We start from the raw sequence: 72,089 nt of genomic DNA on the forward strand, positions 1-72,089 counted from the left end.
CCCCATTTCTCTGTTTGTTACCCTAGAAGTGAGATTCATCTTTGCTTGTGGACATGTATGTGCTTAAATATAAGATGCATGTGAGCAAGGCATTCAACTCCCACTCTATTCAGTGGATGCATGCTGTGCATGGGTGCCTTATGCCACTTGGGATCTCATTGGGTCCCAGAAAAGCATGAGGCTTCCTGCAGGTCCTGCATTGCTCTCCCACCTGGCCCATGCTACCGTCTTCAGCAGCCCAGACCATCTCAAATAGCACTAAACATCCTTTGCTGGGTAATGCCAGCAGCCTCTAGCTCATAGGCAGACACAACCAGAGATCTGGAGTTGGGAGTGTCTGGTCTAGAGCTGAATCCATCCTGGATGATCCCTAAGAACTGAAGAGCAGCTCTGGGGCAGGGCTGAGTTGCCCTGGTCCCAGTAGGTGTTAGAGGTGCAGAGTTTCACTCCGGATATTTTCACTCCACATCTTGCATTGGCTCAACTCAGATCCAGAATTCCTCTGCTAGCAACATTAGCATTATTATTTAGATTGCAATACATATTCACTGTTAGGAGACACGATTTACAGTAACTGGGGATATGGTCTCCTGAAATGTAGATTTCTCTAACTGTGCACTAACAGCTGTAGCAAGAGCAGGGTGAAATGGATGCCTGTCTCAGGCAGCCTTAGGGGGTTCAGGATCTCCAAATGGGGGTCATACCTCTGCACCCTTCTGCAGCAGCTGCAGAAAAAAGAGGGGCTGTGGGTCAGTAACTGCCAAGCTGTGAGGGTGGGAGTTTAATGGAGACCTTACCTGCACTGGGGTGATGGATGAGGGTGACCCCACTGTCCGAGTGCATCACTTCACCCTGCTGTATACCACTGGAATTTCATGTTTTAGTAACAGCAATAGTGCTGCTTGGCTCTGACAGCGTGCAGCTGCTGAGAAATCACAATGAGCCTATGACTTCTTCTCTCAAGTAACAAGCGATGAAGCAAGAGGTAATGCCCTCAAGCTGCACCAGGGGAGTTTTAGATTGGATATTAGGAAAAATTTCTCCACTGAAAGGATGATCAGGCATTGGAACAGACTGCCCAGGGAAGTGGTGGAGTCACAGGTCCCTGGAAGTGTTCAAATAACATGTCGGTGAGGCCCTCAGTGACATGGTTTAGTGGTGGATTTGACAGCCCTGGGCTAACAGTTGACTTGATGATCTTAAAGGTCTTTTCCAACTTATTTGATTCTGTGATTCTATAGCTAACCTTGCTTCTCCAGTGCAGCACTGACTAGGTTGATCTTATTTATCCAGTGATCCTAATGGGTAAACCCAACAAAGAAAAGAGGCATATTTTCTTTTTCAATTGAAAAAAAACATTTATATTGATTCAGAATAGTAATTGCTGAGTTCAGCCATTTTTCAAAATTGTATTTTCAAAGTTAAAAACCAAAAGCGAAGCTAAAGTAAGATGGAGGGAATCTTTGTTGCCATTACTTTGATTATGCATGCAGTTGGGATTGTTTTTACATGAAACTCTTTCTAGAAGAAAGGAACATCTTGCTGAATACTATTGTTTTCCTGGAGTTTCAATTCAGGAAATTTTATTCGAAGCAGAGCCATGGTGTGCTGTTTACAAATTCTAGCACCCTCTTAATCATTCTAATACTTGACAGTTGCTTTCAATAGCTTGTTGTGACACAACCAAAATCCATCAATCCATATTTTCTGAAGCTTGCCTCGGAGATAAATACTTGTTTTCCATGCAAATGCCTTAATTTGGAAATGCACAAAATTGTTTTGTTCGAGCAGGCTGCTGCAGGCTTTGGATATTTGTATATTTTTTCTCTTTTGTGTATGTGCTGGACACTGCCACCAGCAACACAGGTGACAGCAGGTTGCAAACCACACTGCCTGGAAACCAGGACTTGTTCAAAGCATTCAATACTGTCCCACACACCATCCTTGTCTCTAAAATGGAAAGGCATGGGTTTGGTGAGTGGACTATCCAGTGGATAAGCAATTTGGCTGGATGATCACACTCAGAGTTTTGCAGTCAATGGCTCTTTGTCTGGGTGGAGACAAACTATGGGATGGTGTCCCTCAAGGACACTTAACATCTTTGTCAGGGATAAGGACAATTTGAGTGCACCCACAGCAAGTGTGAATGACACTAAGCTGAATGGTGTGGCTGATACTATGGAGGTAAGGGATGCCACCCAGAGGGACCTTGACAGGATTGAGAATTGGGCCAGTGCAAACCACATGAAGTTCTGCAAGGCCAAGTTCAAGGTCCTGCAACAGACAAGAGACCTGTATTCTAGACTAGCTTTGATATTCTACTAAAAAATCAGAGCAATGGAAAAGGTGCTTAATTTTAAGAAAGTTGGGGGGCTTATTTTGCTTTATGAAACGAGATTCTACTAACGGAAGTAGTTTAGCACACAATGGTTTGCACATAAAAACTACCGTAGTGAAGTGCTGAGGGTGTGTTGCAGTGCTCCAGTAAAGACAATTCACTGCAATTACAAAGCTGCACTCTGGCATCCCCCTCCTGGCCAAAAAGCATTTGCAAAAAAAAGCACATATAGACAGAATAAAACAAATAAAAAACTGGGACAGTTGTATGTATTGTGTGAGCGAATGGAAGTAGGGGAAGAAAACCAACGTCGCTGAAGCTGCCTGCCAGGCTGACTGTTGGGAAGCTGTTACGCCTATAGAGGACAGTGATAATAAAGTAAAACCTGTGGACAAGCACACTGCATAAATACCACTGTGTGCTGTAACCCGGCCACCTTTCACAGACCATGTCTGTCTTGCTGGAAGGAGTGCTTCTATCAGGCATGGCTGAGAGAAGCACTTGTTACCACCAGCTGCAGAAGGCATCCAAAACTTATGACTTACACAAGTGCTCTGTACCCGCACAGAGCCTGAATATGTGATGGGGAGGAAAGTTAAAAAAAATGGCTGTTCTTTTCTATTCATGAGCACCAGAGCAGGAAAACACAGAGACTAACACCCACCTGAGCAACAGACCTGGTCACAGAAACGCAGCTGTAACACTTTCTGTCTTAGCAGCTGCTGATTAATGAAGATCAGAACATTTCATTTTGATGATAAAAAAGCCTCCAAACTCTAAAATACTTTATTTTTGAAATATTACAAAACAGAGCTAGCAGCAGCCTGTTTAGTACCATTTAGTACAGCTGCGCTTAGAACAGGAGGTCCTGCATTATGGATCTCTGACATCTTCCTAAGCAGCAAGGAACAAAGTGTTTTTAAAGGTAATGTAACAAATGTGTATGCAGAAGAATGCTTTTAAAGGATTTAAATATGTATGTAAACAGAGGGTTGACCTCTAGTTTTCCATGAATATTGCCACAGCTGTTTTCTCCAGAAGGCTTATTAAAATTGCATCTTTCTTGGAGAAAGATTATGTTTGCTCTTATCCTGATCATATTGTATCAGGTGATGTAAATTGAAACAAAATCCAATGCTTGGATCAATACTGTGATAAAAATGCAAAGAGAACAGAAAAAAAACAGGATAAAAGCATCACTCTCCACAGAAATGTTGATTCACTGACCATCTGTCTTACTTCAGTTAAGTGCTTCACCATTTTAGCTTTGCATTAGAAAAGTCAGACCATAAATTCAATAACTGAAGTCCTATTATCATTCTTGGCTACCCTGGTCTATTTTTTGAAGCTGTCAACATTTAAAATGTCACACTTATTTCTTTTTGGGTAGATAGTGAACGTGTGCCAAGTCCTGCCTACTCATCTTAAGCATGAACACAGACAAGTATCAATTATAGTCTTGGTTTCTATTAGTCACCCAAACTGAAATAAGAGCTCTTCAGATTTTAAATATGTGCATTAAATATATTTGTATTTATTTGCTTACCTGTGTATATGAATGATGCCTGATTAAAGATACCTGCGATATACATATTGAGATGTAGGAAGGTATTAGCAAAAAATGAATTCACTTGACATGTTAGAGCACTGTGCCCATATTCTGCACTCAGGCAGCAGCAGAAGCAAGAGAACCCATTAAAAACTTTAAAACATCACAGTAAAAGGCTCATTTTTAAAGGCCATTAGGTTTCTATTAGTCTCATCTATTTGTTTCGAGGATACTCTCAGGCTGAAAAGCGTGTATCTAATTGGATGCTTTCATTAGATTTAAAAATAAAAAGCAATATGATTTTAACAAAGAGAATGCACTGGATGGCTGCACTCTCAATGGAAGGCTGTGAAGCAGCTCAGAATGATGTTCATACATGTTTTTGACAAATGTAAAGCATATACTGCAGAGAGTGACATCTCGGATAAACAAGAATTTCAATCATGTGACAAAAGATATAATGTTGATTTTAGAGCAACAGTGGCTGTTGGTATATTTTACACTCTCATTGGCTGCATAAAGAAGCTATACCTAAAAAAGGAGATAAAAGTTTACATGATTTTCCTAGACAACATTTCCATGTTGATCAGTTAAGTAACACCAGAGAATGGCCTAGATCAGATACCAAAATAAAAGATTAAAAGCTTGCTGCTGGAGACACCAAAGCCTGAGGCTCCAGTCTAGCAAAGAACATAAGCAGCTGATTAAGATGGTCAAGTTTAAGCCTTCTTGTCTTTAGCAAGGTGCACAGTTCTGTGCCTGGAGGGATCTAAGTGTGCTCCTGCAGTTCAGCATGTGCTTAAAGCCCTCGTTTGGCAAAGCATGGAATGTCCCCCTCCAGAAGACTTGTGTAACCTCTGCAGAAGTCCTTACTTCCGCACAAGTCAAGGCCTTGGTGCTATTCTTAGCTCACGCAAGCCATAATTTAACAAGCCACCTGAGCATTGGCTGCATTTTAACATGCTGTGCACCCATATGAGTAGGCTTAAAGTGAATTCACTAACAGATGGACAGACATCGTGTGTTATCCAGTGTGACAGTGGCAATATCCTAGAGACAAAGAATGAGGCAAAGTGCATAACAGAAGCTAGAAGCACATATAGTCAAGAGGAATACTTATAGCTGCATGAGTTAATGCAAAAGATATTCTGGAAAGTACAGAAGTGCTGGTTTAGGGATCAATTGTTTCTTGTAAGGTGAGCATAACATCTTTTGGGAGGGAACAAATTTCCTTCTCTAGACTAACAGAAGGTACTACATCTCCTTTTGAGGCCCAAGAACCCTGCTGCAGGCATGCAGAAACAGCAGGTCATTGCTGAGTCCTACATTTCTCAGCATGGAATAAGTGCTGTCCTGGGAAAAACGTGAATGGGGCCAGAGACTGAACACTGCTCTTGTCCTGGAAAAATGTTGTTCGTAGGAGCAAGAGGTACAGGCTTTTTTTCTTTTCACTGAAAAATAGTAGAACACGTTGATAGAGGAGTAAGAAGTTGGGGGCAAATAAACTTTCAGAATTATATCACAAACAGGAAAAACAGGAAAAAAAATAGAGAACTGTCTGAGTTTATTGGAGAAAAACAAGAACTATGGTTCAGCATCAGGACCAAAAAGCTTGGTGGCTTTCCAGTAAAAACATTTGAAAGCCCACATTAGCATGACACATTTTCTACATTTAACTGGTAAACAGTATTTTGTTTCTACCTTTGATAGCCATAATAATTCCTATTGGGTTATTCCCCTGTAAGGGATTTCTGTATCTATAGTAGAGCATTAAGTGGCTGAATATATATGCTACAGCTGTGTTTAGAGAACTGTAGGTGTACGGAAAAGATTAGTAATAAGAAAACAACGAATACCAGAAGCAAGAGGAAAGGGACGTGTTATTTCAAGCTGTGGAAGTTGTTACGAAACCAGCACTTGCAGATTCTGACACCTCGTGGCATACCTGGGTAACTGCAAAACTCTTCATAGATGACATTTTTGGTTTTATTTGCTCTATTTTATTTCTGAGGAGTTCTTGGAACCAACGTTGATGTAAAGAACAATATCTTTACTAGAAGTTAGAAAGTGGGAAGCTTTGAAAATGCAAGAAGATTAAGTATACAGCTGAATGTCAATCTAGGAAAGAAATATCAGGTAACTGTTCCCATGCTTACAAGCGCTGTAAAAAACACCTTTAGTTGCACTGCAAAATACTTTAATCTTAACTTTAATTTGTAAAATATCACATATGTAGTTTCGATATTTCCTAAATCCTTAGCTTTTGATCATAAATCATAAATCCATAGCTTTTTTCTGGCTTGCAGCCCAGAAAGCCAACTCTATCCTGGGCTGCATCAAAAGGAGCATGACCAGCAGGTTGAAGGAGGTGATCCTGCCCCTTTACTCTGCTCTTGTGAGACCTCACCTGGGGTATTGTGCGCAGTTCTGGCGTCCTCCACATAAAAAGGACAAGGAACTGCTGGAACAAGTCCAGAGGAGGGCCACGAGGATGATCAGGAGACTGAAGCACCTCCGTATGAAGACAGGCTGAGGAAGTTGGGGCTGTTCAGCCTGGAGAAAAGAAGGCTGCTTGGAGACCTCATAGCAGCCTTCCAGTATGTGAAGGGGGCCTATAGGGATGCTGGGGAGGGACTCTTCATTAGGGACTGTAGTGATAGGACAAGGGATAATGGGTTAAAACTCAAACAGGGGAAGTTTAGATTGGGTATAAGGAAGAAGTTCTTCACTGTGAGGGTGGTGAGGCACTGGAATGGGTTGCCCAGGGAAGCTGTGAATGCTGCATCCCTGGCAGTGTTCAAGGCCAGGTTGGACAGAGCCTTGGGTGATATGGTTTAGTGTGAGGTGTCCCTGCCCATGGCAGGGTGTTGGAACTTGATGATCTTGAGGTCCTTCCAACCCTAACTATTCTATGATTCTATGATTCTATAAAGCCTATGCTCTGCAAGTAGGAGCCTGTATGACCTTTTCAGTGTTCAGAACGTTTTTTTTTAATCTTGTAGACCTCCTGACTGCAAACACCATGTTGTATCAGAGTCTGCAAACCATTTCCTGCTTTTGTCCACAGCATCTATGTGCTTGCCAGATTCTTGGGGCAGACCCTGTCCATTGCCGGCCACCAGCACAGGGTGTTCACCTGCTGGCTTCCGATGTGGCCCAGCATTGCAACCATATATAGTGCTCATTCATATTAGACCTTATATTTAGCTATCTATGGACCTGTTACTCTCTATGGATGCCAAGCCATTCTTCTGCCTGCTACTACCTAAATTTAATCCTGGACTCTCCTTTAAGTTTGTGCTTAAATACTTTATATTTCTTGCTCTTGAAAACAGAAAGAACATAAGTAATTACTGCTCTCAGTACAGCATAAGCATATTTGTTCACAATTCCTTTAACTTCAATGAGATTTTGAGTTTTCATTATTATTGTTTCACCAGTTTTGTCTTTATTAGGCATTCATAAAAAATATTCCATTATCATCTACAAAGCACAGTTCATTAGCATAGTTGCTCTGTGAAGTCAATTGTTTCTTCATTAGCAACAGCTCCTAAGAAATTCAGACCTTTGATGCTTGATTGAATTACTTGAATCTTTTCATTTCCTTGGTTGTGTTTCTGAAAGATTTCATTTTTTTCTACAGCTACTTACATTTATGAATATCCTTGTAAGCTCTTCACTTCTAATTTGTGATGTATTTTGCTTTCAACTGCATTAGCTGTTCGTACAAATGCAATGGCACAGGGAGTTTATTCATAGGCTTCATCTGCATTTGTGAGTGCAAATCTATTAACTCCCTCTATTTCTTCAGGCAGAAGTGAAAACATTTGTCCTCTAGTACGCCCCAGCAAAGGAGATATAATTAGAAAGCCCCACATTTTCATCCCCCTTCACCTGGATGCTTGGCAAAACCTACATCAGGAACTAAACATGTATAAGATGCATGAGACACGGAGGTTGTATTTTGCAAATATCATCAAATGAATCAAAACAAATTACTGCAGAATGATTAAAACCCCAACCTGTTCTTTGCTTGAATGCTGCCTTTCACCTTGCTGGATGGCAAACCACACTTTCCATTGCCCTTCCCTCTAGGCTGTGGTGTCCAGATGCTCCTCCTGCTTCCCTGTCAACTGGAAGCTGGTAAGGACTTCTAGTGCCAAAGAGGCTCTCCAGTGTGCTCTGCTGCAGCACTGAAGTGCCTTGGTGCTGGCACTTCTGACCTGCCTTAGCCTTGCTCTCCAAATGCCAGCCATGTTTCTTTTTTAATACACAATTTGGTTACGATTTAAATTAATATTTTCCTGGAATTAGGCTTCTTTCAAGAGCTACTGACCTCTGGAAAGGGATTTAAGAAATGTTTGAGTGTATTTTTTTCATCCCATCACTTTTTTGCATTTTTAAAGGATCATTTGTGGAATGGAGAACATTTCCTATGGGACGGATGGTTCAAAAATTTTAGAATTGCATAAAACAGGGAGGACAGATTTATTGAACCTTCACTTTATATGGATCTCACTCTTTATAAAGAATCTAAGCACAGTTACAGCTCCTCACACTCTTGGGTGTGAGATTGCTCTTCTTTTCTGGATACTACAGTGGTACACAAACTTCAAATACATGCTTGAAGCCAAGGACAACCAAGGCTGAAAGACGTTAACTATGTCCTCTGCTTATTATGACTGTTTAATATAAGGTTATATATCTACATTCTTAAACAATGCAATCATCCTCCGTGCAAACAGTTAAGTAATAAGAGCCTTCTATTTTCATCACAAACTCAGGCCAAGGTAAAAAACACAAATCCAGCTGGCCAGATTTCAAGTAGAACTCGCTTGCTGGATGGAAAAAGAGGAATTTTGTTGACATGGAAACCTATAATTTCAATATATACCTATAATTAACAGATAAAACAACAAGATGTGAAAGATCTCAAAAAACCATGATCAACTATAGTGAGATAATTTTTACTATGAAATATTAGAGGTGAAAAAGTAAAAACAGTAACAAGGAAGGTGTTAAAACAAATTGTTGTTCCAGGCTGGTGTTAGAGGGCTCAATGGGAGTGTGAGAAAAGAAATAACAGTAATTTGATGCTGGAGCATGTTTTTGTATCCATGTTCTGTTGCTGCTATAAAAAGGAGCTTCATGTGGATTTTTTCCATGCACATTCAAATGAGAGCTGCTGCCCCAAAAATTCCTAATCAGAATAGATTATGGACCGGGGGAAAGTGTAAGATATTTAGAGAGGTACAGAGAGACAAAAGATGAAGCCACAATACGAATGCAGAGGTTGCACAACCAGAGTCATATCTGATGATACTAAACAGCTCCAATTTGGAAGAATCCTTGGGAAAGGAGATGTTAATAACCCTTTAGTCATCAGACAAATCCATAACAGAGATGACCAAACAGAGGGAATGAGACTTTCTGGACATGGCTCAATTCTTCCACTATGGCTTTTCTTTCTTTCTGGGGCCTTCCATAGCTACCAAAGACCATGTAATAGAACAAGACACTTCTACACACTGAGTGTGTTATTAGTTCAGGTTTTGATAACACCTCAGTAATAAACCTTGCTTCCTTGGAGAGAAATTGTAAATAAGAATGTAGCCTATGCATCAGTCCAAAACTGTATGCCACAGATCTGCGGAGCTGGAGTAACATTTTCACATTCAGGTGACAGGCTCAGACCCTCTAAAGAGAAAACAAGGGTTTGTTACACTGTTATCTTTTCTTGCCCCACTGTTACAGGGACAAGGGTAGAGGTCTAATTAACTTTTCATGTCCCACCTGAGACAAGAAGGTGGAGTTCACAGTAAGCTTCATTTATGGTAACAAATATTATCTATAATGCAGTCATTTGCATGTCTCCACTCACCAAGTCTGAGCAGAGCTGATGATGAAAAAAAAGAATTCTGGAAAAAAAGAATCCATTAATTTGTATGTAAATAAAGTAAACATAACAAAGACTGGTTGGAGTTACCATCTACTGCACAGCTTTTTCACACATATATAGTAACTACACTGGGGTAATGTAACTCATCTCTTGGTGTTTGACAGTAATTGGTGTATTGACTTTTCCAAAAGTCATTCAAATTTGAGGCCCCTTAAAACTTGCAGTAATCATCTTTTTTCTTTTTCTATCCATTATATGGTAGTCTACTAGTGAGAGTCAAAGGAGAAAAGCAAGGTATTTGTTTGAGATCACCCTAAGCATAATAAACCCCAGGAGTTAAATACCAAGCTCTATTTTATTTCAGGTCTTTTAATTTTTAATGGCGCCTTTTTAATATTCTTCCTCTCCTGTTTTGTAAAATACAAAAGGCCAGAAGCTCCCTGACCAGGAAGAAAAGTAAGATCATTGTAACTGGATCGCTGATCTCTTCATCATTATTTTTACGGGCTTTGGGAAATTACAAGGAGATAAAACTGTGGAAAAATAGAATAACTGCCTTCCTTGCTCTCTGTGCACCTACTAATCATTAGGAAAGAGATGTGCAGTTTGCTGCATATCTGCTCTTGCTGTTCCCCAGCTCACCACAGACCCCTAGGTGTGAATTCCTCGTCAAAAATGCAGATAACTATCACACTTTTAAGTGTGGAGGGTGTTTTTAATACAAGTCTTACATTAAGAGAAATTAAACCCTGAGGCATAAATACATCATTTTCTTTCACATCATTTAAGCTAGCTGAATGCTTCTTAGGGTTCAGTAAATATCAATGTAATTTGCTGCAGAGAGAGAACATGTTGCAAAGAATTATTGTTCTTCTTAGGATGAAAATCAAGCACGTGTTTGAAAGTCTTCCTCAAATAGTGTGCTTAATTGGTAGAATGCAGGGAAGCCTAAGCACTTTTCTGCCTTGTCATTCACCAGTCACCTCCTATGTAGACATTTCTTAATCATCCAGCTTAGAGGCTGTTGTCACTTCGACCACAAGCTCTGCCTACTACGGAAAGGTTGTACTTGCTGATGTGGGCATGGCTGGGTGCGGTGATGGAGGTGGTGATGGGACCAGGTGGAGAAGAGCACTGGCTCTGTTCTCCATGCTGGTGTTACTAACCTCTTGCTGTGTGCCTTTGCCCCTCTGCCCAGGTAGCCCAACCATCCTGAGCATCAAATGTGGTGCATTTCAGCTAAAGAGGTCAGCATATGATAGACACACCCCAGGCTAAAACCTGAGATAGTTACAGCTTCATCACTTGCCATTACCTTTGTCTTGAGTAAATAAACCTTAACTAATCACTGGGCCTTAGAAATAGCAAGTGTTTAAAAGCAAATGTGACAGCTATGGCAAGCATGTAAAACACTGCATGACTTCTACAAAAAATTAACAGTATTTACACATTGTATAACCAACCATTAAAACAGGCAGAATTGTGATCAGTCCTCCAGCCTTTGTCAACTTTGTCTCTTTTTTTCACTGACATGACAGTGACTCGTTACTTGTGCTATCGCTACTCCAACAGTGGAAACAGGCATGGACAGGGAATAGATATCAGTGCCTGCACTACATTACATGGGCCAGATCGTCTATGTCAGAGGTAAATGAAGAGAAGTGAAATACCACATCGCTCTTCTCAAGCTAGACAAATCCCTCCTAATGAAAATGTTGAACTGCACTGTCTTTCAATCAGTATGTCTTAAGCCACTGCTGATTACAGGGGTCTGAAAGGTATTTTGGGAGCTTAGTCAGTGGGTGAAAGATGCTGAAATTAATTAAAAAAAAAACCTTCTCTATTCTTCAGGACTAGTCTTTCTCTGTGCATATTTCAATACAATTAATAGCTCAGAAAATCCTGCTTTATATTTTCCCTCTTATCAGAATAATTTCTCTTGGTCCTCCCAGGAAAGAGCGCTGGCAAATGTATTCAAAGCCTGATTACTTTTCTGTCCCTTTTACACTCTTTAATTAGCAAAAGTAGGATGGTAGATGCCTTAGGAGTTGGATTCTGTTTATTCTCACTAATTTCTGAGCCATATTACCATGTCACCTGCCAACTCTGAGGACATCAAGGCCTCCCTGTGCAATGTGTGGCATAGCCTGTAACACAGCCCCTTTGCAGAGGGTGCAATCAGTTCCTTTTAGAAGTCTACAGTTTTGTCCCTCATCGCAGCAACTCACAGATCATCCCCATAACAAGCTAAATGGACAGTTTCCAAAAAAGAACCATGCCACCCAAGCACGTTTTGAGCTTAGGCAAAAATACATTAATATCTTTTCCTGATCCGTCCAGTGCCATTCTTGCTGTCGTATGGTTTTTCACCCACGTGTCTAACTGTCAAGCCTGGGTGTCTATTGCCAACCCCTGATGCAAACCTCCTCATTTAGAATCAGACAGAAAGAAATTTTCCTCACAGGGGTTATCTGAGGTGCCTTTTCTCTCAAATTCATATCTTAGGAGCTGCTTCAGAGAGGGTTTTCTTATACAGATTTAGAATTTGATGAGTTGCTCTCTGAGCTAGTCAGCAGACAGACATTTCTCCTTGCCATTTGGATTATATTTCCCTCTCCTTATTTTTCCATTTTGCATGCAGCATTTCAGGATAATCAGGTTTATTTGTTTATTTGGTTGATTTTGCCCTGACTTATGTAGAATTCTGTAAGTCCTGTGTCTGTGCTGGTGAAATATTGAGCAGGTGCAGATGTGGCCCATCTGTGAAATGTGTCTTTTATATTGGGCAGAGGGAGAGAAGAGAGAAAAAATAGTATTATTTGTCTTCTTTCTAGGAGAGGGAGGTAGAAGGAGTAAAGAAGAGGAAAGTTACTGCTGTAGCTGGGGCTGGAAGGCATGGATTTGGGCGTGTTTCATCCTAAGCATGAGATAGTCATGTTTTGACATTTTCAGATTTTGACAAAAGATGTCAAAACGTTGCTATTCTAAGTGGTCCTGCAGAGTGACAAAGAAAGACTGCATTGAAAATTGTGTTGAAAACTCAGTTATTTTCATCTGTGAGAGAGTGGCTATGTAGAGCTCCCAAATAACCATATGCATTCAGAGCACTGCTTTGCCTTTCCTGTGAAAACAGGAATGTGCAGCAGAGGTAGCTAAGGATAAAAATGTCATTAATAGTAAGAGGCCAAATGTTCCTGCTGTGGCCCTTCTTAGGAAGCACATAAACAAAACTTGCAGCTAGTTGTTCCCAGCAAGATTGTGACTGCACGTTCTGCACGTTCTACCCCAGAACACGTATTGAAGTGGGCCCGGCACTTTGCTCATCTGAACTGATGCATCAGTTTATGATGTGAAGAAGCACAACAGCACTCTAACAGATGGGTCTAAGCATGGCCATGCCAGGAAATCAGCATATGAAATAAGTTTGAATAAGACAAGTGCATAATTTGAAAGTCAATACAAACCTATCAATACTCCCTGCTCAACTAGTGTTGAAAGCAAAAGCCAGTGTGTAAGATGAGCTCTGTCCTCAGGTATCTACTGCAATTCAGCCTATTCCAGTGTCTTCTGTAGCCCAGAAAGATCCTTTTGATAAACACCTCAGCTAAACTTTGCTTTTAACTTCAGTGAGTGTTCAGTTAACGCACAGTCACACAACACTCATATAACGTAGGAGATCCAGTAAACTTTTATCAAATGCTGTGTGCCATTTAAGTTCTTGACTTTACCTTAGGAGAGAGTTTAAGTACTAGGTGGGTTCTCCCAAGAATCTAAATAGAGATAATAAATTTTAGCTGTGAAAAATTTATCTTGATGCTGTTTGGGTTTTGTTTGGGGTATCTTTGTTGTTTTGTTGTGGTTTTTTTAATAACTACTTTTAAACAATTTTGATGATAAAAATGTTTCTTACCCCAAAACCTTTAACTTAACTGTAGCTTTTGCCTGAAGAAGCATATATATAGTTTCTGCTAACTATACTCAGATTTTAGTTTCATAAAGTTTGGGGGTTTTTGTAATATATCTGCACATTAATTTCTTCTGGCTGAAAAGCGTTTCATAGAGGAAATCATTATAGAGACTTCTTTAGAAAAAAACTGATTTTTATCTGGAAGAATAAAAAAGGGATGCTGGAACTGCTCTCAATTCCCTTTTGAAATCACAGGAAAGCATGCATTTGGACAGCATGCTACCAGTCTGAAGGTCTCCAGAAAAGATGATAAGAATGTTCTCTTGGCATTGGCGACAATACATATAAATCACTCCTCATATATGACTTTTATTAAAGACTTTTATTACCAATTAATTCTATTAAGGCACCATTCCGTCTTTTGTCAGTGAATAACCTATTACTAACTTGAAGTCATTACATTTTTCAGGGAAAATCTATAAGTACTCATAAAGCAAACTAATTGAAAACTTAATTAAATAGAGGCCAGAATCTTAAATAAATGACAGATGCTTACTCCCTAGATTAAGCACACTAAGCAGGCAGTGCTTCTCACATAACTTTTCCAAATAGTCCTGTATTATATTTTGCTCTTGACACTGACTTCTGAAAGGGCATCATCCTCTGATAAAAAGCGGTGTTTCAGTCCTGCTCAGGGGTGAGAGGACAGCCCACATCCTCTATGGCTGGCACTGGCCCCTGCCATCATGGAGGTGTCCTGCAGCCCCTTGCTGGTCCCAGCCAGCACTCTGGCAGCAGTGGGTGCATTGTTGCTGGCACTGGCTCACATAAGACTTTGGGCAATTTTAGCATGCCGTGTTAAAAACACCCTGCCCTCAGTGTTCCACTGGTTATCCTCTGATGTGAGTTCCCCCACACCGCAGAGGTTTCAATTTCATGTGCTTAAAATAATTTTAAATGGCCGAGTCCCTTGGGAGGGACTGGGGATAACAAACCTCCTCCTCTGTCTCCAGGAACAGCCTTGCTGTAGCAGTATGGAGGCTGCATCAGATTGCGTTCCAAGGTTGGCATGGCTCTGCAGGAGAGGCAGTGATTTAAGGGCATGGTGACTGGGAGTGGTGGATTCGAGGAAATGATCATGACCCAGCAATGTGCCCAGGCAGCCAAGAAGGCCAACAGCATCTTGGCCTATATCAGAAATAGTGTGGTCAGCAGGGCCAGGACAGTGATCATCCCTCTGTACTAGGCACTGGTGAGGCTGCACCTTGAATCCTGTGCTCAGTTCTGGGCTCCTTACTGCAGGAAAGACATTGAGGTGCTGGAGCAGGTCCAGAAAAGGGCTGTGAAGCTGGTGAAGTGTTTGGAGAATCAGTCTTATGAGGCATGGCTGAGGGAAGTGGGATATTTGGTCTGGAAGAGAGAAGGCTCAGAGGGGACCTTATCACTCCCTACAACTGCCTAAAAGGAAGATGGAGTGAGGAGATAGCTGGTTTCTTCTTCCAAGACAGCACAAGAGGAAACAGCATCAAGCTGTACCAGGGAAGGCTTAGACTGGATATTAGGAAAAGGTTCTTCACCATAAGGGTGAAGTATCGGAAGCATTGGAACAGGCTGCCCAGGCAAGTGGTGGTATCACCATCCTGGAAGTGTTCACAAACTGCGTAGACAAGGCCCTTAGTGACATGGTTTAGTGGTGGACTTGGCAGTGCTGGGTTAATGAGTTGATGATCCTAAAGGTCTCTTCCAACCTAGCTGATTCTATGATCCTATGATGGCTGCTAAAGTCATCTCCTGCAGATACAATCCCGGGGCAGGGCTGTGCAGGATCCTGATCTCCCTGCAGGGGCTCACAGGGCTGTGCAGCACCATCCTCCCCACTGGCCTCTGCCATGACAAGCTGGTCAGCCATAGCCTTGCCTGGGGCTGCCACCCACATATTGGTTTGGCAGTGTAAGGACTGGTATTTAGTCTTTTCTATAATAGTACTATTTAGTAATAAATTTAATATTCTAACTCCTTAGTATGTTAACTAATTAATATATATAATTTTAATAATGAATAGACTAATACATTTAGCATTTTCCAACCCTTAGGATTCTGTGATTCTGTGATTTTCAGCCTCCCTCATTTGCTGCATTTCCCAATATTTTCATTGCCTGCACACATTGCCTGAACACCTAAGTAAATAACAAAGGCTTTTCCTAACAGGGTTAATTTTTTCAATACAGGTGGTATCAAAGCCCATTATTATTTTCCTCAATCTGCTGCCTCTCAGAAATGCTGAGCCATGACAGCACCAATTAATGTCAGGCCTAAATGTGCCGGTATTGTCCAAGGTGCTGTGTATGTCTCTCAAATGTCTGCTGAGAAAAACTTTGCCATAAGTGACATGGTGATGCTGTCTAACCAGCTACTTACTCCAGAGGTGGGCGTCAAGCCCATAGACACCACATCTCCTGCCACTGCAGTGGCACTAGCAGCCATAACCCTGCAGAATGTTTGTGCGGAGATTACATGGGTCACTGTACAGAGGCAAAACCTCGTCACAATGTCACTTCACTCTAGAGCAAGTGAATTTCTAAATGATGCCCCCTCTGATGTTTATATGTATAATCAAAGAAGCAGAAATATTGTGGCATATGTTCAAAACAGCACTGCCATATAGAATGTCCAATGTGTTCAGCTGGTCTAGTATTTCATGCTCCACATAAACTTATGCCAAACAGTTCTCTTCTGTTTCAAGAAAACCTTGTTCTGCACTTTGCAGAAGCAAACATATCATTAGGAGAAATGTTCAGGCAATGGATGGGTTTGGGGATTAGAAGAAAGTGGTAGAGGTACCACTGTTTGAGCTTTTCTATTCTCAGAGTGAATGTCAGCAGCATGTGTTCAACTTCTCATTCTGAGCTCATTCAGAGTACCCAGTAACTGAAACAAAGTCTTCCACTGTGAAAAATATAGACTTGTCATTGCTGAATTAGAAGCTGGCAATAACAACGTTAGCAGATGTTTAGGTTTCTTAAATGCCATTCTACCTTTGGTCTGATTAATTTGCTGCCTGAAAAAATGTCAACATGAAATTTTCTGCACTAAAAAAAATAAAATCACCCATTCCAATACCGAACAGTGGTGTTGGCATATCTTCTTAAGTGGAATAACATTCTTTTTCAGATCATAGGCATAAATGTCAATGTAAAGACTTAAAAAGGATGAGGGCAAGCGCACCAAAATCAAAATGTGCTTGAATCACTGGTTACTTAACAAATAGCACATATGTAGATTTAGGCTGATATAACTCAATGGCAGCAGTGAAATAATTCTGAGTTTATATTGATACAAACATAGTAGAGATGAATTCTAAATTTTCTGTTACTAATTTATCTGGGGTTTTTTATCCCGATCTGTCTTCATTGCACTTAATAAACTACAGTCAGAAATCCACACATCAGAAGCATCACACAGATTACAAAAGCAGACTCTTCAACTTCCTGCATCCAAATTAATAGTGGCATTGAAATTATCACATAACATTAAAATATGCATATCTATTTAATTCTTCCTTTGTTAGAGGAGCAGAAAAGCAAGGCAGGATGATCTTTTCTGAAAAGTGCTACTGCTATCAGATGTTTACCGAGAGGAGCAACGAAAACATGAAGTCCTGAGTAAAGGCATTCCTGTCTATATTATATTGACCCTAGCAGCAGCCGCATGAATTGATTCTTTCTCCCCTTGCTCGCATTCTCTCCTTGTCCCATCATCTTGTTTCTGGCCAGCTGAAATGTTTCCAGCCATGACAGTCAGACTTCGCCCTGAGTGATCTTCCATGACAGCAGTTGAGCTCTGGTGAGGTTTTCGAAGCCACAGATTTTGGATCACCATTGCCAAAGATCCAGTGGCCTCTCTCTCCTTTTCTGTAAGCAAACACGGTTTTCTCTAGCTATGCAGATCCAGGGAACAACAGCCTGTAAAGGTGCTCTTGGTTATCTCATACATCTTCTCCAACTGGTTGGTTGGTTTGTTGGTTAGGTGATTTTTTTCCCAATTGTTTGCAACACCGATGATGCATGGAGATTTTCACATCTGGCTTTTGCCTGATCTCAACATACCATGTTGTGCTGAAGGGCTGTGCTTTGTTATGGCTAAAAAGTATATTGCTTTTTCTTTGGGATTTATCATCTATGAGAAGACAGTGACAGTTAAGACAGATATTCTGCAGGAAACTTTTTTTGCTTTAGCATAAAATGCAAGCATGACATTTTGCCAGGTGAGTTATACTGCTTTCTCATCTTTATTGGAAAATCACCTTGCTCCCTCAAATAAGGTAGTGCAAATAAGGTAGTGTTTACTTATTCTCATTTTAAAAATCCATGCTGCAGGGTGCCCAATTAGCACTCTAAATACCCTTGACAGGAATTTAAAAGCACAAAAATTAAATATTTCATCCAAACAAAACAGCAGCAGCAGAACTTTTTTGTAGCTATTCTAACCTTCAGCTAGATTAATTTCCCTTTCTTAGGTATGCTTTGCTCTTTCACTACATCAGTCCATCAGGTCTGAAAAAGCCATTAATTTCTCAGCACAAGTTTTGTTTTCTCCCTGTTTTATCAAGGAAATAATTTAGCATCTTCAAGGGAAAAGTGAGGAAAAGGAGGGTATGAGCACGTTCAGGCACTCGGTCACAATGGCAGGGGATGCTATCAAAGCCCCAGGCATGTCTCAGTTTCTTGCATCGCTGGTTAAATGAATCTTTTGGGTTTACAGCCCAAATTTCCTCCAGCTATTCAATGATAATCACTTTGACACATGATTACAAGAACTTGTTTTACCTTGAGCAAAAGAGATGTCCAGTTTGAATGTGATATTTTAGCTACTTTAATCTGTTTACTAAACTGACATTGGAACATTTTTATCAAATCAAGGTATGGTCCGTGGGTAGGATTCAGATTCCAGAACATGGATGTCTAGTGCCGTTTTAGATGCTTTAGAGTATCACACATAGCTGTTGTTGTAGACACTAGGGGTTTGCTGTCATATCTGATACTTGGTATCTAAAAAAGTAGATGTCTCTATTTAGATACCTGAATGATTCATTCTGTCCTTTCACTCAGCTTCATCTTAAAAGATATTTAAACATCACCATAAAGCTATTTTAACTCTGAATCTCTGTATTATTGTTCTCTTTCTTCTCCTCTTTATAGTATCGTTCCATTTTATTTTCAGCATGCCCCTCTGTGAAGGGTAAAAACCTGCTTAGAATTTCTCCAGTGGAACTCTAAGAGGAGAATCATTACTATTTCCCTTGCATATAAAATATATTCTCCTTGACAACATCAAAAAAAACAGGTATTCCTTCTTGAAAGAAAGCATTTATTTTTAAACAAAGTAAGACATCATAAAAATCTATTTAAAGTAACTTTTTAAGTGTCCAATAGGCTCAAAAGGATCATAGCTCACCACCTACCTGAAAACATGATGAGCATTCCTGAAAGTTTCTACAGGAAGTTATTTTCTGAACCCTTAGTTTTTTTCTCCAAATTCTTGACATCTCATCTGGCAGACAACAATGCCTAAAGAGTCCTGGTCCAAAATAAAGTATTCAGGGACAGTAGTTTAATTTTATATTGAAGTTTTTTCCAGCTTGCAGTCTTAGAAATAAATTCCCGCACAACAGTAACATGTCTTCAAACAATACTCAGATAACCTCACGGCCTCAAGATCAGCTTTACTTCGCAGCACTTTTTCACAATAGCAAATGAATTCATTTTCGCACAAAGAATGGATAGACATTACACAGAGTACACTGGTAGAGAAGAAGGTTGCGTCTACTCAGCAACCTCTGCTTTCCAGTTATTAAGCATTATTTATAAAGTTAAAATCAACAGCTGAAAGTAAGGATATTTTCTACAGTAACCACTGTTAGAATGGACCCTGGAGGCAGAAGTTAAATCAAGCTGCTGTTTTGCTGCAGCTGAAGTTACAAACAGTATGTATTGGAATGAGCAGGCATTTGGCATTACCTCCAGACGAGCAGAAAATTGTTTGCATTTCTAGAAATGCATAAATCATCCTTGTAATACCTGAATGAAAAAGCATGCAGGCTTAAGATCAACAGCAATATTTATGATTTAACATTATCTATAACAAATCATAATCATAATTCATACTTACCAGGAGTAATTTTCTACATTTTCTCACATACTTTAGCCCAAAAGAATCTGCAAGATGCTTGCATGCTTTCAATATATCTCATTAAATCACCATTTGTCCATATTTATAGAAAATTTCAGAACAAGCTTCAGTATGGCATGGGAAGTAAGTTTTATGTGGTACTGGCCCATCAATATATATTCATAATTAAAAGCAGTAATTTTTAATCTTGATTATAGGAAAAATATCAAAAGCTAAACATGTTAGCAAAAGAAATATTGCTAAACATAAATGCAATGTAGTAGAAGAAAATACATTTATTATGAAATGCAATTTCTAGGCACATATCCAAAAGGTACCTTATATGCATAAGTAGAAAAAGATACTGCACTTGCTGGCAGCTATATATATGTTTTAAAACCTTGTCTAATTGTCAATTTCCATTCTTTAATCTCCAAAATTACATCTCTACATCTGCACACAAAATTCATTAACTTATTTTTGTTGTAATACCAATTAATACAAATTTATAGTTGCATGTGACTTTGTGAGGGTAGTGATCACTGTCCTTATTAGCTGCCTCTATACTCTGCAGAATAAGTACCAAATATGAATGATGAATATATATAAACCTAGAGAGTAAAGTAGTCAGGTAAAAGCCCTCTTTCACCCATTCATCTACCCATTTTTTAGAGTGGATGATGAGGTGGATGAGGAGTACAAACCCTGCAAGTCCTGAGGAATTCACAGTCTCAACAGATGAACAGCAGGCAGTGAGTAAAACAGAGCCCTTGGTTAATAAAATATATTCACTTCAAGTTTGTGAATTTATTTCTTCTACATATTTCTACGTATTAGAAGAACTGGCACACACCCATTTCACCACTGAGCTGGTCCCTTACTCAAAGCAATGCTTTAGATACTGGATCAAAATAGACTTATGTTCAGCAGAAACATCTGTCCTGTAGTGGTGGCTCAGAGAAGTGAAAACATTATTTCTTCACCACTGTAAGTCATATTTAACATATGAAGGAAGCATGGAAAAAGGAGAGAGGAGAGTAACAGGGAAAAGCAATGAGACATGAGAATGAGAAGACAAGAAATGACAGATCAAAACTGGAACGTCCTCACTCCAGATCAGGCATACAGGTTCTGAAGCCTTGCTGACAAGGAAGCAGGTAGTATGTTTTAAATGAGTATGTTATAGTAATCCCACTGAAAATCAGTGGCAACTGTCCACTTACTGTGGGATTAATCTAAAAACACCTGTCTGCACTGAGAATAACTGGTGTGCAAGCAATAATCACACAGCATTTTACTGCACAGTTCACCTTACCCTGCATTTTGTCAGATGAATTTCAATTGAATTCTGTTGACTGTGTTGAGTTGATCTTCCCAGTTACAATGGTAGCCAAGACAGCTGGTTTAAATGCGGACATCTATGTTGCATAGCTCCACATTTAGTCACATGAATGCCAAACCTGACACCATTGAATCCATTTGAATAATTGCAATGAAACAGATTATGTTTGATGTTTAGTGTTAAAGCAAGTCAGGGAAAAATCCAGACTTAGAAACACATGATCAGAAATTGGGAGCAGGAAAGAGAAGACAATCTTAGCTGTCTGCACAGAATGAAGACATCCAATGAGGGGGAAACATCTGGAGGCCACAGGAACATTTTATGCTAATCTGTAGACCACCTTTCATGGCTTTTAACATGCTAAATAGACAATGTCATTTTCAAACTTGAATGATGTTAGGAATAAAATTAGATTTTCTCCTGAACAATCATTGTCTTGATGCTTGAGGTACATTTCTAAATTTAGACTTTGCCATGGATGCTGTACTTATGCATTTATTTAACAAATCATGTTAGTGCAGAGTGAAGAAGTAACTTCATAGGAACTTAAATATCAGAGCCATCATCTTTTCTTCCCCTGTCCCAGCTTCTTGTCAATTTGGGGAGTGATTCACTTTAAGACCAGATGTTGCCTCATGCAGTAATGTTAGCATCCTTTACTCACATTGAATCAGTTAGCTCCCGTTCCCAATGAAAGACATATGTTCCCTCCGCCTTTGGTTTCACACTTGTAGAGTTAGTGTTTACTTGTTTCTCCTCCAGCATAAAAAAGCATATAATTTCTTTTTAACTGTGAGTTGGCTTTTTATTCTGGGATCTCAAAATCTATTGAAAAATTAATAAAAGTGTCACAGAATCATTGTGAGGAAGTAAAAGCACAAGATAAAATTGTGGCAGTGGATGAAACCACAAGACTTTATTCTAGGATCTGAACCACCCTCTCAGATTGAAACTCATGAAATAAGTTTCAGCATGTGGGTATGTATAGATCTAGAAGGATATATCTGTTCTGAGATAAACTGAATAAAATATTTCATGGCGACAAGTATCCTTTGGTTTCTCCTGTCATCCAAAAATAGGGATTCAAATGCTCCTGGTTTAAAAATATCACGATATCTTGATATCCAGATATAGAAACAGGTTAAGAGTTACAAAGTGATATTATTTCTCAAAGATTGCAAAGCAATGTAATTCAAATAGTCTTCACACATTTTCAATTTCTACACTTCAGAAGACAGGTAGAAAACTCAGTCTCCAGCGTAATCATATGTTTTATTACCTTCTAATGCTCAGGCAGCAAAAGGGAGCTGCCATTGTAAATGGACAGGCAGCTAAAATCCTATATTATGTGAACCAAAACAGAGTGATACTCATCTTCTTGTTTACTCCTCAGAAGTTATCCTTATTATTTGATTAGGTGGAAAGAATCCATCATTCAGAATACACACAATTTTTAGTTCATCTGCTATCATTATCCTTTCCTGCTTTCCCTGCTTAAAGAAAACAGAATTCTTCTAAACTGATAAAATGCATCAATTTATAAAACTAACCATAAATGTTTTAAATATTGCTTTCCCAGTCTGATTTCATTTTTATACATCCATGGTAGATGCTCTTTATTAATCCTTTGGAAGCATAGACATGGGTATTTTTTCCTCTTCAGGATATGCCTTTGAACATGAAGAAATCATTGGTCTCCCCATTCATTTTTTATTTTCAATGTTAATTAAAAACTTGTCCAGATGGCACTGTACAAATGTCTTTCATGCAGATTTCTGGCTTTGAAATACAGCTACCCACCTCAAACTACAGCGTTTCCGTCTGCTTGGGAAAATAGCTTTCCATGGTTCATTTTATGTATAGTATTACGTGTGGGAGAGAGTGTATCACTTGGAGTAAAAGGAGTGGAGACTCATCTCTAAACCTCCCCATGAAAATCTCCATGTAACTATTTGTGTGTGTACATGTTTTGTATGCATGCTTGTGTGTGTGCATGTGTATGCACACATGGATGCCTCAGAAGTAAGAATAACCAAAAAATTATTACCTTAATAATGTGTACATATAATCCTCAGCCAGGTGGTTAATGAGAACAGAAACCAGAAGCATACTGTATTTCACATCTCTTGAGACAAATGATTAAAACGAGTTTAAAATCCTCAACCAAGAAGAGCAAGAAAACCACATGCCCTGACTAGGTCTGATTTCTTCACTCATAAGGACTCTGAGAAAACCTAAAAGCAAATAAATCTTCATTCAGGAAAATATAAAACAGCAATACATGTATCACACAATGAGAGTAAATCTCCCACCTTTGCTCACTCACCTTCACATGCCACTCATCCGGGAGTCACTTATCTATAACAGCCTTCCAGTACACTTACCTACAACAGCCTTCCAGTACCTAAAGGGAGCCTACAAAAAAAAAGCTGTAGAGGGACTTTTGACAAGGGTATGTAGTGACAGGACAAGGGGGAATGGCTTTAAATTGAAAGAGGGGAGATTTAGTTCTCTGCTGTGAGGGTATTGAGGCCCTGGCACAGGTTGCCCAGAGAAGCTGTGGCTGCCCCATCCCTGCAGTGTGCAAGGCCAGGTTGGACAGGGCTTGGAGCAACTTGGTCTAGTGGAAGGTGTCCCTGCCTGTGGCAAAGGGGTAGAACTGAATGATCTCTAAGGTACCTTCCACCCCCAACCATTCTATGATTTTATGATTCTACGATCTGCAGGGTTCCCTTGACACCTACGGGCTGCCCTCTCAGACTCACCAGGCACTGCCCTGTCACCTCAACTCAGGGACTTCTCCATGGGTGCTTGGAGAACTGCAGTCCTCTCCTGGGCTAGGTAGCTGTCATCAGAGGAACTGCTGGTAATCAATCAATGTAAACTAAGGCCTCTATGGTCCTGCTTTCTGCTTTTCACCAGCAGTGGAATAGAGACCTCTTTGCTTCCTTGAATTGACAGCTAGATATGTATACGTAGTTCTTACAAACAAATACTGATTTCGCATAAATAATGTATTGTGAGCTCTTCAACAGCCCAAGTAAGTGGCTGCTATTTTTTCATACTGTGCCCACAGCCTTGTTTGCATGTCACAGATTTTACTATCATTGCAGTTCTGTTGCATGCACAACATAGTAACCAGATAAAAATGACTCTGATGTGTCAAGAACAGAAAACATTTTCTTTAGCAGCATGTGACTCTCTAAGACTTCTGTTTGTGGAAGAGCCAACACAGTGTGCTATCTCTGTTTGAATATACGGCTTCAAAACACACTGCAATTAAAAGCTATAAGGCAGTTGGCTTAATATAGAGGATGATGTCATATTTCCTTCCATGCCTCCTAACTGAAGAAAAACAAAACCATCAAGCCAGGTTTTATTTTCCTCTATTGAGTCCAGATACCTCCATCAAGCTCAGCCTTAAGAAGGGTGTTACTCTCTCATCCAAGGCTATCAAAGGAGGACAGCAAACAGAAGGTCCTTAGGAATATGAACAGTGGCTATGTGACAAGAAAAAGAACATTAACTGCCTTAACCATATCTGATGAATTAAATGTTTACTGCTCTGTGGGTGTTTCGTCTGCAATGCCTGCCACTGATGTCAATAGAGGTCTTGTTTAAAAACCTCAAGCTTCATTCTCAAAATTCAGGGGACAGGCTGGACTTTAAAGGTTTGAGCGCTGAAAGAGATGAAGTATTGTTCCAATCACTGGATGTCAGAGAGGAAAATGTCTATAGATAGACAGTCTAACTCATTCACATGGCCCCATAAAGGACTGCTTCTCACAGTTTATTTTCTAGGATTTTGTTCAAACTGTTTTTCAATATTTGTACAAGAAATGTTTCCCTTTGGAAATCTCTGACAGATCTGTCATGGCCTGTATTACTGTGGTTAGTATGATATTTCCCCTTTTGTTCATCTTCCCCAGGCTTTAGGCTGTTGCATCCCATCATTTTTTTTCCATTCCTTCAGAAAACATTCTACAAGAAAACTCTTTACTACCAGGAGGTGGGACAGTAAGGAATCCTTTGTTTAAAGATGAATACAAAAATGCTATGGTTATTTTAATGGGACCACTACCAGACAATGGCAAGGCTTTACTACCAGGAGGTGGGACAATAAGGAATCCTTTGTTTAAAGATGAATACAAAAATGCTATGGTTATTTTAATGGGACCACTACCAGACAATGGCAAGGCTTCGCTCCACGCATAAATTCAACATGGTACTCTTGTTAAGGGACTAGGGAATTGAGAAAAAGAAAGGGGAGGAAAGCTCTGCCTTGTGCCCTCTTGAACTGGGATGTTGTGGCTGCTAATTTAGATACAAATGCCACCAGCAGCAGCTTGCGTGGACCCTGGCGCTGCTTCAAAACCCCACTGGATACCTTCCTGGCACATCTTATTCTGTTGCTAATACAGCTCCACAGCTCTCTTCCCTCATGCCAATAGCTCTCTCCCAGTTGGGTATGAAGACTTTAGTTCCCTCATAAGTCACTGCCTGCCCATTTTAGCTGGCTAAAAGGGGTGGAATGAGGAAAAAGGCTCAAGCTCCTATTCCTTCATCTTAATTATGGTGTCTTGATTTTGGCGCTAATGTGTTGTCCAGCTTGTAACATATTGCACAAGCTCCCCATGTTTCAGCTTCTTTGCCTTTAAAATGGGAATAACTATTTCAGTATTTTAATGTACTTTGAAACATATGGACGTAAAGAAATACCAAGAGAAGAAAGTTTTATTATTTTTTCAATATTTTGTCTTTTTAATGCAGACCCATTCCATAAATTATCATTACCTGTATAATGTGAACACACTTCTGTCATTGTTGAAGATACTCTCAACAATAATGGAACTCTATATTATCTCTACATGATAATATAGGACCTCTGTCTTCTATTCCTGATAATTTCAATAAAACCTCATTCTGTCACCAGCAATATATATTTTACTGAAGGCTGTGTGTCCTTGTCTTGTCAGAAAATTCAGCCTTCACTTTCTTCTTTCACCCATAGTTTGTGTGCACTGAAACAGACATGAGTAATTTTTGTTTCCAGATTCAGCATAATGAAAAATCACTAGTTTATGGGTGAAGCTATTATTTCCTCATATTATGTTGCACTCCCTATTTTTTCTGCACTATCGTCTGTCCTTTAAGTCCCTAGCTTAAAAGCTCTTTGGTGTTTTCTTTATTCCTCCCCTAAGCAGTCTCTGATTTTCAGGTTGGCTTCCCTGCAGGGTAGTCTATCATCTCACTTTTCCTCTGCATTCCTCCATTGCATAATCAGTATTTTGCAGGCTGTGCTGGACATCTGGTGGACTAAAACTCCCAGATCTAACACATGTTTACTGGAGGTGAATCACAGTCTTCCCATGTAAGTGTGCACAAGGTGATGAGAACAACCACTCAGGGAAGCACCTGGAAAAGGCAAAGACAGGGATCAGCTGTGTGCATGAAGTCTGACACTCAGCAGTCACAGAGCATACAGGGCTGCAGCCTCCGGTCTGTGAGCTGACCCAGGGAGAGACATGTCCTTAATGTCCAAGGTGTGGTCATGTTGGGAAACAGATGGAGACATTAGTGCTCACAGGCAACACCAGTGGGCCTGTGGGGATATGTGATGACCCCAGGCCCATGTCAGAGAGGCCTGTTTGGAGGTATCTCCACCACTCCAGTGTTCAACTGCTTAGGCACCTATAAAGGTGTCCAGGTCACTGGCACTAGGCAGCCAGTCTGCTTCGGACAGGGCAGGGACAGCTCAGGTATGTCCCACTGTACAACTGGAGCACAGGCTGCTGAGAAAGAGCTGTGAGAAAGTCAGTGGATACTAAAAAAATAAAGGTACAGTCAAGGATCAGGGTGTTGAGGCAGGGGTGGTCATTTGCCCAAGGATTCAGGAGGGAAAATGGCCAAGTATGAGCTCCTGAAGGAGGAAAGCAGAAAGGCTGGTCGGGATGAACGGCAAAGCACGGGGTAGTGGGGTCATTCAGGTCCTGCTCCAGTCACTCGTGTGGCCAGAGCAAGTGGGAGGCAGCAGCTCTGCGACACCCAGACCTGGCTTTTGCCCTCCCAGTGCCCTGACACCAGCAAGTCTCCATGGGTGAAGCAGGAGGGAGCAAACCTCATCCTAACAGCTCCTTAAATCCTGCATGTCCTTCACATCTGTTAGCCTGTAAGTAATTGATTCACACTTCTAAGTTGCATTTCTCCTATTTGCAGAGTCTCTTTGGACATAACCAAAAATGTCCAAGCAAGGTGACCCAAAAAGCTGGGCTGTAACAACATCGTTTTTTCCAGTGGTCAACAGCCCACTCTCCCACTCCTGCTCCTCCAGGTGACTCCTTGATCTAAGCCTGAGGAATATCTCCTTTTCTTGCTCAGGGTCTCTAGATATCCAAACCACGATTTCACATGCTCAGACATGGGAAGACTTTAACAAAGATTTAATCTCCACTTGACAATTCTGGTACATCAGATCACCCATATACGGTTTCTTTGTTTCCCTTTAAATTTATGTACTTACTGTGTCTTTTATTAATGCACAATGGATGTGCATTAGTAAAGCAACCAAAGTAGTATTAAATTGCCTTCCTATCTACTTCTGCTTTATAAATCAATAGATCTGTGACAGTAATGTGTTTTAAACACACAGAAATGCTGGATACTTCTTTTCATGGTGAGTTGTCCAAATATTTGCTCACTATCCTCAGAATATATTCTCTAAGCAAAAAAAAAAAAAGTACATCCCTTTTTTCTTTTGTATTTATATAAAAGCTTAGCTTGGTCTCTTTATTCACCTCTATTGCCTTTATTATTTTGCACCGACTTGTACACAGGTCCATATATTTCTTTAATAGTTTTTAAATTTTCCTGCAGCCCCTTGTTATTGGCTCCCTAACCAATTTACTTTGCTCAGCAATGTGATCTATTTGAATGGAAATGGGAAGTTTATGCAATAGTCTCCTTAGACTTCTCTGAATACATTATGCTCTGAGCCACACCGTCCAGAGTCCACCTTTATCTTAGAAGCTATGCAGTCCTACAGCACTTGCACAAGGACTGCTGGAAGCTTAAGGTCCTATGACTGTGTGGGATAAAGAATTGAAGATTCTGTGAACACAAGATCCCTAAAGGAATAAAAAAGAATAAAAATATTTGGGGGAATGCTCCATTGAGGATCCCATCCAGCACTAGAAAAATTCCTGGACTGGTAAAAACAAGCAGAATGTTTCATCACCCTATTGATAGGATGCACCATTCAGAAAACTCATTCCAGTTTTGCCTGGTTTCTCTGATGCCTTCAAGGCTGGTCATGCCCACAAGAAGTCTATAAATGCAAGCATAATTAGGTGGGGTGAAACCACTCTTAGATCCTCACCAGCCTCCTTCCAGTCTTAGGCTGTACATAACTTACTGAGAACAGAAAAGACATCCATATACATCTAGTTCAGATATTCATTTATAGCTGTGTCAGCTGGAAGAGAACTTCCAAGCAGGTCTAGAGCATAGTTTAAATCTAATTCTGTATATCCCAGCTGATACACCTTTTTCAGCCTACTGTCACATCCCATATTATCACTGTGTTGCTACCACAGCTCTGCTCAGACTCTGAAAGAACTGTGTGATGTGGTAGGCTGCAGTAGAGACAACAAGGCTCATCAACCTTGACACTCTGCTCCGGTCTTTTATTCCTGTCCCATTGTGTGTCCATCAGTCTGGTTTTTAGCTCTGCGCAGCCATCTTTTTTCTATGAAAAATGTTCTTACTTCTTGCTCTTGCTTGATTAATCTTTTCACCAGCTGCATTTGTGTTTGCAGAGTATGTGTTGCTATGCATTCATTTCACCACCTCCACACCTTAGAGCATTGGCAGCAATCACTTACATTCTTTAAACAAAAATGCTGTTAACTCTTTGCCTCCAAAGAAAAAAGAAATGCCAGTATAAGGGATTGTGACTAGCCAATGAGTTCACTATAAGAGTCTGCACTGTAGGAGGCAAAGGAGGGACACCTTCACCTGGGAAGACATATGACAACAGAAAATTCTTTGCTTGACAGAGTCATGTTCCCTGTTTTCTTCTTACTTCATGGGCTTGTAATTATTAGCAACAAATTTGTACACTTGCCTGACACAAGCTGGCACACAACAGGGAAAGTGGGTGGCAGATCAGCAAGGCTTTTGTGTGTGCTTAAGTAACACGTAACTAAGGTTCTAGTAAGTGCTCAAGAAAATGTGCTGTAGCTCCTGAGTTTTGAAGATCAATGACAACAATTTCCTGCCTTTGTATCAGCTATTGGTATGAAACTGTCTACCCAAGGCCATGGCAGACTGTGCTGGGACCAGGAGAGGTGCTGACTATCTTCCAGGCTGTGTTGCTGCGGCTGAGCACCACATTTTGTCCTGGTAGTCACCTAAGTAAGACTTGTCTATTGAATAAGGTAGGTGCATCTTGTGTTACCAGCTCCTATCTGTGTGCTCCCAGATGGAAATGTACACTAGCCTTTAAGAGAGTGTTTCTGCCTTCACTTTTTCTTTAAAGTGTTTGAGCAACTTACCAACAGGCTTTTTTCTTTTTTTCTTTTATTCTTTTTTTTTTTTCACTTTCATTAGGCATTTGGGTTTTCGCCTTTATATTTATTTCAAAGAGGGCATTGTTACAAAAAGCTCCAAGGACGTCCTGTGCTGTTTTCACTCCATAATTTTCTCCTTACAATTTTTCTTCAAAGAGTGAATAATACACTATTCAATGCATTGAAACTGCACTCTGTTAATGGAAACACTGCCCGGAGCTGCTTTGAAACGGTGGTCCAAACCAGCCCACAGTGCTGAGCAATCTGTGCGATGGGCACCAGGAGTCCCTTGGTATTGCTGTGCCCTGGCAAGTAATTTTAGCATTCGTGGGAGTTACTGGCACAAAGATTTGAATCTTCTGTACTGGGTCTTTTGGGTGTCAGCAAGATTTGCCTTCAAAACTTCAGCTTGTTTGCATAATACAGTGCTTCAGAACTGGCAGAGTCCTTACAGAGGATCACCTTGTACTCCGGTGTCAAGTGACCTCCTTCAGACAATCTGTCCTTCTGCCTCATTTGGCTCCTCCCCAGTTCGCTTTCCCTCGTGCCCCTGTTTTCCTGCCCCGTACCTATGGGCAGGTGCTGCTCACTTCTACTTCTCATGAGCATCCTCATTTCAGCTCTACTCCAAGGGTCCCTCCCTGCTCTTTGTCTCCCCAAAGCCAGGTCTTTCCTCAACACCACAATAGCCACCTATAATAAATCTTCAGTTCCTCCACAATTTATTTTCACATTCTAGTTCATCTCTTCAGAGAAAGCACTAGCAAGAAAAGTCATTGATGGTTTGTACAAACTGGTCATTCATTTTATTATGTATTTTTGGCAACAGCCTTTAAGTCATTTATGCCTGCCACAGAAAGTATGTGGAGAGTCTGCTAACACAGAATGAATTCCTCAAACTTTCCTGTAAGTCTTGCTCAGAGAAGCTCCTCTCCAAACCCGTGCCAGGAGCGTAGGGCTCAGAGGGAGCTGACATTGGAAAAGGCTTCCCAGGGAAGTGGTGGAATCACCATCACTGAAAGTGTTCAACAACTACATAGACGAGCCCCTTAGTGACATGGTTTAGTGGTGGACTTGGGCAGTGCTGGTGTAATGCTTGGACTTGATGATCTTAAAGGTCTTTTCCATCCTAGTTGATTCTGTGATTCTGCGATGCCTGCCCGGTGAGGTTTGAACCCAGCCCTCAGACGCAGGAGGCACCGGCTGGATCACTGCAGGCCCCCGCCGGGAGGCGCCCGCGGGGCGGCGGCGAGCGCTGGCGAGCCTCCCGGCGCGGCTCCCGGGGCTGCCGCAGCGGCGCGGCCGCCCGCCGCCTGCGCCTACAACTCCCGGCGTGCCGCAGCCACCGCCCGCCCGCCCGCCCGCCCGCCCGCGGCACAGCCCGCCCGCCGCCCTCCTCGCCTCCCCTCGCCTCGGCTCGGCACTGCCCGCCTCGGCTCGGCTCCTCACTGTCCGCCTAGGCTCGGCTTGGCCCAGCCCTGCCCTTCCCGGCGCCGCCCGGCTGAGCCCCGGGACGCTGTCCGCGGTGCGGGTGTTAGGTAGGTGTGCGGGCGGCAGCGCGGCAGGCGGGCCGGGCAGGTGAGAGCCCTGCGGGAGGAGGAGGCGGCGTGCTCCTGCTTGCCGGGGTTGCGTGCCTGCGCGCCTGTAACCCCCATCACTCGGGTCACACAGTTCCGTGCGGATCCAGCTGCTCCTGGCGCCGGCGGGGACCGCATTTGCTTGCGCGGCCGGTTCCCGCTGAGGTCCTGGGAAGAGCGTGAGTGAGCAGCGGTTGTAACCGATCGCGGATACGCGATAGGCGCACATGTGTTTTCTACGCATGCAACACTTTTATTGGGCTGCAGGCATCTAGTGACACCGGGCATCGGCCTCGAGGGGGGATGGGGCGCGGAAGAAGGGGGTAATAACGAATTAATTGCAGATGAGAAGTAATATCCGTCTTTGAGTCACCAGTCTTTGAGGCATAATTTCATTCCGAAAGCTCTTAATCGAACGGGAGATCTGCTATAGGAAAGCGCTGCTTTTCCCATAGGATTATCAGATTTCCATCAGAGAATAGAGATCCTGGATTACTGAGCTACATGGGATTTGTGTGTTTTTTTTCTAGTTAGTCTGTGAATCTGAGTTTTAAATCTTTATTTGGAAGGGGGTGGGAGAGGTACTGGCTTTGAGAGAGCAGACATCTCGTTTCTCTGACATTTCACACAGTTATTCCGGTTATCCTGCACTATGTAGATGACTTACTGCCTTAATTGGATCTTGGTGTCAAAGGTTGATTAGACTCCCTAATAGATTTTGGATCTGCAAGAGGATTGCAGTTTTAAATGCGTAGTTAAAACAATCGTGTTTGCCGTCTCCCCTCGAACAGTTGAGAGGAAGACTGATGTTTCACATTTGCATTATCTTATCTTTGGTTTATTAATGTATCATTATGAGGTTGTCAGGTTTGTTTTTGTTGTTTTGTGTTTTTTTTCCTCTCTGCTATTTCATCTGCAGACTGAAAAGAAATGAATGTCAGAGAGGATTTATTTAGTCATTTAACAGCTGACACAAGCCATGTCCCTAACAAAACAGTGATGAAAGAGTAGAAGATTTCTGGGATACAGCAGCTCCAGTACCGTGAAGCCGCTTCCGCGGGTCAGGGACATCTGCTGAAGGATGCGGTAGCCCAGGAGTCAGGGCTTGCAGAGACAAGGTTGATGGCTTGCATGGAGCTTCTTTACTTGGCAGAGGAGAGCAGGCAGGCATCCCTGGGCACCGCTACGGACTGGAGGCTGCCTTCCCCTCCCTGCGAGCAGCAGCAGCAGCATGAGGGGGGTGAAGTGGACCCCAGAACAGCCGCTGCAGTGGCAGCCCTGCACTGTGAAAGGCATTGCAAGCCCCTTCAGAGGGGCCCTGTGGCTGAGCCCCCCTTGGCACCCCAGCCGTCTCCCCCAGGGACCTCACCCTGGGAGCACCCAGCACCCTCCGGCACGTCCCAGCCCTGCCACCCGCCTGAGCACCTGACCAGGAATGAGGATGGAGGGAAGAAGAAAGCCTGCTGCTGTGCCCAGGAACTCGAAACATCATTCACCTATGTGGATGAAAACATAAACCTGGAGCATGCAAGTGCCCTCAGTCCTCCAGGCAGCCACTGCCAGGATGCCCCTCTGCAGCAGCATTCCTGCAGGGAGCTGCCACCCGAGTGGGTGCATGATTCTCCTTCCCTGGTCTCTGAGGAGGAAGACGCTGCCTCAGAGGTGGCAGCCGGGAAGTCTGTGGACTATGGGTTCATCAGTGCCATTTTGTTCCTGGTTAGTGGCATTTTGCTGGTGATCATTTCCTATGTGGTACCCAGAGACGTGACTGTGGATCCCAACACAGTGGCTGCCCGGGAGATGGAGAGGCTGGAGAATGAGAGTGCTAGGATTGGGGCTCACTTGGACCGCTGTGTTATCGCTGGGCTGTGTCTTTTAACTCTGGGGGGTGTGGTGCTGTCCAGCCTGCTGATGGTGTCCATGTGGAAAGGGGAGATGTACCGGAGGAGCAGGTTTGCATCCTCCAAGGAGTCTGCAAAGCTCTATGGGTCTTTCAATTTCAGAATGAAGTCTGGTGCAAATGATAACATGCTCGAGCTGTCGTTAGTTGAGGAAGATGTGCTTGCCATAGATAATTAGCATGGTCATGATTTTTAAGGCAGCATTTCTACAGGAAAATATGTTTCATTAAAGAAAACAGATGTGGCTAAAGATAGCTGGTGATGCAGTTTATTTGTCTGACAAAAATCTTTTTTTTAAGCTCTATAATGAATGTTTGAAGCATATGAGCCCTTGTAAAGGGAAAACGTGCCAGAGAAATTGCAACTGATATAAAATAATGAAAACCACTGAATAAAAAGAGATTTGTGATAAGTAGGTTCCTCAGATACTCGTTAATCCTAATATGAAACATTCCATTGGTGTGTTGTCTATATCATTTTCTTATTACTCCAGTATAGAACAAGAATGACCTTGACACTTTGGAGGCTGTTAATTATTTCAGCCTGCAGGACTGTGAATAGTCTACGTGGTAGACTGTTAAGAAGCAAGACCCATATTCAAACAGCAGGGCTAATATTTAATTGAGGAATGCTTTTTTATCCTTTAATTTTAAGCTGATCCCTTCTGTTGCGTGAGACCTAAGGGAAGAAAGAGCACCACTTGGTCATGACTTACTACAAACCTCCCATATTTTCAAACAATGGTACAATTAGGGATGATTATTTAGAATATAAAATAAGAGGCAAAGGGCAGGGAACCATATGGATCATGGTAGTGGTAAGAGACAAAAGGCTCTTTCAGCTGAGGTCAGTGGCTCCATTTCAGTTCAGATTAGGAATGATTGATAGTCATTAACTTCTGATAACTATAGTGACCCATATAAAAGAAGTTTAGTTCCTAGTGGACAGATGTCTTTGTATGAAAACTGCCATAACTTGAATTAACTGACCTCTTGTTTGGAGTCTCAAAAGGCCCAAAGTGAAAAAACACGGGGATGCTGAGACTGAACACGTCTCCTTCAGCATGGATGCCAGAAGAAATTCAAGCTCAGCTGCAGGGCTGTGCTTATATGGGGACTGTCTACATCTTACTAGTCCTTTTGAAACTTCAGTTTTGTATCACCAGGCTGTCAGCCTTCTCATAACCAGCAAGGAAAGGTCAGGAAGGAGCTTTCTGGGGCTCTGTCAATAAAAACCACTTCATTTGTAAAAAAAAAAAATCAGTTGTTGGGAAATACAAAGGTCAAACATCAGGCAGTTTACTGGCTGATGTGGGACTCACTTAACATAGGGGTGATCGAGAGTATGTGTTGTTATTTAATCACAGTTCTGTGGCACAGTAGCCAAAAACCTGTACTACTGATGCTATTCACTTTGTTATCAATCAGTTTCTGTGGAACATTAAGGGTGTGTTCTTGCAGTGCTGAGAAAACCAACGAAGATTGATGTATATATCACTGTCAGTTCCTACTGAACAGTGGTTAGTATACCTGTATGTCCTGTTAATATATATGTATGTGTCCCTGCCAAATCCAAACATGAGTGAAGAGCTCTGTCTGTACAATCCCTGACTGCAGAGTCTTAGTAGAAACCTGTGATTCACTGTCACAGCCTCGTCAGTTGTGGGCTAAGTCTCAAATATCAGGAATATTGAGTATTTTTAACATGATACTGGGGTTGTTTTTTTCCACACTGTGACATACCTGAGAAGAGTTCTCTTGGGGAAGGAGATCTCCTTTGTGTCCCCCTTTTCCCAGGAATATGTGGCAGCATGAGTTGTCAGCATAACAAGTGTCAGTTGGAAATGTGGGGTCCTCATGCAGAGAGACTGAAGGCTGTTTTGCCTCCTCATTCCCTCTTCCCTGGGTGTTTGTGTCAGGAGGCATGTGCAGCACCGGAGTCTGGCACTCACTCAGTTCAGTCCCTCCTGCTTGCCAGCCATGGGTGATGGCACGGGTGCCTTCGACCAAGGGTCCAAGGAGCAGTCCTGCTCCAGGCTTGTGCCTTTGGTCACTGTAAATAGCATAGTGTGGTACCCAGGCTTTAGTGTTGGCCCTGCAAAAGAGATGCTGCTTCAGATGTTAGCTGGTCTAACTGCTGCTTTAGTTCAGTGTTATTTGGTAGTTAAATGAGCAGTCTTATTAGGTGGTGCTGCTGTCTCATAGATGATTTTGCCATGTGGAGTGTGTTTGCAGGCAAGAACTCAACAGTGGCCAGCACCTCCATTGTCATCTTCGGAGAGCTTATGTCCCTGTGGATGTGTCATCAGGAATTCAGGATTGAATTTCTAGGGTAAATAAATGGAATAGCTTCCAAATGTAAGGAGAAGCCTTCAGCCTGTTGTGATAGGTGAGAGTGGGGAAGGAAGTAACCTGAGAAGCAGGAGGAGGAAGGCTCCTTATTAGCTGGCGTTTGCCAGCTGGTGGGTACGTGGACATTGCCTGTGGGGCCTGACACACTGCTCAAGATGGGGTAGGGAGGACAGCACTGCCTCTTGTCCTGGCCCAAGGATGGCAAGCAGCTGAATGTGGCCTCCAGAGGCCCAAGGAAAGCCTTGCCAAGTAAGAGGGCAAATGGTGCTGAGCTGGTGGCAGCAAGATGATGTGGGACAGGGGACAGTGCTGTGGGGGATGAAAACCCTTTCACCAGCCTGGGTCCCTAATGGGAATTGCTGTTCTCACCTTCCTGACAGTAGCTCTAAATTGAGGCTGGTGGTTTTAAGAGCCATTATTTTTATTTTGTAATGGTACACATTCATAAAATTGGAGTGCATTCTATTATTGCAGAAAGATGACAGCTAACACTGTAAGGATCACAGGTTTCTTGTAGGAACCATGGCATGCCTTAATGCTGATTATTAGCACTAGAAAAGGGAACGCTCCCCTGACTGTCAGTATATTATTATCAAGTGAGAAGTTTTCTGACACTTTGTAAAATGCCTGTCACAGATCATGAGCCTGCAATAGTTAAATGAACCCTCAAGTTTTCCCCAAGCATTCTGAGGTAATGTAAGTCAACCTAATAATCTAAATAGACACTGCAGGAGTGTGAGGAGTAAGCAAATTTCAGTAACAGGACTAACAGTTTATTTTGGTGTTTGTGTGTGCTGTGGAAGAGATGAAGGAAGGCAAAGTGCAGGAGTTTAGCAGATAAAACTCTCAGGACATTTCTCTGATCACCCAGCAAGATACCTGTACACATTACAGGACTGTGTGGCTTGGTGGTACGATATAAAACCTCTGGACTCTCAGGTTCTCGTGCTGTGTGATGCAACAGAGACCACAACACTTGCTATCTGGTGGCTGATGGTAGAAAATGAATGTATTTGCCCAGTGGACGAGCCTTTGCATCGTTCACCTCACACGAGATGGTACCAAAGGCTGAGGCCAAGGGAGATTAATTGCCCTCTCATACGCCATTGCAGTTTGATTTCCCCTGCTCAAAATTTAAATGCTTTAAGAGTACAAGCATGATTAAAATCAGGTTGGGTGTTTTTCCTTGCTTGGGTTAAAGTTGTCACGTGGATCACTGGAGAGCTTTCTTCTGTGGGGATCTAACTCTTGGGGCATAGCAGGTGGGTTTTAGGTGAGCCCTGGAGTACCCCAGAGCATACCAGGATTTGTGCCCTCAGTCAGTTTATTTCTGTCAGTGAAGCGTGACAGTTTCCTGTGTTCTACCTCATGACATATCTGTGTGCCAGGGCCTGCCTGCCGAAGGGGACCCAGGGGTCTGCATTAGGGCTGGAGATGCCATGTGCTGTGATGATGCTCCCCTGTGGCGAGGTGCTGGTAGCCTGCGGCTGGCTCCCCTCTCCTCAAACAGCTCCCAGTGACCCATTTGCTCAGTTTCTGTCCCTTTAGCTGTCTGAGGCCAAGGCTGCCATTTGGGAACTGCCTGGCACCAGCTGGGGACTCGCACCCAAAAAGAGTGACTCCACAGAGTCCCAGCTCCACCAGGCTCCCTGGCCTGCCAGTCTTGCCTTCTTGCTGCCAGACCCATACCAGCCCCACAGCAAGAATGCCTGAGACTCTCTCCTAGGAAGCCACGCTGGGTTGTTGCTGGGTTTTATATGTTTACAGTTTTTTAATCTTTGTAATTCTTTTAAAAATCTGTCTGTAATGAATATAAAGTTTACCGACTGGGAAAGCGACTGGTTTAATGTTGTAAAACTCCTTTTTGACCCACAACAGGGCAAAACGTCACAGTCCATCGTGAGCTTTTCAATAGTGTGTTTCATGCCTTATTATGATAGCAACAGCGTTCTGTACAGATAGACAAATAAAAGTCTGTAAAGCTGAGTGCTGCTGCCATGCTCCTCTTTGCTCCTTGCTGAACATCCAGTTGCAGTGGTTGGCTCTTCATCCCCATGCCATGGGTGCCTTGTCCTCAGCTTCTGGGAACTGTGGCATGGCAGGGCCCGATCTGGCTGCTCCAGCACACCGTGCTTGTCCTCAGCTCACCCAGTGGCTGTGTCCCTGACAGCTGGTCCATCCAGTTGGAAAGCACCAGACAACGCAGGCTTCCAGACTGCTGCACCAGTGTCCCACCTAATTCCGGGTAACAAAAAGGCAAAGAGGAAAGAAGGAAGGTGGGCCCAGCCAGGGCTGTGTGAGCAGGAAGCTGGGGAGGTGCTGTGGTGGGAGGTGGGTGTCGAGCCCCTGCCCACCATAACCCTGTGCATCACCACTTGCCACATCCTCACCCCATGGCTTGGCCATGGCCAAGGTGGGACAGCAGATGGTATCAGGCCCAGCACCGGCCGTGGTTACAATGGTGGGTGTGAGGTCCCCAGAACGCGCTGGTGGTGGTGGGTGATGTGGGCAGAGGCAGGAGCAGTGCTCCCAGACGGCTGCAGGCTGGGCATGGCTGCCTCAGTGATGGCTTCACCTCTGCTTCTATAAGGGATGCCAGTCACCTTTGACAGACTCTACTGCCTCCCAAATGCAACAGTAAGGTATGCCATGAGGTTATGCCTTGTAGCATCACCTTGCTGTCGCTGTCACTCTCACAAGAATCAAAGCATGATGTGAATGCCACAGAGTGTGGGGATCCAGGCTGGAGCAGGGGCTGATTGCTCCTATTGCCTGTTTCCGTGGTACCAAGTATAGCAGGGCCCCTATTTGCAATTTAGGTTTCAGACTGTTGCTGCTACCCTGAAGTGGCCAAATCAGCTGCAGTAACATTGCAGTGGTACCAGATGTGGCCTGTGGTATGCAACCAATAGTAAGAGGTTAAGAGAGTAAGTATATTTATAGATATGACAATCCATCAGATTACAGATCTGGGAGGCTTTCTAACTGAAAGCAAACATTAAATTAATTGTTGCTCTATTTTACAGGATTCTTCTTAATCGTACCTTTTTAAATTTTGAAGGATTCATCATCATGTGCTATGTTCACTGTTTTCCCCACGCTAATAAGTCCTGGCAAGGTCAAGTGTCCTGCAGATTGCAGGGAGGTGAGATCTCTCTGATTTTCTTACCAGTTTAAAATAAATTATGGCTGTTACAAATTTGCATAAAACCAGGCAAGAACTTCTTTTTTTAAATGAACCTAGTTAATATTTGTTTGTGTAAATGTAAATTCAGTGCCCACTGTAGAAACTCAGTCAAATAATGCATGTTTGTATTGAATTTTCAGTGCAAATCCACACTTAAAATGCTTCTGCAGAGTTGCTATATTAAAGATTTGTAAAGAGTTTTCTGCTTATTTAAGTGCAGATTTGTCCACCTTTGCATTACCATTAAGTGAGTTACACTTCACAGTCATTTGATCGTTGTTGTAAGGGCATTGCAGTCTGACAGACACATGCATTTTTTTATTCACCTGCACCCAGTGTGTAACCTGCAGATCAGCACTGAAAGTGCTTCTGTCTGCGTTGAGAAGTGAGATACCATGTGGCATGGTACGTAATGTTTTCAGGAAGGACAAAGATATCAAAGCTGTGCACAGAGCATATAGTTTCCCCATTTACAGATGAAGTGAGTCACCTCCTTTGCCCAGAGAGCCAGCTGAAGAGCTGAGGACAGAAACCAAGGCCTCTTAAGTCATAGTCCAGCACTGCAGAAAAAGCTTAATTGTTGCAGAACCCCTAGAATAAATTAATCCAAAAGGGATGGCAAATATTTTTTTCTGATTAATGCAACTAAATTTTAATTTCAAATGAAAATTTTAATAGGCTTCTGTTGAAATAATAGAAGATATCTTTATATCAGCAAAAAAGGCTTATCTTTTCCAATAATAGTTTCTGCTTTGACAGATGTGTATGCAGGGAAATTTAGCTATGGTTGAATAAAACATTTCCAGTAGCAAAATTGATTCAGTCTGTTTTGTAGGGGCAAAAAAAATCAATTCTTCCCATTAGAAGTATCTAAAAGATGTTGATCAGCTAGAAATGTAAATAAAGTCCTTTAATCACTGTTCTCCAGCTGCAGAGTATCCATATGTAAGATTGTCTTTTGTTCCTTTATAGCTTAAAATAAATTTGGTTCAACTCTAACATGAAGCAGCTTTTGACAAACTAGCCAGAGTAACTGTGCTTGAATGTAAATAATACCAAGTAGCTAGGCTGACATTTTGGTGTTGCTTTTCTCAAGGATTAGCTGTTCGCAAAATGAATGTATACTTGATAACAATATATTGAAGCTGGGAACAAAGATACAGTCACTGCAAGGCAGAGTAGTATAAAGTATGTGCCTATTTTCAGTTTCTATGTATTATCTTCTGATTTCATGCAATAAAGACAGCACTTTTATGATCTCTTTGATTAGTAATTGTTAAGGGCTATTACAGGTCACAGAAGGCTCTTAACAGAAAGATGCAAAGTCTCTAGCTCTGTAAGTCTCTAAGCTTCTGTTTGCTAAGAGCTGAGAGAGTATACTGGGGCATGCTCACCCTACACTTTGTTTTAGATAACAGCAGTATCTGCTGCAGGCAACTATCTGAGACAGTTTTGTGATGATGGGCCTTTGATTTGATCAAGCCTGACCCCATGGTCTCAAAACTTTATGCTTTCCCTGTAGTGTGGATAACAAGTAGTTGTTTTGCTGCAGTGGCTTCCTGAAGAAGGAGCTATGGATCAATAAGTAACCATCTTACCTTTGTTTTTTGTCTCCTTTCAGGAATGGTAACCATGGCTGGAAGAGCTCTTGAGAGGTCCTTTTCCAGTCTTCTGGAGCTTCATTCACTCTCCATCATACCTCAAGTATAATTGCTCATGGCTGTGAAATTACTTCACTTGGTTCCCTGAGCACTCTGGGGTGAATTTTATGAGGCCTACCTGATTTGAAGATATGTAATGTATCTGTGTAGCCTCTTTTTCTGCTCTTTACGCAGTCTAAGTTCTTAATAAGTTTTAAAGTCTGTGGATTGTCTCAATCGGTTTATATTTTTTTTTTTTAGTGAGTTAAAGAAAAAATAGTAGTCTGAAGCACTTCAGCCTTCTCAGTGTCATTTTCAGTTGTGCTTCTCTGTCCCTCCCACAAAGCAGAAAACACATTCTTTGTCTTTTTTTCTTTCTAGTATGAATATAGAGTAGTTCCTCAGGACCTTTTTTCTTTTCTAGCAGGATCTCATTTGCTGTCCTTGCCTGTTTTCCCCACCAAAAAAAAACAACCCAAAACCCCAAAGCCAAATATTGTTATATATATGTCCTAACTTCCCCAGTGGGGAAATCTCCTAAATTTTAGGCCAATCTCATGACTAGCCAGACCCATGTTCACAATGCTTATTTTTCTTTCACGTTTTCACATTGCACATATGCTTGTTTTGTTTCCTTAATTTTGGGTAAGTATATGCTAAATTTCCTGAATATCTTTTTCCTTTAAATGTCTGATTTGTAGGAGCACACCAGCTAGTGCTTTGAATTTACTCTTTCCTTGGGATCCCTTCTCTAGAGGCAGAAATAATCTGCTGTACCATCTCCTTACTGTATTGATTTTTTTCTTGGTACAGCTTGAGCTTGGTGACCAGCCTGGTGACTGGATTCCCCACTCCAGCCCACCTCTATTCATTCCTCCCTCAGACTTCCTGTGATGCAGGCAGCAGTGGTCCAAGACAGAGATTTTGTGGCAATCCTGCTCTTTGAGCCAAATCATGTTACTAAGGGAAATACTACAGGGTTATCTATGCTATCAAATGACAATGCACAGCTATTGAGATAGGAAATACCTCTACTTAAACTTCACAGGATATTGAAACCAGCCTTAGCAAAGAGGCGAGTTAGAGGCAAAAAAAATCAATATTGGACAGTGCTGAAGTGCCTGTGTTCAGCTGCTGTTTTAAGTGGTGTACAGACCTTTAAAATCATGTTACCAACAAATGGAGGGACTGCAGCTTTTAAAAAGTCAGAGAATTATTAATAGTGTGTTTGACCTCCAGCTCTGCGCAGTCTACAAAAAGAGCATCATTTGTCATATGCTGCTGCTTTATGCCTAATTCTGCAGCCCCTGTTGGGAAGCAGTTGTGCATAAGAGAAGTGCATTGCAGAGAGTGAGGGTCAAAGCTTTTGATTCCTGATGTACTGTGGAAGAGAAGGAGAGAGGCAACAGCTTGTGGTCAAAAGGGAGGGGTGCAGAAACCATTAACCTCGTACATCGTTCATACACTAATGGTATTTCTTGCCTGGTGTGTGCGAGAAGAACATTGGCTGGGCTTGAGGTTACACTTTCAGCTCTTCAGCAGGGATATGCAAGTATGAAGAGAAGGAAATGTCAGATGTCTTCCTGAGAAAATGAATGCTGCAGCCACCATGCTGGTGTCTGAGGAGTGATCTGGGGCCCAGCACCTATGACTGGGCTCCTCAGCAGGCTGGTCTGTCACACAACATTTGCAGCACAAAGAAGCAGCCTGAACCTTTATTAATTTTAACCACTGCCTGAGTAACCTAAAGTGACAATCCATCTTACTGGTGTTATTAAGTCAGTTTTGGACAATGCCTTATGATCTGCAGAAAATGAAGAGGAGATGTAATGCAGACGGCAAGTTTCTAGGTAAAATTAGCCTGTCTGAGAAGGGGAGAAAAAATGCCACATATTGGGCTGAACAAATCCTTGCATTGATTTTTTGAGCCAGAGTCCTTCTAGGAGCACCACAAATGCATCTCTTAGTGCTTGTGTTCAAAGAGCTGTCAGTCTTTATCCAGACAACTTCCATTTATGTTCACGTCTGGGGTGGTTTAGGGTCATACATTATTTCTGCTTGTGTTGTTCTTGCTTTACACTTTGATGCCAGCTCCACAGTCTTTCATAAGCATCACGTATGCACGCACGCACACATACAGAACGTCTTGAACACCACTGCCTTGGTGGCAGCAGGCAGTGTCTGGATGACACAGGGCACCACTGCAGCTCCAGGAGTGCACATGTGAGCCTGCATGATGGAATATATTTCTGTTCTCATAAAGAGTCTTAAATATCCTTTTAAATATCCACGACATCTCATTTATACGTCTTCTGTCCTTGTCTATCAGTGGACATGGCTGTGGTGTGCACTCTGTGGACAAGAACTAGTTCCCTCATTTTGGCTGTCCTACCTATTAATTCTGGATCCAGTGCTTAGGAATAAAAATGCAATTATTTTGCACATCACCTCCAATTCAGATGGGATTTAAGACTACCTTTCAGCTGGGTGGCTGAGGTAGCCTGAGAGAAAATTTGAGGCCCATATTAAGTTAGTGCTCCTGCACAGAGCAAGATGAAAGAAAAGGAGTTGTGACTCAGAGAGACAAACCGCTCCTGGAGACGCTCTGCAGCACAGCAGTAATAGCTCAAGGCTGTGGCTCAGAATCAGAGTCTTTACAGTAAACAGAAAAGGTTTTGGTGACTTTTGTTTTTGCATGGGTGAAGGCTGGAATCCAGGCCATTGAGGACTGACATAGAAAGTTTGTACAGTGTTTAAGAATCTTTCACTGGAAATGCTCCACATCCCAATTCGAAGGGCTGGGATGCATAACAACAAGCTTATATAAATAAGTGTAGTCATTTATTTACATGCAGAATGAACCAATGTGTTGCAAGTAAAGAGGTCTGTATCCAAACATCACAGGATGTGAATCTGTCACAGCTCCGGGGGAGAGAGCATCTGTCTTTACCTTGAGCTGAAGCCTCTCTCCTGGGATCCCCAGCCTAATCGCTATGTTCATCCAAGATGTTTACTGTTGTTTGTATGGGACAATGTTTGGATTAGTTCCTGTTTTAATGAAGGTATTTTAAGCACTCACAGTTGCCTGTGCATCTTGCTATTTTATATTGGTGAACAGAAGTGTTAAAAACAAGAAAAATATTTTTCATTCTTCTTTTGTCAGAGAAAGTATATGAAACTAAAAAGAAAATGGGAATGGGGTGAAGGTATTGTCAACAAGGAGGTGGGAATATTGATTTAACAATGTAAATAGCTACAGTCAGTAATTATTGGGAAAATAGATTTCACATTTCATACTGAATTTACTTTTGTCAGATTGATTGATGCTGATATAATACAGTCAAGAATGTAAATCCAGAAAAAAAAGAAAACCGAAGGCAGGCCCTTACAGTGCAAGACAAAAGCAATGACTTATGGATGTTCTGGTAGTGGTCAACTGGTGTGGAGACACAATGTATCTACTAAAACCTCAGATCATTCATTCTTTATGCTAGTAAACCAATTTATCCTTAATAATAAAAAGTCCTGAGTTTGAAAGCAAAATATGTCTTCTAGTTATGTTTAATGTGTTCGAAAGTCCCAATCTCTTTCTGTTTTAGTGGAGGGGACAGACAGTCCCCAGGCTACATTGTATAAGACCAGTTATGTTTCTAGCAACAGTAATGGCAAAGACTTCCTTGAATTTAATTTCTTTGGACAGACCTTAAATTCTCTCTCACATCATTTTGTCATCTTTCAGAATATAAGTTGATTTTGCAGTTAATTTGAGGACGCTCTACATTCTCCAAGTTTCCCTAAAGGCACAAATCACCCCAGGGCCTTAAGCAGTGGCTTCATGAACTGCTGAACAAACCCAGCATTTTTCAGATGTACCAAAGGGGGATCTTATTTCTGCTCTATTTTTTTCCACCCTTCTTCACTTTCCTCCCACTTCTTCCAGACTTGTAGTCCCCCACTGCCTTGTGTACCAGCCCTTTATAAGCCAGTGCCAAGACTAGCAGAGTATTTACTGATTATTAGGATATTTTTTATCTCTCATTTCCATTTTCCTGCGTCCCACTTCCTTTACTTTACAATCTTTTTCCCTCCTCTCAGCATGTTTCAGAACTAGTTACAAGCTCATGAGCACCTTGAGAAGAAACTAAGATGCTCTTCAGAATTTGCTCCTTGGGTCATACCTGTGGCTGGGGACAGACAGACCCTTGCCTGAGCTATGTGAGCTTTTGAGCCATCTGGACACACTCTGGCTATAAGAAGCGCAGAGCTGCCGTAGCGTGGCACAGTGCCCGAGCACACACTGTGCCTCTCAGCATATTAGCACAGTGACGTCGGTTGTGGTGTGGAAGTGCCTTATGCAGGTTTCATCATGGTTTGGGCAGAGGCAGCTTGAGCTGAATGCGGCTGCCTCTGTAGCCTGATATCCTTAACCACCATGGGGATTGTCCTCTCTGCTGTGCCAGCTCTGCGTGTATCCTCATCCCTCTCCTTCAACATCTCCTTCCTGTTAATTGTGTATCTATCTCTTGTATTACTCACAGTCACTTGGCTGTCATGAGCTGCATGCAAATGCTGGGCTTATTATTTGAGATAATGCATTTCTGCTATCTTGATGAAATACGTGTATTCTGTTTGGTTTATTAGCTAATAAACTAATCTCTAGAAAACCTTCAGAATGTCTTCTGTTGTTCTGCAATAAAGCTAATTTATCTCTTTGGTACTGGCAGAAGGGAACAGTCTATATGCCCTGAAGAAAAAGTTTGGGTTTCATATGTTTTTGTCCAAAGTGTTTCAAAATAATTATTTCAAAGACAGATTCACATACTCAGGAACCTTTGGCTGACTGATCTGCAGCAAAAGAAACATACGGGTACTGGCATTGCCTGTTCTCATCTCTCAAGCTGACAGATAAATAATTTGCCAAAACAGTGATTGCTTAGAAGTTAAGAAATAATTTTCTTGCTCAAAAGCATGTCCTGATGACTATTCATTTCCTTTGAGTTGATCACAGGATGACACTCAGTGTGTCAGTGTGCTTTCAGGGTTTAATAAAATTACTGGTAGAGAAGGCAGCATTTCACAGAAGCATGGTGGAGGCTGGTGAACACCTCCGGAGCTCGTCTGGTCCTGCCCCTGCTCAAGCTGGATCAGAGAGCAGATTGTCCATGGCTTGCCTAGTTTAGTTCTGAGTATTCATAGATGGAGACTCCACAGCCTCTCTCGGCAGCATGTTCTAGTGTTTGACCACCTGCACAGTGAAAAAGGTGTTTCTGATCATTAACAGAATTTCCTGTGTTTCAGTTTGTGCCCTGTCAGTGAGCACCACTGAGAAGACTCTGTCTTCATCTTCTGTTTGACCCCCATCAGGTATTTATACACACAGGCAAGAACTGCCTGAGCTTTCTCTCCTTCAGGCTAGCAGGTGATTGTGATAATACCAGAGCATCACACTTTAAAGCCATCATGCATCCAGGAGCACAGACCTTCCAGCAATTATAGCTTGCAGCTGCTGTCCGAGTCTAGAGATCTCTGCCCCTAGACAGATGAAAAGGGAAACACTGATTCAAGACAGATGTTTTCTAAAGAAAAAAGGTATTTTTCCTCAACATAAGCAAGCACTACCAAGTGTTCCAGGAGGTGTGTCAGGTTTTTACCTCCCTCCAGCAAACCCAAAATATTTTGCTTAGCTTATGTTGATTTGAAATTAAAATACATGAAATGCTGAAGCCTTTTGGACAAGCATGTTAAAATGAAATGTTATCATCCTCTGAATTCCCCCTCATCTCTAGTTCATCTAAAACTAGTAATGAACTGCAGTCTTTGACAATTTTACTTCTCATCACAATACTATTAATCATCCCCGCCTCATTTTGATCTCGTCATTTTTTGTGTGGGTTTGATTCATGAACACCAGAAATAAAATGCAGACACTGAGCATTTTAACATCTTTTCTTCAGCTCAAGAAAGCACCTTCTATACTAACAGAGTCAAATATCTGAGGCATATACCAGTCCATGCTTCCCATCAGCAAAGGCATTTCATTATTTTGCCACTTGCTTAGCTCATAAATGATGTCATGTACTTTCTTATTTACTTTTTACAGTGCAGAAGGTGACTGCATGACAAAATCTCTCTCTCCTCTGAAGTTTTAAGTGTCATGGCTTTCATTTTTCTTTCTCTCTTCTATTTCTTTTTGTCCCAGAGGAGATGCTCATACTCTTTTGGATTAATACCACTTCTCATGATTTAAGATAAAAAAACAAACAAACAAACAAACAAAAAAAAATCAGTAAATAACAAAAAAACTATATCCTCCAGCTGGATTGTTAAAAATGCAGACAGCTTGTAATTAACTACAGCGTGTGAAGAGGTTTCTTCTCTGGCCCTGAATCAATGGGAGCTTTGCCAATGGCTGCAGCCCATATCCTGCAGAATTCTGCTAAAGGAAGAAGGATTTCTTCCATAGCTGTGAAATCAGATCTAGCACTAATGAAATCTGAGGTTACAATTGCAATTGATCTTACTGATATGGAGACCCAACTTATGCTTGCTTAGTACAACATCATCTCCACTGCAGTGTGATTCTGTGAGTGCCTTTTGTTTCCTGCCCTTCCAGCAAAGCCCTGAGGGCTGCACTGCACTGAGTAGTCCCCTGAACACCAGGATGAAGCAAGTGCTGCTTCCAGCAGATTTATGTCTCATCGTTAATTGAAGCTTTTCAAAAGATGTGGCTGCTGTTTCTGCTTCTTTGTATTGTCTGGTGTCTAATAAGGTGTGAGCTGTCGCTACAGTTTTCTTTCAGCTGAAGCACTTAAAAGGTCCCTGTCTCCTATTCAATTGCTAATGTTCCTTGAATGTAACAACATATATGGCATTTTTCCCCCCATCAAATTACATTGGGATTGGTTAATGAGATCAAAATTTACAGAATGGTTGCCAACAGACATGTACATGTGAACATATATACGCAGGGTAAGTGCAGGAGCCTCATTTTGCTGAGTGGAAGTGGCCTGATGAAAAGACACTTATCACTGCGATAAACCAGCCTGGGATTGGTTTTATGGTTTCGTGATTTGGTTATGTTCCCAATTTTAACAATTCCGGGGTTTAAAAACATTTCAGTAACAGTTCTTGGTTGCTGAATGTGATTGTAATATATAAGAACTTGATGGTTTTTTTATGTGGATGCTTTCAGCATTTCCCATTCTGATAGGATATTTGATGTGTTAATAAATCTTGTATAGAGGTGAAGCTATATTTTCCTATAGTAATTACCCATTAAAATTATATCAGTGCAGGCAGGAAGAAAATACAGATTAAACAAGGTCTAAAACAAAAGTACTTGGAAGATCAAGTTTCTCACACTATACCCTCCTGGGAAATTTATAGGCACATTAATTACTGCCTTTCGCCTGTAAGTTCTTCTATGCTTTAATGGTATATACCCATGTACAGACACAGAGATGATCTCTGTGTACTGATGTAGGAAAGCAGGACGCGCTGTTGTCTGCAATTCAACAGAAAATGATACATTGATCTTTGACAACCAAAACACAAAAGGAGGGTTATGATCTGGCATTTTCAAGCAGCACCAGTAAAGCAAAACCTTATGGACAGCATCATATCAGTTCAAGCCCTTTGTCATGAGAGTGAAGATGTTTGCTCTGTGTTGTTTAACCACAGTAACACACAAAAGTACAGGTTGTTCTCACCACAGTCTATCAATACTTACTAGAGACCAGAAATCAATAGAAGAAGGCTCCTAGTTTTAGCAGACGGATTTATAGCCTGACTGGCACTGGTAGTTCAAAGAAGTTGGAATAATGTACCACATGAATACTTGACGAGGGATTTTGCATCCCTGGAAGTTTTAAAATCAAGATGGGGTTTTTCCTAAAATAATAGTAATAGTAACTATAATAATTACTATAATTACAATCAATGCTCTGTGTTCTGTGTAATACAGGAGATCAAAGAGGTAATTACAGTCTCTTGTGACCTTAGATGCAGTACTTGATTGTAACTACTCTTTGAAGCCGTAGCATTCTTTACTGGCCTGGATTAGGGCTACTGGGTCATCTCATGCGGGTCACGTACCATAAACACTTTGCTTCAGTTCTCTGCACATACTGTTTCCCTCACCTTGTATGCCCCTGCCTCACAGTGCACAGCTCTGGAAGGAGCAGCCTGAGCATCTCTTTTCTGTTCCTATGTGCCAGCCAAAGAAGATGGTGGGCACCAGGAGTAGAGTAAGGGCTTCCCTCTGCAGGGAGAAGCACAATGTGCATTCCCTTGTTTACTAGGGGAAAAGAGGAGAGGATATTCCAAGGACCTGCCTCTGGATACCAGTGTCCCCAGGTGAACTTGGAGCCAGGACTCCGATGTATCACACTTACCTGGGCCTGTGGCTAATGAGGCAAATTAGCCCTACATGAATAAAATATCTGTCAGGCAAAGCAGAGTCCATATGCAGTGCTTGCATGTGTGAGTGTCAGGAAAGGCAACCTGGTGGTACTGAGCATGCACCCAGCGACCTCACAAAAGGCCAATTCTCTGTGTGAGCAGAGCAGGAGGGTGCCATGTCCCACAAAACAAATTGCTGCTGTTCAAACCTCTGAGAACAGGCAGAAGGAGAGTCTGCTATCGGGCGCTCTGACTTTCATGCACTCTCTCAGGACAAATGCCTCTTACAGAAAAGGCTTCTTTAGTTATTTCTGGAATGTGGCAACATAGTACATCAGGTTAGCAGGAACAGGTGAATGAACCGTATTTACTTACATCAGAAAGACTCTGTTCTGTTAAACTTTGTTTTTCCTCCAATGGGTCATCAGATTTTTACAAGGTCAAGTGGCATTTCACTTCAGGCATTCAATCTATTAGGAATAGACAGGAGGGAATTAGCCTAATGTCAGCGCAGGAAAATAATAGACATCTTTTTTCTACAGAAAGGAGACTTTTGTACTGCCTGTGCTTCAGTTTCATATTAATTATTTCTTAACTTCTTTGGAAGTGCATAGCTTGAACTGACAGATGTCTCTCATTTTATTAAGCACAGCTATTTATATAACATGACTTACTTATTGCTTCTTAGTTCACATCAGTGATTAGCATTTTCTGCACCTCTTGAAGCAGTGCAATAGAAATGAGAGCCAAAAGCAGCAGAGAACCTCTTCCAACCTCCTTCGTTCTTTTGCACAAGCATTCGCTTGCAAATACCAAACACAAACTGTGTGTTTTCTCCCTTTGCCTAGTGTGAAATGCAGTAAGGATGAACAGAAGCTCCTTGGATTCATCTCTTACTTGATATACAGATGATCAAGTTTCAAACACAGAGTTTAAACCTATGCTAGATTCTTCCAAGCAAGCACAGAGAGGCAGAGGCTTCTGCTGAGCCTCTCAGAGCATTATCTATGATAGTTGTCCTTCTATAACCCCTTTCTCACATGCTGCAAGTGTATCTACACTAGACCCAGACCTAACATAACACCCACTGCACAGCCCACCTTACCTGCTTCCAGATAACACTAATTTATCTGCACAGGGTCACGAACATATGTTAAAAGTGGCCTTTGAGATGCCTTTCTCTTAGCAGTAGGCTGGTTCCTACCCTCATGCATGAGTACGTCTTATAAATTTTCTTGGAGAAATTAAAAGCTGAAAGGTACTACTTAGAGCTGCCTGAGAGACAAATTAGGAGTTGGGGATGGAAATCAGTGCAAAAGAATCCTCAGTAGACTGCTAGAGAGTCGCAAGATGCAGATGTATCTTAAATGAGGAACAGTCCTGCAAGGCAATTACCAGGAGCCTCAGCACTTAAGCCACATATTAGATAAGAGACTTAAGGGAACTATTTTTCACAGACAGGAGGGAGAAACATAATCAAATTCATCTTTTCCACTCAAGTGGATCTAATGCTATACAACATCTATATGTCCAGGGAATTGCTTTTGTTTATTTAGGATACCAAACTGGCCAATTACATGACAAAGCCCTTATAAACCCTGTTATACTCTTTGTAAGATGCAAGTAGACAAAGAGCCACAGAGAGCTCTGAGATAAACACTACCAAAAGAAAAAACAGCAAGCACAGAGTCTTACTAAAGAAAATACCTGTATAATGGAAGGATGTAAGTAGGGAGTTAGGTGTTAAAGAATCTCTTATTAAATTGTTTACTCTATGCCTAACTCACACAGGGTTGCTGTTTTTTTTTTTTAATATCCCACATTAATTATAATCCAGTCCCAGCACAATCACTCTAACAGAATTGACTAAAGAAACATGCCAATAAAGTGTTAATAGACATGCAAAATTAAATCTCATAGCTAGATTCATTACTTTTGCCTTTATGTAAGGTAAGGAACAAGACAAGAACATAATGAACTGCAGTCTTGCAGTTTGAACATTGAGAATGAAGTAAAATACTGGTTTTGAAGTGTGACAAAAGGAAATCACTGAATTATGTATTCAGAAAGCACCGATCCTGGAGGAAAAAAAAAATAAGAAAAGAAGAAAAAAGTCTAAAGTAACTTATAAAAGAGAATACCCCATGCAAACAGTATAATTTTCCCAACTTTTCAGTTTTTCTTACGGCTTACATTAATTCACAGAATGCAGTTTATAATTTATGCCATGCACATATGTGTTCACACACTTCTGAAGGCTGTTCTTCAGTTTCTACAATTCACTTTTTGCTCTAATAATAAGGCAAACATCTTAGATAGTCCGCTACACCCACTCAGAAGTGTATGATGAATGTCTTCAATACTATTGCTGGTGTCATGTCCAGTTCATTTTCAGTGATGTTCTCAGTTGCCTCACAAATCTCCTGTTGGAGAGGGCTTCCTGGTTTTTCCTGTCATCTAAGCCTTATCTTCATCTTACTGTTGTTAGTCTTGTCTCAAAAAATAATTCAGAATAATTATTTTCATCAACTACTTTCATCAGCACATGCAGGCAGTATCTTGTGTATGCACAGTAATCACACAAGAATTCATGATTGTTAGCTTGAGGTTTTATTGTAGGTGTATTATCCTCTGAGCCATGTTTCATTTCAGGAACCCGAAGTCTTTCTTCTGTCCCGCCATCAATGCTATCCCAATAGAAAACAGCTCAATGTTCAAAGCCAGCCTTCATCATAATTCATGATTACTGTGGTCAGTAAGTATCTGCAATGCTGTAGAATGCCTTATGCTGAAGTCAATTCCCAATTTCTTCCACCTTGAGAAGCCAATGAAGAACATTTCAGAGCCCAAGCCTTGTCTGTGTTGCTTCCTTCATCATCCAGTTTACTGCGACCTCTTTCCTCCTCACCTTTTCCTGTAATCAATAGATCAGGTAACCTCTTGAAGTTATTTTGGCCAAGAATATCGTCCTGAAAGAAGGGCTGATTTCAAAGTTAGATTGAGGTGCTCAGGATCACGTCCAGCTGAGTTTTAAAGGTGGACATATGCTATCCTCTCTGGCCAGCTGTTTCCAGTGTTTGACCACTGAACCACATATGAAGAGTACTTTTCCTTTCATATATAAGAGAATTTCCCATTTTGCAACTTGCAATAGCTACCTCTGTGCCTTTGTCTGCCTCCTATCTAACCACCCTCCTATGTAGCTGCAAACAACCATTAGATCCCCTTTTCTGTGGACTAGCTCCCTAGGTCTAGGAGCTAAAGCATTTACAGAAAGCAGCTGCAAGATGTATGGCTCACAACTCCTCTTCTGAGCTTGCAGGACCTGCTGCATCTCACAGGGAAAGGAGTATCTGAAAAGTGATCAGCATCAGCTTGCACTCTCTAAGGGGCATCATCTCCCCTCTCAACAAAGAGGCTTAACTTCTACTTTGGAACAGAAAAATGCAGTCTTAATAATAGATAACTTCTAAATAGCTTTGGATGTTGAATGTTGGAGTCTAGCTGTTCAGTGGTGGAACCCAAATCATACCAAAAACATTAATTTGGCTTTCTGCACAGCCATGTCATCCCACTGTTTCAAACCCTCCAAAACACAGAAGCAGCAACCTTACCTCAATAAGAACACCTTACTGTAGTACTCCAGAAGGCCCTATCCTAAACCACCACCTCTAACCTTTCAATTTTTGAATATTTAATACTGTCTAAAGCTTGTGAGCTTAGGAGCTCTCACTCCTTCCTACTGTGCACATTAGTTCAGGACCCTCACAATTTCCAGGTGACACCACTGATGCTGTTGTACTTTTTTGACATTTTCTTTCGTATTAATGTCTATCAAACATGTCTATTTCTCCACCAAGATTTAACAATGGGGGTTTAATGTTTTACTTGACATTGTATTTGTAAAATTGATTAAAGCTGTAATTATTCTTCTGTACAAATTTTAATTAAATTAAAAAAGAAAAAAGGCAGAAAATAGCCACCCCTTCTTTATATTCTGTCCTCATTTCTATTTCAGTCAGCCAGTAATCGTTTCCTACATGTCCACCAATAGCAAGTATTTACCTAAAACAGAATCTGCTGCACATTAAGAATGAAGAAGATGAAAGTGCTCAGATATCTCACTGAGAGGTGTTACACTAAAGACAGGATCCAAAATACAAGCAGACAGAGACATCAAACACGTAACAGAATTGCTTTCTGGATGCATAAATATCATGTATTCCATAGACATTGCTCCCTCTAATGGGAAGTTAGTATTAAAGATGCAGGTAGAGCTTGAGAAATATAATCTATGAACATTCGTTTGTATGGTTCATACCACTTTCTGGAGGATCTCTGGTCACACTTGAAAAAGAAGTTACCAGAAGTTACACAGGAAATGAGAAGATGAATGCCATGCCAGGGGAAAGAGCTTAGACAGACCAGGACTGATTGGACACACAAGCTGCATGAACAGGATCAACACATAATGGGAGTCTCATGAAGGGGACACAGAAGATATGAATGTCCACAGGAGTGGTTGCACAGGGGTAAAGCTAAGTTTCAGAGAGAGCAAAGAAACAGAAGGTGAAAGAGAGAAAGAAGTACAACATGCCCAGGCCCAGTATTTTATAGTTTAAGTGTACAATATCACAATGATGCACTTGTTTGTTCTATTTTCTCTTTGAAGTTGCAGACCAGTTGGGAACCTGATGTTTTCATGTCAATTCCTTGTTTTTTTCTTGGGCTTCAGGAAAGAACATTAACTAAGGGGATTTGGTTTTGCTTGTTTCTCTAATTCTGTTTTTGCTGGAAAAGCTCTTAATTCATCATTGGATCTCACCTCTGATTCATCCTTTCCAATCTGACCTCAGAGGAACCAGGGACTGAGACCCAGCTCGGGAACTATAACACTGGCCTGAAAATATCAACAATTACCACAATTACCATCTGCTTCCCTCAAAACTGGAAAAACAGAACTTCAGTCCTCTTCCATATTGCTTTGGCTGCATTCCCTTCAACGTGGTATGTCTTCTCCAGGTTTTGTTGCGGGAACTGACAAGACAAGGCAGTTGGGAACATATTGGCTTCCACGATGACATTCCATCACTTAAGGGTCAAGAAATGAAACTGGTATTGTAATTCACAGAGAAAGCGTGTTCCAAAGTCGTCTGAAGTCAGTGGAATTAATCCCACCAACGTCACCAAGTACTGGCGTAAGGCCTCAGTAAATATAGTATTTATAAAGAAATCATTGTACGCAGTGGGTGCAAGAAAAGATGTCTCAACAGCTCAGAAACTACAACCGAAGAAGGAGTAAGGGCAAAGACTGAGGGAATCATTACTAGGGGTGAAAGCTCTAAAAAAATGGACATCAGACCAAACTGAGGTATGAAAGTTGAATGACTTGAAAGCTAGACTGAAGCTGGTCCAGTATTATCTACTGATAGAAGAAGGCAAGCATTCTATGATTCTATGTTGTTGTACTCTGGTGTGCTTTTTATTCCTTGAAACAGTTACCTCTTCAAATTTCTTTACCCTTAGCTGATATTTGTTATTTCTTTTCCCGACTGCAGCTGCAATATGCACATTGTTAAATTAACACTTTAATGCACATAATCTGCCCAGGACAGCATTTGAATATGTTTTCTGTTTAAATTAACAATAAAATGTGTTTGCATGACAGCTTGTTAGCCTAGCTCATCTCTTGCAAATCAGTTCTGTGATCACAGAATCATAGACTGGTTTGAGAAGAATGGACCTTAAAGATCATCTGGTTCTAAAACCCCTGCCACAGGCAGGGACACCTTCCACTAGACCAGGCCACTCAAAGCCCTGTCCAACCTGGCCTGGAACACTGCCAGGGAGGGGGCAGCCACAGCTTCTCTTGGTAACCTGCTCTGGAGTCTCATCACCCTCACAGGGAAGGATTTCTTCTTTATAGCTAATCTAAATCTCCCCTCTTTCACTTTAAAGCCATTCTCCTTTGTTCTATAACTACATGCCTTTGTAAGAAGCCCCTCTTCAGACTTCTTGTAGCCCCTTTTAGGTACTGGAAGGCTCCTCTAAGATCTCCCCAGAGCCTTCTCTTCTCCAGGCTGAACAACCCCAGCTCTCTCAGCCTGTCTTCATAGGAGAGGTGCTCCAGCCCTCTGATCATCTTCATGGCCTCCTCTGGATTCACTCAAGCAGGTCCACATCCTTCTCATGTTGAGGGCCCCAAAGCTGATTGCAGTACTGAGGATGGGTTCTCACAAGAGTGGAGTACAAGGGCAGAATCATCTCCCTTGACCTGCTGGCCATGCTCCTTTTGATGTAACAAGGCGTATGGTTGGCTTTCTGTTCTGTGAGCACACACTGCCAGCTCATCTTGAGCTTCTTATAGCCTCGTCTTCTCACCGTGAAATCCATACTATGACCTTCAGACATTAATGGATATTCTTCAAATATCATAACTTTATGGTCCAAGTTTGTAATTGTTGATGATGTTCATCGGTCATAAAAGAAACACTTCCTCTTTGCCTGCTTGTCTGCACTTACATGCTTGATATGAGATAGTCAGTGAATAGCTCATTTGTTTGCTAGATAAAGTGTCTCTTTACACAGTGAGCCAATAGGAACAGCTCCACGCTGTAGGCCTGAAGATGTATTGGATTTCACCTGAGGTACAAGAGCACCTACCGGGTGTTCTCTGTGCTGTTACTCTTCTTTTGCGCTGCCAAGTCCTTGGTAGAGAGGCTGCTCCAGCGCTTGCGGTCATGTCAGCCCTGCACAACAGGAAGGGCAGTATGAGATCTGGCAGCATTGCAGTGATGCTGATCCATGGGGAGTTTTCTCCCTGGGGGACTGCACTTGTCTGATTTTTTAATAGCTGTTTACACTTCGCATCACCTTCTTTTCATAAGGAAAATATCGCCAGACTGTAAAATACCGAAGATTTCCAGCAGGGAGCAGCATTTATTCATTTGTGAAGGAGAAGAGGCTCCAGCCTGAAAGGATCGGGCACCCGAAGCTGAAAAACAGATTCAGAAATCCCCTGCATAAGATAAAATGTTTGCAGATGGGCGGACAACCAGCAGTGGGAGGAGTGTGGGAGAAGGGCAGGTTAAACAATTGGCATTAGGCCTCTCTTGTCTCTTCATCGGTGTAATGCCTCTGTGAGCATGACTTGATATCTAGGACTAGAGAGGCAGGATGCTCAGAGGCAGTGCCGACAGATGAGCAGGATCAAAACATTTCCATATAGGGAAACATTTTCATCAAAATGTTCACAGTGTTCTCCCTGGTTCACAATTATTACTTCAGGTACTGGAAATCTGGATTAAGCTCTCACTAATAATATGTACTATCACAATCCTAATAATACAGCGTATTTTCCCCTTAGGAGGCTAATAGGGCTCTTCAGCCATCTAGGCTACTGTCTGTTTTGAAAGCTTTCAATTTTAAAAATACCCTTCTAGCAATGTTTCTTACCATGAAACCTTGACAATTTCAAATCCACAGTCACGAATGTCACAACTTTGAAATCAGCCTGTTCCACAGTGTCCACAGTCAGGTTGTGAACAAGTGCAGGGAATATTTTAGGACTTGGAAACTGTATTACAAAATGCCCTCTTCACTACATAAGTGAATTTGTATTAAAACCAAGTTTATAACCCCTCTGTACCTCGTTGACAGCACTCATGGTACCATCGCAATGCTCAAACCTATCCTTGTGCCAGTCAACCTGCCCTGGTTCTGCGCAGCAGCCTCCTGTTGCTGCTCCCTCAAACGTTCCTGTGTCCCAGAGGTGGAGTTGCAGAGTGAGTGGATCAGTCCATGCAGATTTAGGTGACTGCTGTAATACAAACGGACATACCAAAATTGGCTTTAAATCCCCGGGCTAGATCACAAGAGCAGTGAAGCTAAACCAGCGTGTGCTTGTGTGATCCTCTACAGGATCCTGGGACTCTCAGTGGGGGCTTAACAGCCTGTGCCACTGACAGCTCAGATGTCCAATCCCCAACTTAAGACGTCAAAAGCAAGTTCCATCCTACCTCTAGCTAAAAGGTTATATAACTTTCTAGCACTTTTTTTTTTTTTTTTGCAGTCAAATGTGCGTAGTCATAAATCAGATCAAACTGACTTTTATGGTCACACTTTACTTTCATAGGATTCTTTCTCTTTATGTTGGAGTTAAAGGTTTGCTTTAGTACGACTGTTATAATCATTGAGTTGTGTTAAATATGTATTCCCACATCTTCATTTACTCAGATTTATTTTTTAAGTATAAACTTACTTTGTGTAAACTTAACTTTGCATGTCCTGGATTCATAAGGTTTGGTTCTGAGATAACAGCAACATTCCTGCAATATTTTTTTACTCCTCAAATTACTATGTTCTTTTAGTCTTAACTGCAGATTAATGTAGCTTTGTTTCCTGGCATCTCTTACATGTTTTTAAATAATTAAAACTGTATATATGTTCTCTCTTTGAGAAGCCCAAAGCCAGTGTTTTCCCTAGTTTTGAAAACGGGTAGGTCTGCTATTAAATTCCTTTTAAAGTTTCAGCTACAAGGAGTAGATCTGTCAGTACAGAAGAGAATCCACAAGCATCAGCCAACACAACTCAAATGGCAGCAGCTCTGATGTTATGCAGTGTCCAATGTACCTTGGTAAATCTTTCTCTTAATTTGCAGTGTGGAAACTAGATACACATACCTGAATTAACTAAGAGGCTTGCGAACAATAAAGCTAGCATGTAGCCTGAAAGTGGGTAGGAGCAAGGAACACATTCGTGACAAATAGAGAATAATCATTCTGGGTAGATGGAGAGTCCAGCCCCAGTTCCTTGCCTTCATCAGTCGCAGATGGAGATTTCTTGAATTTCTGGGGAAGAGCATAGCAGCAGTACAAGGATCTAGTGTTACATGCCCAGGCACTCTCATAGCCACTCGCATCTTATAGCTTCAGAACTTTCTGAGCAAGAGTCACTGTTTTCATATATGCAGCATTTTTTTTCTTCAATAATGGATCCAGCTTCCTCTTGAACTCTCAGGAACCATGTTCTTAGTGTTCTGTTGCAACTCCTCTTCTCTCTGGAACTCTTCCATAATTCTTTTACACCCTGAGCAACAAGCTGCCTGCCTTAGTCTGTCTGAACCCATCACAAGCAATTCATCTGATACCTCCGATTACTGCTCCAGGAAAGGAGGCAAAATATACCCACCTACTCCTCAGTGGTCTCCTTGCTGTGCCGAAGACATTTAGTCATTCCTTCGTGGGAGTCACTCCCTGCAGTGACCAGCCACTAAGGACAGCCAAGGACACTGACTACACTCAGGGCTACCAGAACCACCAGGGCTATGTCCATGACCAGCCCCATAGGATCCACCCCCTGTGCAAAGCGGAGTCAAGACAACCACTCTCAAGGGACCCTTCAAGCCTCACTGCCCAAGCTGCACGAAACCCCACATTTCTTTGTCTGCAGCATATGCTGCAGAGTGGGGTGGTAATAGCTGAACTCAATTTAAATGAACCACAGCCTAGCCACAGCAGCACAGAGCTCAGCAGAGTGTAATTTACTCCGCCTCTTAGCAGGGATCCTTAAAGAGTCATGACAGGTCCAAGTAATCTGTCACAGAGCAGCCTGAGGAGCCAGGAGTCTCTGGATGCTAATCCATTACAAACAATAGACTCATTATATGCAAATTAACAGGAGAAGTGGTGATTGGCCACTACATATACCAGGACAACTGCTCCATTTAAAAGGAACTTTAACTACCCTGAAATCCATAAGCTTAAAAAATTAAGTGGCCACAGTTTGCATCCTCAGACAGCCTGTGCATGGACCCCCTGAATGCTGCCGACATGGTAAGCTGGAAATAGCGCTCTGTGACTGAAATCAACGGGAAAACAATAACAAATCAATGCAGACACTGAATTCTTAAACAGCCCTGGTTTTAATTAATTTCAATTCCCTGCTCCATCAGGGATTTACTTGTTAAATGTCAGAAAATCCATACAAATCCAGGCAGTGGTGTATTTGTGGAACAGATACATGGGAGGCTTTTGTGCATGGCTATTTTCTTACAGAGGAGTCAAAGCTGAACCCGGGGGGCAGAGCAGCAGCTAGGCAGTGCCTGACAAACTGGAGCAGTTTCCCACCTTGGTTCGAAGTGAAACAACAGCTGGGTAGTCAACTACTTACTGTCGAAGTTAAACAGCTGGGTAGTCAACTGCTTACTGCTTTCTCCAGCTGATACTTGATTGCGGGAAGGTTATGAGTTTTCTGATGCCAGTGCGCAAAGCTGATCTTAATTAAAATATTCCATTGAAAATGTTTCATAAGATAGGAACAGAAGACTGACGCCAGTCTGTCACAACTCACTAGACTGCTTGAAATATGGAACCGGGCTGGCAGCTCAGGAGCTGCTCTTGCTGTACTCCAGCCAAATGGAGTCCTGGGCAGAAGGTTGGCTTCTAGATAGAGGTGGTTTTTTTATTTTGTTGTTGTTTGGTTTTGGGTTTTTTTTTAAAGCACGCCATGTCAAATGTGTTTATGGTGCTTTAAGGTAGATAAGAAGCCTGTAGGGTCTTTATGACTCTGTTCGTGGTAACAAAATGTAGGTTAAGTAAATATGAACTTCCATAGAAGTGGTGATAGACAGAGCATTTTTAAAAATTAGGCTTATAGGGATGTATCTAATTACCCAAATACACACATCTAGTTCTGAAAATCTCTGCCAGAGTATAACAGAAGTCAACTCACCAGCTCACCTCTCCCCTTCATAGCTCAAAATCCCATCCTCACTTTTAGCTTCAGTTCAAAAGGACAATTAATGACACACTGGAGCCCACTAAAGCATAGCTGATTTCCTATGCCAGTCAAAGGATAAAGCCCAAGGAACTGAAGCTTGTGTAATACTGTGGCTGTTGCAGTTATAACGTGCATCAGGAGCGATAGGGAGCAGTCATTCAGCTGCTCATTTTAGTCCTCTGTCCCACATCAGATGCTTACGTAATCATTAAAATTTCACATCCCTCTTCCCTATGAAAAAAATAATGTACATAACTGGGAGGCTGGAGGCATCTGCAGCAGATGTGCACATTGGTAAATACAGGGTTCACCTCTGCTCCGATCATTGGCTCAGTTTGGAGAGCTTTTTCATAAGAAAGTGCTCAGCCCACAGGACCCCAAGCACCAGTGCTGTTACATCAGTGATGACCATACCATGCAGCACACAGAAGGCTTTGAAGGCTTTTCCTAATTAAGCTATTTCAGCTGTACACATAGGATAGGGAAATGTGACTCAGCCTGCATACAAAAATACTTTGCACTTACATTGTGCTCTCCTTCCAAGGACTTTAGTGTGCTTTCCAAAAGAACTCATTTAGCATCACAATATCCCTGGGTGCTTATTGAATGAAGAATTTCCCCACACTTCCTGATGGAAACATTGGCAAAGAGGTCATAGGTCCAATTTTCAGATGTTTTCAGTGCAGAAATATGCATGCACAATGCAGGCATATTGCTGAAAATAATTCTTAATTTCACTAACTACACATGCAGAGGACCAGCCAAATGCATGAATGGTTACTTTAATCCACATCCAGCCACTGTTTGGCCAAAATAAACATTAAAAATAACGTATATTTGTAATCCCTAAACTCCTGAACTTCAGGCTTTAAGGTCACAAAGAAAATCTGTAGGTTTATTTGATGCAGCCTTGCAGATAGCTTCAGTGACCCTACCTGTTTTACTATCAAAATATGCTTCTTTTTTTCAGTAAAGCCATGATGTTCTTGAATCTACTGAAGAAACCTTTAACAGACATCTTTGATGGTACTGTTACTGATGAGTGCAGCAAGGATCTTTGTGACCAGCAGGAAGCACAGACTTTGACAAGTCCCACGCTCCAACAGACCCACCTCAAATTCAGGGGAAAGTATGGACTGGAGAGACAGATCACAAAGTTTTGAAGATGAAAGTATTTTCCCACAATGCAAGGAGTTGTCCTTTCCTTCCTTTCCTCTTTTTGCACTGCTCATTTTTTATGATATTCTGAGTAATTTCCCATTTAGAATTCTTTTTCTTCCCTCCACAGGCTGCCACCCCCAAAAGTATCATATTCATCCTTCTTCTGACTGGAGTTTTGAATGATTGTTTTGGAGTCTGGCTTTATCTCCCTTGAGTCTCATATACAAGGATCAGCAAACTGGCTCGTATGCCTTACAAACTGACCTGAACCATAATTCAGAACTAAGGAAATGTTTTGAGGTAAAAAAAAATCAGCGTACTTTTCACATTCATACACCTCTCTACTTCCACCTCCCGGAATCATCTGGGACGCCAAAAGATGCTGGGTTATCCGCTGCCTCAGGAGTGTAGGTACTCTTTTGAAAGCCCCGTTGTCTTACAAAGGATCTGATTTCTTGAGTTCTTATTTCTACACCAAATTGCCAATTGTTAGTGACTGTGGCTGAGAGCTGTTTTTCCTTTTCTCTATTTCTTTCAGTCAGTTGTGCAATAATGTCCAGTTCCTTTTCTGTTTGGAACCATGCAGAGGAGGCAGCTGGAAGAGAGCATTCAGATATGCAGTCCACCACATTTTTGCTCAGAGACCACCTATAAAAAAATCTAACCCAAATGCTTTCTATATGTGTTTTCTATCTTTATCCTCACATTAGGTGTATCTAAGCTGATGCAGCTCAATACGTCTGAGAAGACAGGATCAGTCGCTGGGTTTTGCCACACTGGCATTTATTTTGCCTAATTATAGAATAGAATCATAGAATCATAGAATCGTTAGGGTTGGAAAGGACCTTAAGATCATCTGGTTCCAACCCCCCTGCCATGGGTAGGGACACCTTATGCTAAATCATATCACCCAAGGCCTCGTCCAACCTGGCCTTGAACACTGCCAGGGATGGAGCATTCACAACCTCCCTGGGCAACCCATTCCAGTGCCTCACCACCCTAACAGGAAAGAATTTCCTTCTTATATCCAATCTAAACTTCCCCTGTTTAAGTTTTAACCTGTTACCCCTTGTCCTGTCACTACAGTCTCTAATGAAGAGTCCCTCTCCAGCATCCCTATAGGCCCCCTTCAGATACTATTATCTGGCATATAACCTACATTGCTCACTTCTTTTGAGTAAGACTGTGTAAATACGCAGGCTCCTTGTCTAAAAGTGAAGAAAGGTAGTGGAGAATCACCAGAGGAATTTTGTGGGGCTTATTTTTTCAGAAAATATGAAGTAGCCTTTCCTTTTTATTAGTTATGTTCCTGTTAGCAATCACACCACTAAAATTCTCTTGTTACAATGTATAATTCTTTTTCATGATACAGACATTTGCAGACACAGTTTCATCAAAACAAAAAGAAAGATTTGATATGGAAAGTTCCAGGCACAGAATTTATTTCTGCTTCCACTGAAAGGGACAGGAGTTTTGCCATTGATTGTAAGGGAAGTCGTCTCAGTCTTTAGCCATCACAGCAGTTTCAATGTCTGCTGGAATTACTTTTACTTTCAAATGGGAGTTCATCTGTTTTCAAGTCAGACTGTGTACACCAAGTTAACAAGGCTTATTTGGAACGCATGGCTGGGTGGATGTGATTCTGTTGAAATAACAGATGCTCCAGTAGTTGAACTAGGCATCCAGAGTGATAAAATCAAAACTCACTTGTCAACTGGAACCCATTTCAAACATGGTAGTCTGATAAAACATTGCCCTGCTGTCTGTCTTCCTCTCATCCTGGCTTTACAATCATATTAAAATCTGAGAGTGGAAATAAACACAAAACCCAACAGCAACCAAGCACAAAAACAAACGTTGATGTTCAGTGTCTACAAATTATTCTCCTGCTTTAATTATTTATCTACCTTAACATGCCTGCTGGTGTACCCATCAGGTCTGTTCAAGTAATTTCCTTTCTATGCCATCTTCCACTAGAGTAACTACTCAGAGAAGACACTTATCGACATTTCAAAATTTACAGACATAGATCAAAACTATTGGGCATGACGTTGCCAGCAGATATGTGGCTCATGACAAGTGACTGCTCACCTGAATGGAGGTACTCATATTGGCAATTTTTTTCCCAGGGTTCCAGGTCCAGGATCAGAACCTACTGAATATTCGTTAGGACAATTTTAGCATTTTTGCTTCACCATTTGTAAGTGAAGGATCTTTTTTGTGTATTAAAATTCACTGCTGGGTTTGGTCTTTAATATTTGGGGAAAAATAGAGAAGTTCAGAGATTTGATAGAGCAACTGTAGGTAGGACTGAAACTTTTTTCGAGGAAAGTCACCCACATATATTCCTACATTTCCGCAGTGTTAATTCAGTTAGCCTGAAACAAATTCCAGTAGAGCATTGTTATACACAATGGTGGAAGTTCTAGGATCTTCCTTTGAAAGCACTTTTATTGTCATAAAAAGTGAATTCCAAAAGCTAACTTAAATTTTCCGGCAGCAGTTTACAGAGCCTGATCCAATTCCCTCTGAAGGTAACAGAGCCATTCCAATTACTCGTCCAGTAAGAACAATTTATTATGACAGTTTCTCGCTCTTCATTGACCCCGTTCAATTTATCTTCAGCAATAATCCCCTCATTCGCAATCTCTGTGTTAAACTACTACTGAACCAATTTCCCTCTCTTCACCTCTTCTTATCTATTTCATGACTTCTTCTCCTTCAGACTGCTGCATACTGGCCTTTGCTGGATCCCGATGATTGATTTCCACTCAGTTTGCCAAGATGAAATTCTAAAGTTGATTGGATTTTCAGTCCTCCCAGATCTCCTTCACCCACAATTTGAAGTCTGCTATTGTCAGCACGGCAAATATTGAGACTTAAAGTTGCTGGCAAATGAAGTAGAAAAATGTATGCCGTTTGGGATTACTGGAACACTGGGAGCTTTTTTTCTCACATCTTTGGTTTATGGATGGTAGGAATAATGTAAGAGGAAACTCAGAGCCACTTTGTCATTCACACCTTTGGCAGTTCATTCCTTTAGAAAAGCAGCTGCTACTGCCAAACTTTTTATTGCTGGTGAACATTGCTAAGAGAATTACTGGAGGTGCAGGATGTAGGGGAAGAATAGGTACTCTGCTTCTTGACTGACAAATGGTATCATTCTATCTGCAATTAACTAAGGACTGCCAAATAAAATAACTTGGCTTCATGACTTAGTAATCACTTAAACACCCTGTTGAATCAGGTGTCACAAATGACACTCTACATTAACTCAGCTACAAATTGGAGTTTTAAAGGCTAGAAGCCTATTACATCCAGTATTAACAAATATCTTTAGATCCTCAAAGTCCTCGGCAAAGAACTGATAATAGTCAAGACGCCCGTAAATCTATTTCAATATAGATTCATGGATATCACAGTGCAATGATCTGCTGCGCACAAGTACTGTGCTCACTTTGAGAGCTCTATAAATTAACACTCATAATTAAGGTGTTTCAACTGAAGATGTTTGTAGTGGCCACAGTGACAGGGCTAGCAATGCTGCCAGTCTCTGTGCGGTGGTGGAAGAACAGCTGTTGGGAGTCAAGGAGTCAAACAACAGGATCTGGTGGCCAAACACTGTCAACAGCCAGTAACAGAGGCCAAAAGAAGAGCCCAAGGGCAGGTCAAGCGTACAGTACTGATTCCCCAGCCTCCCCTTCCAGCCTATAGCGGTCTGCAGCTCAGCAACCTCCTTTCCAGAAGAGGGAGCTATGTATTCAATAGCCCTTAAGGGATTTCTTTCCTTTTCCCACAAATTTGGAAACCCCTGTTAGGAGCTACATAAAGCTTTTGGCATCCACCACTGACCATACAACTGTTTGTTCCACAGCTTCACTAGCAAGGGATGAAAACAAATCATCTTCTCTTTAGTCAAAACTATCACTCAGACGTTTAGTTTAATGAGACAGTCAACAGACATTTCCTACTTTCATTGTTCATTTGTTTATAAACATATGTCCTATTTACCCTCATTTATCTCTTTTCCAAGCTGAAGAGTCCTGGACTCTTTGTTCCTGACGTTAAAGCTCTTCTGCACATTTGATCATCTTTGCTGCTCTTCTCTGAATCTTTTTTTACTATCATATCCTCTTGAGATGGGGCATCTGAACTGCATGAATTTGTCCACAGATGAAGCATACACTCTACACATTGTAGAAAAAATGATGATTTTTCTTCTTCTTCATTTCATGATGTTTCATTTGGTTTTAACACCGCTCAGGTCATGGGGCACTTGCTTTTAGTTGGATCCTTGCTATTCTTACATACATCTACACTGAAAGTTAATGCATTTTAAATAATTTTAATTATTTTTATGATCTGGCATTAAAATAAAATTGAGAATAAGGTTTCAGTTCCTATTAACAGCTTGAGTTTGCATTCTGACTTTCTTGTTGTCTCCAAATCAAGTGTCTAACCTAAATTACCCTTTATTGATTCTCATTTTAACCCAAGGTAACAAAAAGCTTGCCACTCTAAATACAGAATGTGTGCTTCTCACCAAGCTCAAACATCTTTGTTTTCTTACTTCAGAACCTCACAATAGCGTTACTGATCAAGGGCCTTCTTAAAAGAAAGCATTTTAAATCAACAGCTGAAATGATGAATTGGAGGTAAAAAGGTGGTAAAATAGCAAACAGTTGACACACCTGACTAGTCTTATTTTGTGCTTCACAATGTAAATTGTGTTCTACATCCCCAAGATTTTAGCTAGCAAGAACACTTTTTTTTCAACAGGGTTTGACTAGTAAGGACTCTACCATGGACTATGTTAATCTATTTGGCTTTTGAATAAATTATTCAAACTATATCAAGGTAGGATTAAATTATAGCAAAGGATGCATTTTTATGTATTGTTGCACACTTACACTCTGAAAGGCCTTTTGCATCAGCTAAACCATACTCATCTCTCAGAACAAGAACAAGCACAAATTCTATGGATCAAAGAGTGTGAGTATAACGCCCTTTGAAAAAGATGTGCCACTAACCAAACGAAAACATCTGACAACAGGTGTGGATTTTGAATGATGCCCAGGTTGAAGCCCAGTAGAGGTTCAAACCGGGATATGATCTGTAGGTTAAAGACAACACAGCCTAATTGCCTCACTGTGTTTCTCACCAGCCTGAGCATGAGAAGGAACTGAGGGAACAAAGTGTTGGTGCACAGAAGTGAACCTTTGAAGCTGATGATGAATTTTACAATAGTATCATCTGGTCTTCTGCTTGAGGAAAGAATGAAATTATTCTCCTTCTGTGCCACACAGACAAATGCAGGTATTGGTTTAGAAATGACTGATGACAGGCAGAAAGGTGAGGAGATGCTCAAGTATCAGCTTTTCTCTATTCCCTCTGAAAAGGGAATTTCTGTATTCAGGTTACATTTTGAAGTTCAGTTTTGTGAGATAAGTTTGCATTTTCAGCTCATGGTGTGAAGCTCCCAAAGGGTACAGGACATCCAGGGGTAGCACAGGCCTACCTCATGTAGAATAACTTGCCTTTTTCAACCAGTGCTCTGAATTTGAAAGCTGTTCATGTCAATTTAGAATGAATATTTCCTTATACAACTCTTCTTTCAAATATTAAAGCATTATAAATACCATTGTTAAAGATACAACATGAAAGCAGAACAACCCTTTCTAAAAGGTCATTAAAATTAAACATTTTAATGTAAAGCCAAAGTCACACTACCATAACTACCATTTCTTTGTCTGATAACAGGCAGCTCTGAGCCGGTATCAGTCTTAATGGCAGACATCTGCACTGGTTGACCAACTGGCTACTGATATTTCAATAAACTGGAAGCAAAAACTAACCTCTCTCCAGTTCTGGCTGGAGGGGGGATCTCTTCTTGCTCAGACTTGGCATTGGTTCTGTGTTCCTCTCCTATAAGAACTACAAGAGTGAAATAGAGTGGAAAACATCAGATCACCAAGGTCATGTGATGAATGAGGCTATTAGAGCAATTAGATGAGTTTTATCTGTTTTGCTTGGTAAAGTAAAATTTTAAGTAGGCTCATCTATCTCACCACATCTGATTACTCTGGAGTCAAACTTGCAGAAAGCAGATTAGTAACAGCATGAAAACTGCACATATGGGCATTAAATTACTTGTAAACACAATTTGCCTGGTCTGTGTAGGAGAAGATTCAAAAACTCTGCAGTAAGGGTAAGATTCGTTTGATCTGAGCAAATCTACCAAATGCTTAGGAGTTTAATTTAAGCCAACTGTCCAGGCATATTCCGTGGCCAAGGAGAAGAGGCAGACCCCTCCAATAAGATATCATTCCCTCATAAAATAATGTCTAAAATAGGTGAGAAGAATCACTCTCTGCAGATTTCTCCCTCTCTCTATTACCCACAGAGCAACCGCAGATGTTTAGCTCATATATGACACCTAAGTTTTTGATGGCTGAAATGATCTGACTTCCAGTGACTGAGCAATGACACTTAGCATTTCATGGTGATTCACGTCAAGTGATTCACACTGGAAGACATAACTGGAATTGTATCAAAGGAGCTCTGCAATAACTGCACCCACCCTGAAAAGGACCCAGGCTCATATCACACAGCTCTAGGAATGCTTTTCTTATGGCAAACTTCTTGCAGTCAGGAAAGCAAAACTCCTATGGAGCTGTACTAGCAAAACCATAGCCAGCAGGTTGAGGGAAGTGTTTATTCCCTTTGGTTCCAGAGGGGAAGCTCATCTCAAGTGCTGTGTCCTGCTCTGGACTCCTCTGTACAGGCAACGCCAACAAACTGGAGGAAATTCAGCAGAGGGCTGTGAAGGTGGTTAAGGGGCTAAAGCAAGAAGGGACATCCAAGAAGTTGCTGAGGGAACTGGGATTTTTCAGTCTAAGAAGGCTAAGAAAAGACCTTATTGCTGCTTACAGCTACCCAATGGAAGGATATAGAGAAGTAGAGCCAGACTTCTCAGTGGTGCACAGCAGAATAATGAGACGCAAGGGACATAAATAACAACAAAGGAAATACAAAACATTTATAAGGAAAAAATCTTCATAATGAGAGTGGTCAAACATCGGAAGGGCTGTCTAGAGAGGCTGAGGAGTACCCATCCGCGGAGATAATTAAAATTCAACTGAGCCAGGCTCTCAGCAACCTCACCTAAGCTGGCTCTTCGAGTAGGAAGTTGTGTTAGATGATCTCCAGGCATCCCATCTAATCTCAATCATTCTATGACTCTATGCAATCACTGTAAAAAAAAAAAAAAAAAAAAAGTGAATTATATGATTTTTTTTTAGAGAATGGTATGGAAAGTGATACTGACAAGATTGGGTGATACACAGATCCATGACAGTGATTCAGGTTTGGTCATGTGTGTAGGATCTATCTCACCTAACTTTAGCTGTTCAAATGTCAGTGTGCAGTCTTTTAATGGAGACAAAACTTCCCTCTGTAGTAAAAACACAGAGGATGGGACTTGAGGACTTGAGGATGGGGCTTGTCTGAGCTATTTCAAGCACTTATCTTACAATGCAGTGAGATTCTCCCTGTATGTGTTTTCCTACTGAGAGATCCTAGATGACTATTTTGGACTAGACACTACCTTTATTGGCAAGGATAAAACCCACAGTTGTATCAAGAAAGATAAATATATTCAAACCCATAGAAATGAGTCACAGGAGCTATGAAAAAGTTAGGAGAAAGAAGAGAGTCAAAGTAATAAACACAAAGGGACACAAATATTCCAGGTCCTTTCACATTCCACACTGGACTTTCAACAAAAGCAAAGAGCAAGATTCAAGCTGTGAAGAGATATGTCATCTTCCCCAGTGGAATTCACTGAAAACTGGCACCATCAGGCCAAAGAGGAAACATAAATGAAATATTAACAACATCTTTCCTTTACTGAGTTTATATGTTCTAAAAATAATCCCAAACAAAATTACTTTGGCAATGCTGAAGTTAAGACAAAACCAGCAACCAATCAAATAACATACTATTATAATAAAACTATCCAAATTTAGTTTACCAGACAGCAGCACAAAATAATCACTTCAAGATAATGTGCACTGGCCAATAAATAAAACTAGAAAACACCCCAGACTAGGGGACTCAGCATCTTCTCAGCAGCCATATCGGATAAACAGCAGTCTCGCAGTTACATTAAATTAAATTAAAAACAAAACCTCAGCCATCACAGTACAAGGGTCTTATTGATATGAGCTAGGAAATTCCTTGCATATTATTCCATAGATGGTCTGCTTTCCAGCATATCTGCTAATGAGCAGTCTGTTCTTAAAACTAAATGTTAAATTAAATGGACTAAAATGCAAAGGTGTCATCTAGTATAGAAATTGTTATTTTTCTGTCTAAATCCATTTAAAGAAATAACTCGATAATTTAACCTTTCTCTGTCACAAAAAAAAATGTCTTTCAGTCATATTCCTTTCCATTTCTTTTAATCTTTTTCATCTATACTTTGCATTTTGTAAATTATATGACAGTTTGAATCAGCTAGGCCATTATAGTGACCTAATCCTTCCACCATACAAAAATGTACACCAATTCTTGTGTGTAGTCAAATGTCCTTGAGAAGGGGTGGTCAACATGGACCCAGTGTAGTTTGCCAGATTTTTCTACCCAATGATCTGATCCCTGTTTCCAGCCTCCATGTGGTCCCTTGAATGCAGTTAAAAGCCCAGAGCAGCTCATACTTCACCATCTGCTGCCTTATTTTAACAGATGTGGGGGCTCTTCTTCTGTCGAAAGTACATTCAAAAAATATTCAGTGGAGTTAGATACATGAACAGAGTCCCCTGTCCTGCTAAACAGTGGGCAAATATTGATTCCTTTAGAGATACAACACATGCAAGTCCTCTGCAAGATAAGTCATGAGCAGCATTCAGCTTCACGGCACACACGTTCTCCACGTGGCTGGAAATACTCATTGCATGATGGAGGACACCTGGATTTTGTTTGTGTTTGCAGTACCAGTCCTGTCACAAAAGGAAAAGAGGCTCATTTAAATACTTCAGGCTGGAAACAATTTATTATAAATTTGTATACACTCTTGATAGGATTAAAATCCTCACTGTTAGTTTGAACTTACTGCCTGCTTGCAGTCAGCTCACCTCAGCTTCCTGCTGCTGGGTCCATTGAAGTTCTGCATCAGCTATCAATGGTTTCTACCAGCAGGATTATTTACCAAAAAAAAATCAAATGTATTTGACTGCCCCTAACCTTTCTTTCTTAGTAAGTTAAACAAATGCAGCTCTTTTAGGATCCAGTTTTCATTTATTGTGTTTTAACACAGTGTCCTCTTTGCAGTTCTTCAAACTGTTTCCAATTTTTCAATGCCCTTTCCAATGTGTGGATGCTGAAACAGTGCATGCTGGATCTGTATTGGAGTGCTGGGCTGAGCCTGGCTGGACACAAGGTGCCCACCAAAGCTGCTCTGTCACTGCCCTCCTCAGCTGGACAGGGGTAGAAAATATAACAAAAAGGCTCATGGGTCAAGACAAGGACAGGGACATCACTCACTAATTACCATTACGAGCAAAACAGGCTGAACTCAGGGAAATCAACTGAATTTATTGCCAATCAAAATCAGACCAGAGTGGTGAGAATTAAACATGTTCCACCACCCCCCTTTCCTTCCTGGGCTCAATTTTACCCCTAGTTTGCTCTACCTTCTCGCTCCAGCAGCACAGGGGGATGAGGAATGGAGGCTGTGGTCAGGTCACCACATGTCATTTCTGTTGCTTCTTCCTCCTCAGGGAAGGACTCCTCACACTCTTTCCCTGCTCCAGTGTGGAGTCCTCCATGGGTTGCAGGTGGAGATCTGCTCCATGGTGTACCTCCATGGGCTGCAGGGCAGAGCTGCCTCACCGTGGGCTGCACCACGGGCTGCAGGGGAGTCTCTGCTCTGGTGCCTGGAGCACTTCTTGCCCTCCTCCTTCACTGACCTTGGTGTCTGAAGAGCTGTTCCTCTCACTCCTCTCTCTGGCTGCTGTTCCACAGCAGCTTTTTCCCCCTTCCACTGTCTTCCCAGATTACAAATGTATATTTCAGCTTCAGTGAAGAGGTGAGACCAAGGACACCAACACAAAGGTGCAGACCTTCAGGAAGCAGAGATCAGTGAGTGACAGCTGCCTTCAAGGTAAAATTAACGTTTCTGCATCAGTGTGAGAGAAAAGGAGTGAAAACTCTACTGTGTACACTAGAAATCCAGCTAAGATACAGTTCACGTATTGGGTTTGCATGGCAATGTTTTGGTCATAGAGGTGGTACCAGGATGGCTTCTGTGAAGAGCTGACAGAAGCTTCCCTTGCATCCAATAGAGCCAATGCCAGCCAGCATTGTGTAAAGCATTCACATTGGGAAAAAAATATGAAAAATAGGATACCTAAATAAGACCACCATGATAGCAGGGTCAATCTTGAACAAAATGGGATTACTGTGATCATTTGTCCTGCCATCATTCACCCAGCTTACCCAGAAAACTCACATCTCTAAGCCTTTGTCTTGGGACTTCTCATGCATATAACTTTATTTGCCTGTAGGGGAAAATTCTCAAGGACTTTGCATCACTGCAGAAGATATTATAATTAGGTATAATTGCAGCTTCAGAGAACAACTACTCAAAAATCAGTCAGTAAGATATTGATACTATTATTGATAATTCTTTCACATGAATGTATTACAACTGTTGTTCTGCAATTACATGTTGGTGCAACGTGAGCCTCATTTTTCACCAAACCATTGTGGGGGGTTGGAATTAGATGATCTTGAGGTCCTTTCCAGCCCAAACAATTCTATGATTCTATGATTACAAAATTCCTTACGAGAGCTACATTCTTAAGGCAGAAAAGTGAGAAACTGTCACAAAAGGATTAATGCAGTTGTTCTGGAAAAGGCCAGTAGTTCAAATTATGTGCTGGTAGAGCTATTAGGTGCAATTAAAAGGTCTATGCTTGAGTCCCTGGGCACTAGAACAAACATGCTCAGCTCTAGTTATCTGGGAAAATATTGTGTACAGTCCCATACCTAACTGTTGTGTCTGCAAATGCAAGCATCACAAGCTGCAGATGCCACAGCACAGCTTCCCACCTGGGATGGGGAAGCACCTTGAACAGGCAGCTCTGGACCCATGAGACCACAAGTTGAAACAAAAGATCCAAAAGACAATAAAATTGTATTTATAACAAGCAGAGAAAAAACCCAGAAATCTCCTTCAATGACTATTCGAGAAATTATAAAAAACACTTGATGGGGCTGGGGCAAGGTTATGTTTGTAGGTAGAGAAAATACCCTGTCTGGA

The 72,089-nt window shown here is 41.5% G+C and overlaps 1 protein-coding gene and 1 long non-coding RNA gene across 2 annotated transcripts; both read left to right on the forward strand.

Moving 5' to 3' along the window:
* Positions 1-31,239: 31,239 nt before the first annotated feature.
* TMEM74 (transmembrane protein 74) lies at positions 31,240-33,660 on the forward strand. The gene is made up of 2 exons (XM_057408198.1): positions 31,240-31,308; positions 32,267-33,660. The coding sequence occupies exon 2, from the start codon at positions 32,470-32,472 to the stop codon at positions 33,424-33,426; it is 957 nt and encodes a 318-aa protein (XP_057264181.1). The 5' UTR covers positions 31,240-31,308; positions 32,267-32,469; the 3' UTR covers positions 33,427-33,660.
* Positions 33,661-38,126: 4,466 nt separating this feature from the next.
* LOC130598646 (uncharacterized) lies at positions 38,127-40,873 on the forward strand. Its single transcript, XR_008972045.1, has 2 exons — positions 38,127-38,253; positions 40,408-40,873. It is a non-coding gene; the product is annotated as an uncharacterized LOC130598646 (long non-coding RNA).
* Positions 40,874-72,089: the final 31,216 nt, after the last annotated feature.

This window comes from Pezoporus wallicus, unplaced genomic scaffold (assembly GCF_028554395.1).
Source record: "Pezoporus wallicus isolate ANWC-B61680 ecotype Strahan unplaced genomic scaffold, APGP_CSIRO_Pwel_v1 contig_3815, whole genome shotgun sequence".
Taxonomy (NCBI): domain Eukaryota; kingdom Metazoa; phylum Chordata; class Aves; order Psittaciformes; family Psittacidae; genus Pezoporus; species Pezoporus wallicus.

Coding starts and splice junctions, on each gene's coding strand:
- TMEM74 (XM_057408198.1), top strand. CDS start 32,470: ATGGCTTGCATGGAGCTTCTTTACTTGGCAGAGGAGAGCAGGCAGGCA.